Source organism: Colobus angolensis, unplaced genomic scaffold, assembly GCF_000951035.1.
Source record: "Colobus angolensis palliatus isolate OR3802 unplaced genomic scaffold, Cang.pa_1.0 Scaffold46, whole genome shotgun sequence".
Taxonomy (NCBI): Eukaryota; Metazoa; Chordata; class Mammalia; order Primates; family Cercopithecidae; genus Colobus; species Colobus angolensis.
In genome coordinates, this window is record NW_012118043.1 from 194841 (window position 1) to 266929 (window position 72089).

The 72089-nt window shown below is 37.7% G+C and overlaps 1 protein-coding gene across 2 annotated transcripts; it reads left to right on the top strand.

The window, feature by feature from the left end:
* Positions 1 to 11221: 11221 nt before the first annotated feature.
* Positions 11222 to 59060, top strand: PLSCR2 (phospholipid scramblase 2). 2 transcript variants are annotated; one of them, XM_011958063.1, is made up of 9 exons: positions 11222 to 11318; positions 34360 to 34472; positions 34545 to 34780; positions 36185 to 36227; positions 39484 to 39704; positions 40800 to 40961; positions 44925 to 45086; positions 52589 to 52652; positions 58830 to 59060. In XM_011958063.1, exons 3-8 carry the CDS (start codon positions 34724 to 34726, stop codon positions 52616 to 52618), a joined length of 675 nt encoding a protein of 224 aa, XP_011813453.1. In that variant the 5' UTR covers positions 11222 to 11318; positions 34360 to 34472; positions 34545 to 34723; the 3' UTR covers positions 52619 to 52652; positions 58830 to 59060. The 2 variants fall into 2 exon arrangements, with proteins under 2 accessions (XP_011813453.1, XP_011813452.1); XM_011958062.1 differs by lacking the exon at positions 34360 to 34472 and having other exon boundaries at positions 11228 to 11318.
* Positions 59061 to 72089: the final 13029 nt, after the last annotated feature.

Sequence of the window (72089 nt, forward strand, 5' to 3'; positions counted from 1 at the left end):
ATCGGTCTCTTCATGTTGATGTAAATCTTCTCTAAGATGATCAACATTTTCTTAGAGAAAATACATACCATGCTCCTCACTTCCTTTTGTGTACTCACCAGTCATTGACACCCATATCTCTTCAGTCTTGTCTTAGTCAGCACAGGCTGCTACAACAAAATATCATAAGCTGTCTTAAACAGGAGATGTTTGATTCTCATAGTTCTGGAGCCTGGGAAGTTCAAAATCAAAGTACCAGCAGATCTAGTTTCTGGTGAGGGACCTCTTTCTGTCTTGGAGACAGCCAGCTTCTTACTGTGTTCTCACATGGCAGAGAGTCCAAGCTCTGGTTTCTCTTCTTCCTGTTATAAGGACGCTCATCCCATCATGAGACCCCCAACTTTATAAACCTAGTTAACTTCCAGAGGCCTTGACTCCAAATACCATCACATTAGGGGTGAGAGTTTCAACATATGAATTTGGCAGGAGAGGTACACAAACATTTAGTTCATAACATTCCACCCCTGGCCCCCATCATTCATGTCTTTCTTGCACGTAAAATGTATTAATTCTATCCCAATAGTATCAAAATCCATAACTCATTCTATCATCAACTCTGAACTTCAAAGTCTCACTTAAGAAACATCTAAATCAGATATGAATGAGACTCAAGGTACAATTCATCCTGAGACAAAATTTCTTTCCAGCTGTGAGCCTGTAAAACCAGATAAGTTATGTACTTCCAAATTATAATAGTGGGACAGGCATAGAATAGACTTTCCCATTACAAAATGGAGAAGTTGGGAGGAAGAGAGGAGTAACATGTCCAAATCAAGTTCAAAACCTAGCAAACAAATGCCATTAGATCTTGAGGCTCAAGAATAATTCTTTCTAGTTTGATGCTCTATCTTTGAGACCCATGTCCTGCAAGGCTCTTTTGGGTGGGGGTTGTGCCCTCAAAGCTCTGCAATCTGAGAGTCACATCCACCCCCAAGGCTCAGCTGAGTGGAATTCTCATTCTCCAGGCTCTAGGCTGCCATTGACTAGCCTGCTGAAACCAAGGCAATGGCTCTCTCCCCCACTGAAAACCAGGGAGCCAGATCTGATGACCTCTGAATTGCCTTCAGGATTACTGCTTTTAATTATCTTGAAGAGTAGTACACATCTGCAGCCAAATAGCTTGATGTTCTGGTACTGTGGCCTGTAAGAAGTCCTGTAGCTTTCTTTCTATTGATACTGTTTCCATTGTCTTTAGCTCTGTCAATCTGAAATAATCAAAAGAATCAGAATTTAGTCTTAAATAATTTATTCTAGCAAAAAGTTTGTTATGATAATTATAGAAACATTGGCTCCTGAAAATGAAGTAAGTTCCAGTGCAGTCGCAGACTAGAAAGTGAGTCAATGAATATACTTGATGCAAATCTCATGCAGTTTTTTTTTCTTTTTTTTTTAATAATCAACTAATCTATGTTAACTGAGACTCCTTGTTCTCCAGCTACTCAATCCACATGTGACCTGTGGCTCCTGGTAAACAGAAAGGATAGCAATGTAATTGAAGGCTGATGTGACTCCTCTTATTGTAGGCCAACTTACAAATGTCACCAGGAAATAAACTCTCATCATTCTCATTGACTAGAAAATAAAAGGACAATGGACCTTGTAAAGTGGGAACAAGGAAATGGAACAATTAAAAAAAAATGATTGGTTAACATTAGATTGCTTCAGGTTACTTTTTTGTAAGGGTTAAAGCAGAGGGACTTCCTTATTACGCTGACTCAATCAGATTGAAATTTCCCGTTTTCAGGGGGAAAAACATGGTCTGCTTGGGATCTATCTGCTTCCTTAAAGTTGCAGTATGATTACGTGACATTTGGCATGAGTACTCTGCTGTGGTTTAATCTGGTTTGTTGGAGTCTAGTGCGTGAGCTCACTCCAAATCAATGACCTCCAACAATTTTTGTTTACACACACACACACACACACACACACATACACAATATACATTCACTTTTTTTTTTTCCTATTGGTTCTCTTTCTCTGGAGAACCTTGAATAATATGCCAACTTTCCCCTATAATCAACTTCAGTGAATATTTCTGTACATGTATCCTTATGCTCATGTCAAAACAAAAGCACTTATGATTATCCTTTTGAGTAAAATTGCTGCTTCTAAGGGTCTAAACATCATTATGAAATATTGTAATATTGCTCTCCAAATAAATAATACCAATTTATTATCTGAACACCAGTGTCTGACCATTACTACAGCTTTACATCCCCCATCAGATCTGGTATTGTTGGGTTATGTTTTGTTTTGGTGAATTTCCAATATTTTTAATTGGGAATCTCATTCTTGTTTTCATCTGCATGAAATGGTGAGGTTGAGTATGTTTTCATTTGTTAATCATATGTTCACGTTTCCTCTAATGTGAATCATCTTTTTGCATACTTTAATAATTTTTGTATTTGTTTGCTGTCAACTTTCTTATTAATTTGTAGAAGTTTCTTTTTACGCAACAAAATCTTTTATAAGTTTGTATGCATTGTAAATATCTTCTCTCAGGATATGGCTTTCAATTCACTTTATTTGTGAAATAATATTTTTGTTGTCTAGAGAAATTTTAAATCATCATATTTATCAATTTTTTCAAGGTTTGTATTTTTTTCTTTTGATTTGCAGGTTTATTTTTCATACACAGGTCATTACTGCACTTGGAACTTTTTAAATGTATGTTATGAGTAGATATCTAATTTTATTGTATATAAATAGCTAATCACTCCAATAACAGCAAAGAGTTCATCTTTTCTACTGATTTGTAATGTTACTTTTGCCAGCCATTAACTTTTCATAGATTTGTAGATCTGTTTCCAAGTTTCCTCTCCTATTCTATTGTTCAATATTTTTGTATAAACAATTCCCTTCAAACATTCCTGACAACGTATTTCCTCTTGAATATTATTCTGGTCTGGTCTCTTTAAACAGCTGCATTTTATTGATGGAACATAAAACAGGCAAAGGGAAGGAGCAAGATACAAAGTTCATTTAATATCCTGAAAAAATAGATCAGCCTTAAGTATTTTAACAGCTATATATTATTTATTTAGTGATTTTGGTTTTGTTTGTAAACAAGCTAGTTATATTGTAGTAAAGAAGAAATATGGGAGGAAAAACAAGATTTTAAAGATGTATCTAATTTTGTAATTAACATACACTTCCTACTCAACATTTTTAATTTTATGTAAAATATTTTAGGATATACTATGCATGTTTTTAAACCACTTGATTTTAAAGCTTTTTAATAGAAAAAAAGATACAAAGCTGAAGTTGTAAGGGTAAGGGTTAAGTATTGAAGTTTTGTGGGCCTAACAAACGACTGGTTTATATAATTTGTAGAATACTTTCTTATTTTGCATACTTAGCTAATATAAGTGATGCCTAAATAAGTAATGTTTTATAGAATGAATTGATGTAGGTGGGAGAGTCACTGTCATACGAAACTGTCAGAGGCATTTGAACCACAGCAACTCTATCTTGAATAGAGGCTGGATAAAGTAAGTCTGAGACCTATACGGCTGCATTCCCAGGAAGTTAGACATTCTTAGCCAAAGGAAGACACAGGAGGTATCTCAAGACACAGGTCACAAAGACCTTGATGATAAAACAGGTCACCGTAAAGAAGCCAGACAAAACCCACCAAAACCAAGATGTCAAGGAAAGTGATCTCTGGCCTTCCTTACTGCTCATTATATGCTAATTATAATGCATTAGCATACTAAAAGACATTCCCACCAGCACCATGACAGTTTACAAATGCCATGGCAATATCTAGAAGTTACCCTACATGATATAAAAAGGGAAAGAACTCTAAGTTCTGGGAATTACCCGCCTCTTTCCCAGGAAACTCATGAATAATCCACCCCTTGTGTAGATATAATTGATAAATAACTATAAGCATACTAAGTCAAGTAGCCCATGCCACTGCTCTGTCTATGGAGTAGCCATTGTTTTATTCCTTTACTTTCTTAATAAACTTGCTTTCACTTTAGTCTATGAGCTTGCCTCTAATTCTTTCTTGAGTGAGGTCCAGGAACTCTTCTCTTGCGGTCTAGATCAGGACCCCTTTCCAGTAACAAAACTAGGGATCAACTTAACCTACAAGTAAACTAAAATAGGCTTAATTAAACTGAGTAAATATTAAATATGCTATCAAAGAGAATATAGTCAGAGAGACAAAAAACAAGGAGGGAAAGGAAGCAGAATCAAGAATGTTTGCATTTGGCCGGGCTCGGTGGCTCACGCCTGTAATCCCAACAGTTTGGGAGGTCGAGGCAGTGCAGATCACGAGGTCAGGAGATGGAGACCATCCTGGCTAACACGGTGAAACCCCATCTCCACTAAAAATACAAAAAAATTCGCCGGGTGTGGTGGCAGGAGCCTGTAGTCTCAGCTACTAGGGAGGCTGAGGCAGAAGAATGGGGTGAACCCGGAAGGTGGAGCTTGCAATGAGCCAAGATGTCCCCACTGCACTCCAGCCTGGGAGACAGAGCGAGACTCAGTCTTGAGCCCACAACGGTGCAGTGAGGTAAAAATGTAGTGGGTGTCTGGCCAAGCTGGGCTTAAGTCTCAGTTACAGCTGAGTCTACACGAGCCCCTGCACTCCCGCAAACTCTGCAAATGAGTCACCAACCACACACTGCTGATGTTATAATAAGGAAAATCCATGTGCACTGAATTCAAGAGTATTTACAGTTGTAGCCACCGGTGGACTTACTGGTGCCCCACTAAAGAAAGGTCTTAGGAGAAATTTGTTTCACAAATGAAGGGAGAGAAAGTAAAAAAAGAATTTGAGATATGAAAGCACCTTGACTTGTATACTCACTAGAGTTTCTAAGTATCTCAGGCTTTTTGTTCCCTCTGCTGAGTCACATTAGTCAGAATCAGTGTAGTTCCATGTAGTCTAGCCTGTTCCACCAGATTGAAATCCATTCACTTGGGAATGGTGGGAATTCATTTTCTAGTGACATTTGTCAATTGCCCTGTAATAAAAGGAGTCCTTCAATTACATCTATCCTTTCTGTTTACCAGGTGCTGCAGGCCACCTATGGGTTGGGTAGTTGGAGAACAGAGAGTCTCAGTTAACAAAGATTAGTAGACTATTAAAAAAGAAAAAAGAAACAGACAAACAAACAAAAAACCTGCCTGAGATTTGCATCAACTATATTTATTGAATCATTATCTGATCTGTGACTCAAATGGAAAATGTATACCCTGGGGATTTGAATTATTATCAGGCAACTCCTACAGATTTCTGTTTGTTTCCTTGTTCACCATAACTCATAGCAGATTACACTCTGACTTCTAAGGAGAATGATCTGAAGTTCCCACAGAGAAACTCCTCATATGGGAAGGGGCAAGAAGGGAACAAAGTAATCCCATGCCAGTAAAAAAAAATAAAGGAGATATATCCCATCATGAACTTGTAGGTCTCTGTGAGCTTTGTTTTAGGACTCATATTGACTAGGACTAAACCTGATAACCAAGACTCATGACTCAACTGCCTGCTTGGGCCAGACAAGTAAGATAAATGCATAGTACTACAGGTATAAGACATCCAGGAGTGAGGGAAGGTAGGTGCTTTTGTCTGTTTTACATTGCTATAAAGAAATATCTGAGACTAGGTATTTATAAAGAAAAGAGATTTATTTGGCTCATAGTTCTTCAGGCTATACTAACATGGCACCAGTATCTGCTCAGCTTCTGGTGAGGCCTCTGGAAATTTCTACTCATGGTGGAAGGTAGAGAGGGAGTAGGTATGTCACATGGTAGGAGAGGGAGCAAGACAGAGAGAGGAGAAGGTGGCATAAAAAACAACCAGCTTTCATGTGAATTAATAGAGTGAGAACTCACTCATTACCACGAGGATAGCACAAAGCCATTCAAGAGGGGTCTGCCTTCATGATCCAAACACCCTGCACTGGGTCCACCTCTAATACTGAAGGTCACATTTTAATGTAAGATTGAGAGAAGACATACTTCCAAACCATATCAGTATAGAACCAAAACTGCAGCCCAGCTAATGTCTCTCAAATTAGAAACACACAAGCAGGCTACTTTGCTGGCCAAATTCTCAAATGTAGTCTGGCCTAATTAGTCCTAAATGTCTCCATTTGTACCCACCTACCAGTAGTTTTGTCATATCCATAAAATGCTCCTCAGAAGAGAATGGTTCATGAATAAAATTTAAGTATTTAAAATGATTTATTATAAACATCAGCATTTCCTCATGATTGAAAGTGGAGACTGTGGAAATGTCCCATTAGAGTTAGTATCTCAGCTCTGCCACATTTGAGCTCTGTCCCTCAGTTTCCTCTGAGCAGTTCTGTGCTTTGGGCAAGTCACATAACTTTTCTATGCCTTAATGTTCCCATCTGTAAAATAGGCCTGTTAACAGGGGGAACCAACTAGTCTGCAGAGGCCACACTTCTAAATCGTTTCAATACAGTTCAAAGGGTTGTTTTAAGAATTTTATGAGTTTTGATATGAAAACTCCTTTGAGCCATGTCTGGCATATTGATAGCAAGCAGCACAATGACATTATCTATTATTATGTTACTCACTTTTCCCCTTTAAAGTGAAAGTCTGTTTGATATCTGAGTATCATACTTGCATAATGTTATGGTCCGAATGTTTTTGTCCCCTGAAAACTCATATTGAAACTTAACCCCTAGTACAACAGTGTTAGAAGGTGGGGCCTACTAGAAAGTGTTTAGGTCATGAGGATGGAGCTCTCATGAATGAATTAATGCTGTTATACAAAGGATTGTGGGAACAGATTTTCTCTCTTCTGTTCTTTTGTCTCATAAGAATCAGCATTCCTCCTCTCCAGATTATGCAGGGTTCAAGGTACCATCTTGGAAGCTGAGACCAGGCCCTTACCAGACAGCAAACCTGCCAATGCATTGATCTTGGACTTCTCTGACTCCAGAACTATGAGAAATCATTTCTATTTGTTTATAAATTACCCAGTGTGTGGTATTCTGTTACAATAACACAAAACAAATTAAGATGCAGAGTTCAGTTATTCTGAAATCATTTAACCACTTGCCTTTAAAACTTATTTTAAAATATCATTTCTAGTTAAAATTTGGTGCAGGTATATCCACGACACATAACCTATAAGCTAGGGATCTTTTGGCACAGGGATTGTTGTCAAATTTTACAATGTATATAAATTTCCTGGAGAACCTGATAAAATAAAGATTGCTGGGCCCATCCACAGCGTTTCTGACTGAGTAGGTATCAGAGTTTCCCAGAGAATTTATTTGCATGCTAACAATTTCTAATGTGATATTGATTCTGCTGATCTGGAGACCAGACTTGAGAACCATTGTCTTAGCAAATGATATCCAATGTATGTTTGGTAAAGAATTTTGAAAAGGTAAACAGTAAATTTACTCCTCTGTGTATGTATATATACATCCATCCACATTCACATATATAATTTAACAGATATATAAAATTATCATTTACTATGTATTTAAAAAGATGTTAAATAATCATGTAGTACCAATATGTAGGATGTTTAATATTCATGTAACATTTCTAAATTGCTATCATTGGCATGTCTTAAAAAATATTTTATTTCATAAACATGGGATTTTTTAATTTCTTAAAATGACTAATTAACTCATTCACCCTTGTCTGACAGATATGTATGTAATCACCATTCATCTGGGGCAGGAAGCCTTCCTGGATGACCTCCTTCATGCCCATTCCTGGCCCCTGCTCACCTTGGTGAAGGTCTGGGAAAAAAATAAAACAATGAATAAACAGAAAACTTTTCTGGCTTCCAGGCACGTGATTGTGTATGTATATGAGATTTTGAGATTTTATTTTAATGAAGAGTATTTTTTTAACAGTGTAATTAGAAAGAATATAAAGCCATGTAATATGAAAACTTTAATAACTATTGGTGGCATAGTAATAGTAAATAATGTAAGGAAGAGGAGGGCCAATCAAAACACTAATGAGTGAGCTTGTATTTTGTAACTGAGTTTTTCTTACGTATAGATGTGCATAAGTTAAAACGTAAGATCCCATGTGAAAGATTTATTTGAACTTCCCTTTATGGTAAAACTGGCAGTGAAGTACTCATATCCAGGGACATAATGCTCTAATTTTGGAGTTTCACTCTTGTTGCCCAGACTGGAGTGCAATGGCGCGATCTCGGCCCACCCCAACCTCTGCCTTCCTGGTTCAAGCAATTCTCCCGCCTCAGTTGCCCGAGTAGCTGGGATTTCAGGCATGTGCGACCACGTCTGGCTAATTTTGTGTTTTCAGTAGAAACGAGGTTTCTCCATGTTGGTCAGGCTAGTCTCTAACTCCCCACCTCAGGTGATCCGCCTGCCTTGGCCTCCCAAAGTGCTGGGATGACAGGCATGAGCCACTTCACCCAGCTATTATTTCTTTTATAAATGTGAGAGGGAACTAGTATTTGAACTTTGAAAAACTGGGTGATTCGAGCTATTGTCTGATTTAAACCCACGAAATCACCAAATGTAATAAAATGTAATAAAATCATATTACATTTTCTTATCTTGCTGAAAATATAGGTATGTTTTATTGAAGCAACTACATTCTTAAGAGAAGGAATTAATTCTTTTCACTGTTACTGTATATAATGTCTCAGAACATAAAATAATCTAGGTGTTTCCATGTGGCCAAATTGTAAAACAATATGTTCTAGGATTCTGCCAAGTCATCAGACAGTGTTCCCAGATTATCTCCCATTCAAGATCACAGGATATCAGCTTTAAACAAACAGAACTGTGAAGCCCAATTAATCTAAAAGCTGGTCCATTTTTGTTAGTTTCTTGGTTTAGGGCACCATTCTGTTTTATTGTACAGGTCATAAAACTCATGTGAAATCTGTAACTGATCCAGCTTTTCCAATTGAAGAAATAAGTATCCAGTTCACCTCCTTGCCTCTGAACAGCATTTTGAAAATTATTAATCAAACTACTCTTCTAATAATACATTGATTTCATCCATCTGTAGCAAAAGTAAGTGCTGGATAATTAAATTTGATTATATTATCGACCATAAGAAATAAGTAAAAGTAAATCATTGTTGCTTCTGAAATCCAAATATGACAAGGATTTGATTTCAGGCACCTGAACTTTGTAGCTCAATTTGAATAGAAACATTAATGAAGGTTATCTAAGCTTTGGTTTTCTTACCTCTAAAATTAGGATAATAACTTCTTCATTTTAAAGTTTTTATTAGGATAAAGTAAGCATATTTTACCATTATTATTCTTATTTTTATTGTTAATGCACCATTAATTTTCAGTTCTACTTAGATGACATTATGCTGCAAACCATTTTTTATTAATTTCGTATGATGTAGGTAGTACTCTAACTGGTGAATAGTCTTTTAAAAGAATGTTTATTCATTCCTAGTATTGGATATATCTAATCTAGCATTTTCCTTCTGAGGAAGTAAGAGCTCTCTTCAACTACTGGTGCATGTTTGTGACATAATTTCAGGTCTTGATATGTAATGAAAAGTATTTGTGTGTATATCTACTTACTTAACAACAGACGCATGCTTCAGCTTTGTTTTCCAGTTTTAGATTTCCAAATTTTAGTTTTTTTGTTTTGTCTAAAATCATAAGCTTACAATTTTAATTCAGTTTAATATCTATATATCAAAATATGATCACTTCCTTTAGAATTCAAAAAAAGAGTGTTTGAGATTATATGCACTACCAGGGAATTTTATTACCAGAAGAAACCCTGCAGTATAATTTATAAATACAAAAACTGAAGTTTTAATGTTACTAAGTTAATGTTAAAACTCATTATATTAATATTACTCGTTAAATATTCTGGACTTTGAGGTGTCTATATTACCTCATGATTCTGGTAAAAACAGAGAATACAGAATATTCTTTTCAGTGACTGAAAAAAGAGAAAATTAAAAGGGCAGTTTTGGGTGAAGAAGCTTTTGAGGCACTATTTCTCTTTAAAAAATCTGAATATACTAGTTGTGGGAGTGAGACACTGTTGTTTCCATATTTCATTTCATCACTTTTATGTCAGTGTTCTGTAACCTATATCCTAAGTTAGTGGGTACAAGAGGGCCCAGTTCTGGGAGGCTAATTTGCTCCTTACTGATCCAGATAAAGGGGAGGTTTCCAACATGCTAATCTGGCTGAGGGCTTGTGAGACTGCTATTTGCCTGTGATCTATTGAACCTCTCTTGTCTTCTCCATGGGGAAGTTACACAATTTATTTTGGACAGGCCAAGCTCATCTTTCATGAAGTGGCAGCCTTTATCCTTTATTGTTTCCATTGATTAATGCCAGTAGGTTCTTACCTGTCTAGACCAGCTGCTGCTGTGAGGTGCGAAACCTGTGCCCTTATTCACAGGAAATGCAACTCCTCCACCACCACCCTGGGTTTCACTGACATCATGGTCAGTAGAATAAGTAACTTCATACCCATGTACCTTCACAGGAGTCCGGATCCCTTCACTTTGTTCAGAGGGGATTACAAACACCCAAGGCTGTTGTGTTGTCCATAGCTAAGCTTGGCAAATTGGCTCACACAAGAGAGTGACTTACCATAGTATCCTTACCAGTCTGCTTCTAGATCCTGTAATCGAAATGTATCCAAGTTGTTTCATCTTTCATACATTGTGAATACTTTTCCCTCCTATTCTGAGATACCAAAGAGGTACTTTCCTCTTACTCAAACCCTACTACAAAACATAATGTTCTAATTTACTTTCCACTTAGGCTTTCTCTCTTTCTATATGACTGAGAAGATCTCTCAGTAAGTGTCCTCTTGTACAAAGTGCAAAGTAATGAAACTAGTACAACAGAGGACAACGTACAATGCTCTGAAACCATTTTATGCACCATCATATAATTATTTTGTTGTTCCATTTTTTGTTTAACATGTAGTGGTAAAGCCTTAGGTATCAGAAACTTCATGTGGAACTGGCTCCAATTGATCAATTATTGGAATATAGGAGGTGTGACATATTGCTTTGAGGTGTGAACATTGCTTTGAGGTGGCGCACTGCTTGCAGGAAGCAGGGCCACTGCTTTGAGCCTTTGCTGCCATTTCAACACCATGGGAGAATTAAAAGCTTTACATCCTGGTATGCATACAATTATCCATAGAACTAGTTAGCTTCAAAGTTCTAAATGGAATGTATATTGTTATGGTTGCTTGTATCTGCCCATCTTAGATTCTTCCTAGCAATAATTTTGAGAGACCATGGATTGTGGGCTGAATGGAGAATGAAGCCTTTTCAAATTCACCTCCCAGGTGAGCCAATGACATGTGGTTTCCAGAGACTAACGTGCTTCAAATGTTGGTCTCTATAACTACTACTTACTCCCTTTTGTTTATGTATATGTTCCCATTCATGAACTACCTAATAGGGGCCTTCAACTCATACTCGGTATGTTAAACAGTCTGAGCTGCTGTAACAAATACCATAGACTGGGTGACTTATAGTAACATAAACTGGGGGTTTCTGTTTCTGTTTCTCTTGGTTTCTGTACTTCTGGAGGTTGGGAAGCCCAAAATTAAACAGACTTGGTGTCTAATGAGGGTTCACTTCCTCACAGATGACCAACTTCTTACTGTAACTTCACAGGGCAGAAACGGGGAGGGATCTTTCTGGGGTCTATTTCTATAAGGGCATTACTCCCAATTCTGAGAACTCCTCCCTTGTGACCTAATCATCTGCCAAAAGCCCTACTTCCTAAAACCACTGGGAGTTAGGACTTTAACACATTAATTTCAGAGAGATATATTCAGTCCTTTGGACTGGGAAACTGTAGTATTCAGAATTTATTACTCTGTCGATGCTTCATTGCTGCACATATAATACAAAAGAATATTTTTATGTATTTTTAGAGACATTGCCTAGGACTCCAGGTTTGGGACAAATCTCTAAGCTACCACTCAGTACAAAGTATCCAAAAATAGGAAGAAGACATTCATGTTCCTCTCTAGAGAGAAGAAAAACGAATGCCATAGTTGGAGTGTAACAAAGCCTCCAACTTCATCTCACATCTAACTTGCAAATCGCCATGTACATGAAATATATCTGACCCTGAATGACCCTCTTTTCTCCTACTCTAATTGATACCCCCCTTTCCTAATCCATTGTCTATGTCAAATGTTCCTGCTATTCCTCTTCTTTAGGATACCTGGATTCACTTTATAGCTCTTCCATGTATAAATCTAATAGATAACACAACATCTCTGAGGCTCATGTTTTGATCTGTAAAACTGGGATGAAGGTTAACCTACAAATGATCTGCAGATTTCTACAGTGAACCCGCTAGGAAACCCTTCTAGAGAGCGTTTCATAAGTATGAGACCTCACGATGGAAAGTCTGAATTTTCTTCCCAAAATTAAGGCACCTATATATTTGGGTGAAGCATAATGCAAAATGCATTTTCCTTCTGAGACTTCAGGAGAACTCTCCAGCTAATATAATTATGTGATTATTATTATTCTTTGAAGATCTGTGATTTAGAAAGTATTTTAACCATGAGTGTTTATAAACAGTGTTTGTATTTTAGGTTCACTGACAGCAATATACTACTTTATCAAATGAAATGGACTTATGAATAATACAACATTGTATCATTGAGATTATTTGGCAAAACAACTAGAAGACCACCTGTTTGTCTGGCATAATTATATATTTTGTCTGGTGACATGTACGTTTAAAAATCAATATAGTTATACTTATTAGCAAGTATTAAAACATGTATATATATATGCACTATATATGCACACATGTAGACAATATGGAAAACAGTAATATACTTAAACATAAAAATTAATAAATATATATTTGGGATTTTTAAATTAAGTACATTGTCATTCATGTATATGAACTATTTATGTACTTACCAATGTACATAGATTTGACATAGTTCTTATTTGTTTTCATTTCAAATAACAGTCTCTGTCTATATACAATTTCACATGCACAAAAAAATTCAGAGTAAGGGCTCCAAAAATCTGTGCCTCAAAGAAAGCAGTCGGAACCCAGGAAAAAATGGGCAAAACCAAAATTTTAGAACTCTGAACATTAACCAGTGATCTCAAACTATCTAAAGGTCATTTTAAAAACTGTGAAACTATCATAAGAACAGTGAGCTGTGGAATTTCAACTTGTTCTAATTCCATACCCCAACCCCCAGATTCACAGAAGACTTGCAAACCAACAGCTTTGTAGTCACAGTAGCCATAATGTAATCAACAGAAAAATTCCACCTAAAGATGTGTATGTCATATTTCCCAAAACCATAAACATATTATCTTACACATTATCATATATGTCAACATAATGTCTAATTGAATGAATCCAGTGACATATACTTTAGAGACACAATGTTCTCCAAGTTTTTACAATTGCCAAAAAAAAAAAAAAAAAAATGCCACCTTGGACTGAAAGACAAAAACAGAAAGAAGAAATGAAAGAAATTCGCTGGACTACCAAAATTCTATAAACAGAATATTTCCTAATAAAATTACTTAGCTGAAAACACAGGCTTACTTTTTTTTTTAAACTTTCATTTTAGGTTCAGGGGGTACACGTGCATGTTTATTACATGGGAAAATTTTATGTTTTTGGAGTTTGGTATGATTTTGTCACTCAGGTAGTGAGTATATTGCCCGATAGGTAGTTTTTCCACTCTCATCCTCCCGCAAGCCTCCCTCTTCAAGTAGGCTCTGGTGTTTGTTGTTCCTGCCTTTGTGTCCATGTACACTCAGTGTTTAGCTCCCACTTACATGTGAGAACACACTGTATGTAATTGTCTGTTTCTGTATTAATTCACTTATGATAATGGCCTCCAGCTCCATCCATGTTACTGCAAAGGACATGATTTTATTCTTTTCTTATGTCTGTAAAGTACTCCATGGTGTGTATGCACCACATCCTCTTTCTCCAGTCCACCATCGATGGACACCCAGGTTGAATCCATGTCTTTGTTCTTGTGACTAGTGCTGTGATGAACATAGGCATGCATGAGTCTTTATGGTAGAATAATTTGCATTCCTTTGGGTATATAACCAGTAATAGGATTGTTGGGTCGAATGGTTTTAAGTTCTGTTTTAACTTCTTTGAGAAATATCCAACTGCTTTCCACAGTGGCTAAACTAATTTACATTCCCATTACCAGTGAGTACAGGAACCTCACCAGCATCCATTATTTTTTGACTTTTTAGTAATAGCCATAATGACTGATGTGAGATGGTATCCCATTGCAGTTTTAATTTGCATTTCTCTGTGGTTAGTGATGTTGAATATTTTTTCATATGCTTGTTGGCTGCATGTGAGTCTTCTTTTGAGAAGTGTCTGTTCATGTCCTTTGCCCATTTTTAATGGGGTCGTTTGTTAATTCCTTGTTGATTTCAATTTCTTATAGATTCTGAATACTAGACCTTTGTCAGATGCAAGGTAGTTTGTGAATATTTTTCTCCTATGCTATAGGTTGTCTGTTTACTTTGCTGACAGTTTATTTTGCTGTGCTGTGCAGGAGCTGTTTAATTATGTCCCACTTGTCTATTTTTGTTTTTGTTGCAATTGCTTTTGAAGTATTTGCCATAAAATTTTTGCCAAGGCCTATGTCCAGAATGGTATTTCCTAGGTTTTCCTCCAGGGCATGTAGTTTTGGTGTTGCATTTGGTCTTTAATCCATTTTGAGTTTACTTTTTTATATGGTGAAAGGAAGGGATCCAGTTTCAATCTCCTGCATATGGCTAGCCAGTGGTCCCAGCACCCTATATTGAGTAGAAAGTCCTTCCTCATTGCATTTTATTGTTGACTTTGTTGAAGATCAGATGGTTATAAGTGTGCAGCTTTCTTTCTGAGTTTGTTAACCTGGCCCACTGGTCTATGTGCCTGTTTTTGTACCAGTACCATGCTGTTTTGGTTATTATAGCCTTATCATATGGTTTGAAGTAAGATAGCATGATGTCTCCAGGTTCGTTCTTTTCCCTTAGGATTGCTTTGACTATTCAGGCTCTTTTTGGGTTCCATATAAAATTTAGAATAGGTTTTTCTAATTCTGTGAAAAATGACATTGGTCATTTGATAGGAATAGCATTGAATCTATAATTGCTTTGGGCAGTATGGCCATCTTAACAATATTGATTATTCCCAGCTATGAGCATGGAGTGTTTTACCATTTGTTTGTGTCATCTCTGATTTCTTTCAGCAGAGTTTTTTTATTCTCATTGTAGAGATTTTTTCACTTCTGTGGTCAGCTGTATTCTTAGGTATTTTATTCTTTATTAGGATATTTATAAATGATATTGTGCTCTTGATTTGACTCTCAGCTTGGTCATTATTGATGTATAGATATACTGCTGATTTTTGTATATCCATTTTGTATCTGGAAACTTTACTGAACTCTTTTTTTTTTTTTTTAGTTTTAGTAGTCTTTGGGCCGATACTATGGGGTTTTATAGGCATAGAATTATATCATCTGCAAAGAGAGATAGTTTGGCTTCCCCTCTTCTTACTTAAATGCCTTTTATTTCTTTCTCTTGACTAATTGATTTGGCTAGGATTTCCAGTAAAATTTTTATTGTTTTGAGATCAGATTGTACTCTATTGTCTAGGCTGGAGTTCAGTGGTACAATCATGGCTCAATGTAGCCTCAACTTCCCAGGTTCAGATGATTCTCCCACCTCAGCCTCCCAAGTAGCTGAGACTATAGGTGTATGCCACAATACTAGCTAATTTTTGCATTTTCTGTAGAGATGGGGTTTTGCCATGTGGCCCAGGCTGGCCTCAAACTCTTAGGCTCAAGCAATCCCTCAGCTTCCCAAACTGTTGGAATTACACCAATACTATTTTGAACAGGAGTGGTGAGAATGGTCATCCTTGTCTTGTTCTGGTTCTCAAGGGGAATGATTGCAGCATTCGCTCTTTTATTAATAGTGGGATGTTGACTGTGAGTTTGTCATAGATGGCTCTTATTATTTTGAGGTATATTCTTTCACTGCCTAGCTGTTGAGGGTTTTTAACACGAAGGAATATTGAATTTTTATCAAAAGCCTTTTCTATGTCTAGTGAAATGATCATGTGGTTTTTGTTCTTAGTTCTGTTTATGTGATGAATCACATTTAGTGAATTGCATATGTTGAACCAATCTTGCATTCCAGGATTAAAGTCTATTCAATCATGGTGGATTAGTTTTTTGATGTGCTGCTGGATTTGGTTTGCTTATTTTGTTGAGGGGCTTTACAACAGGGTTATTGGCCTGAAGATTTTCATTTGTAGTGTTTCTGCCAGGTTTTGGTATGAGAATAATGCTGACCTCCTAAAATGAGTTAGAAGATAGTCCTTCTTCCTCAATTTTTTGCAATAGTTCCAATAGGACTGTTACTATTTTTTATTCATGTATCTTGTAGAAATAGGCTAGTCCAAGGCTTTTTCTTGTTGGTAGGTTTTTTATTACTGACTCAGTTTTGGATCTTGTTTTTGGTCTGTTTAGGATTTCAATTTCTTCCTGGTTTAATATTGGGAGGTCATATATTTCCAGGAATTTATTTATTTCTTCTATATTTTCTAGTATGTGTACATAGAAGTGTTTGTAACAGTCTTTGAGTTTTTTTGTATTTCCGTGGGGTCCATAGTAACGTCCCCTTTGTCATTTATGATTAAGTTTATTTGGATTTTCTCTTTTTATCTTTATTCATCTAGCTGGTGGTCTATCAAAGCAAGCTTGATTTTTCTTTTAAAAAATCAAGTTTTGGTCTAAGTTAATCTTTTGTATGGTTTCTCACATCTCATATTCATTCAGTTAGCTCTGGTTTTGGTTATTTCTTTTCTTCTGCCAGTTTTGGGATTGGTTTCCTCTTTTTTTTTTTTTTTTTAATTCCTTCAGGTGTGTTAGGTTGTTAATTTGAGTACTTTCTAACTTCTTGATGTACATGTTTGGCACTATAAACTTTCCCCTTAACACTTCTTTAACTGTGTCCCAGAGATTCTGGTGTGTTTCAACTTTGTTTTCATTAGTTTCAAATTTTTTTTTAATCTGGCTTAATTTTATCCTTTACCCAAAAGTCATTCAGGAGCAAGTTGTTTAATTTCCATGTAATTGTAGGGTTTGTATGTATCTCCTTAGTATTGATTTATATTTTTATTGCACTGTAGTCCAAGACTGTGGTGAGTATGATTTTTTTTTTTTTAATTTGTTGTGAATTGCTTTATGCACAAGTATGTGGTCGATCTTAGAGTATGTGTTGTGTGGAGATGAGAAGAATGTATATTCTGTATTCTGTTGTTATTGGGTGGAGTGTTCTGTAGATGTCTGTCACATCTGTTTGGTCAAGTGTTGAGTTTAAGTCCTGAATAGCTTCATTAGTTTTCTGCAGAGTATTGTTGCCAGTGGACTGGGAACACCTCAGCCTCTCCAATGCAGTGAGTACTTGATCTCAAGGGGCCAGCACATAAAACTAAAGGCCTGTTTCCAGATCAGTAATGTCAGAACATACAGCTGAGAAGTGCTGATCAAAGCCTTGGCGCCATGTAAGCATTCAGAAATGAAGCCAATTAACTAAACCCAACTTATAACACAGTCAAATCCTTCAGGGCATCAAATCTCATCTAACCTTTTTTCAAGGTTTTTATTAGCTTCCTTGTGATGGGTTAGAACATGCTCCTTTAAGTTGGAGAAGTTTGTTATTACGGACCTTCTGAAGCCTACCTCTGTCAACTCGTCGAAGTCCTTCTCCATCCAGCTTTGTTCCGTTGCTGGTGAGGAGCTACAATCCTTTGGAGTAGAAGAGGTACTCTGGTTTTTAGAATTTTCAGCTTTTCTTCTCTGGTTTCTCCCCATCTTTGTGTTGGTCTTTGATGTTGGTGACCTATAGATGTGGTTTCAGTGTAGATGTCCTTTTTGTTGATGTTGATGCCATTCCTTTCTGTTTGTTAGTTTTCCTTCTAACAGTCAGGTCCCTCAGCTGCAGGTCTGTTGGGGTTTCCTCAAGGTCTGCTCCAGACCCTGTTTGGCTGGATATCACCAGTGGAGACTGCAGAACAGGAAATATTGCTGCCTGATCCTTCCTCTGGAAGCTTCATCCCAGAGGGGCACCTGCCTGTATGAGGTGTGTGTCGGCCCCTATTGGGAGGTATCTCCCAGTTAGGCTCCATGGGGTTCAGGGACCCACTTGAGAAGGCAGTCTGTCTATTCTCAGAGCTCAAATGCCATGCTGGGAGATCCACTGCTCTCTTCAGAGCTGTCAGACAGGGCATTTAAGTCTGCAAAAGTTTCTGCTATCTTTTATTCACCTTTGCCTTGCCCACAGAGGTGGAGTCTATAGAGGCAGTAGGCCTTGCTGAGCTGGGGTGGGCTCCATCCAGTTCAAGCTTCCCAGCCACTTTGTTTACCTAGTCACGCCTCAGCAGTGGTGGACACCCCTCCCCTAGCCAGGCTGTGGCCTCACAGGTCGATTTCAGACTGTTGTGCTAGCAGTGAGCAAGGCGCCACAGGTGTGCAACCTGCCAAGCCAGACACAGGAGAGAATCTCCTAGTCAGCTGGTTGCTAAGACCATGAGAAAAGTGCAGTATTTGGGAGGAAGTGTCCCTTTTCCCAGGTACAGTCTGTCACGGCTTCCCTTGGCAGGAAAGGAAAATCCCCTGACCCTTTGCACTTCCCAGGTGAGGCGATGCCCTGACCTGCTTTGGATCACCCTCCGTGGGCCACACCCACAGTCCAAACAGTCCCAGTGAGATGAACCAGGTACTTTAGTTGGAAATGCAGAAATCCCCCTCCTTCTGCGTCAATCACGCTGAGAGCTGCAGACTGGAGCTGTTCCTATGTGGCCATCTGGGAACGGAACTCCATGAACACTCTTGTATAAGGTGCCTGGTGACCTCTGTGGGTGGTGGTTCTCACCCAGTTGGGAGGCACGGGATCTGAGACCCACTTAACAGAGCACTCTGGCTGTCCCTTTGTCAAACAGGTGTGCTCTTCTGGGGGGAATCCCAATCATCTGGGCTGCCTGGATTCCTCAGAGCTAGCAGGGGGAAAGACTAAGTCAGCTTGTCCATGGAGACCATGGCTACCCTTCCCCCTAGTGGCTCAGGCCCAGGGACACCAGAATTTTGGCCCTAAGTCCCTTGCTGGAGTTGCTGAAGTTTCTGCAGGGAGGCCCCACCCACTAAGGAAGGATGCATCAGGGTGTGGCCTAAAGAGGCAGTCTGGCAGTGATCTACCACAGCTGGTGTGCTGCACTGTGGGGAATGCCTTTTGAGTCTCCCAGGCACCAGCAGGGGAAATACGGTGGCTGGAGCTGTAGTGATGGCTGCCACCCTTTCCTCCCAGTAGTTCAGTATCTTAGACAGAGGGCAGCTGCAGTGAGGGCTGCTGTCCTTTTCCTGAGGAGCTCAACTGTCTGAGGCAGCAGGCAACTGCAGGGATGAAGGCTTCCCCTCCCCCTGGGAACTCAGCAGTCCTAGGCAGATGCCAACTAAGTAGCTGTTGAGAATCTGTGCAACTCTGTGATTGAGACCCAAGGCCCTCGTAGCATGGGCTCATGAGTAGGATCTTATGATCCATGGGTTGCACAGATCCATGGAAAAAGCACAGATCTCCAGGCTGAGTAGCATGATCACTCACCACCTGCCTTGGCTGGGACATGGGAGCTCCCCTTGCCCCGTGTGGCTCTCAGGTGAGGCGATGCACCACCCTGCATTTCCTTGCTTTCTGTGAGTCACACCAACTGCCTAGTCAGTCCTGATAGAACCCGGGGGTATCTTGGTTCCCAGTGCAGGATTCACACACTGTCTTGGTTCTTCTTGGCGAGAGCCTTTGATTGCAGCTGCTTCTTGTCAGCCATCTTGACCCTGCCCTCCCCTACCCCTGCTATGTAACAGTTTTGGGAAATAATTAGTGATAATTGTTTAACATGACAATTGAATGAGGCCTTAATAATAATAGTTGGGGCATAGATGAAGCTGACCAAAATCTCTTAAAAAGACAATCTGGAGAATGAGATATTAATTGGGGCTTTTAAAAGTTCTGACATATTCATGACAATTTAGAAGGAAATGTACCTTTACAGAACTGTGCACATACCCAGAAAAGACCTGAAAAAGAAATAATCTCTCTCTTTTGGTTGACCTTAAGTTTCTGTGCAAGCAATGAGAGATAGCTAAGCCAGTATTGCAAATCATCTATTGGATCTTTGAAATAGTGCCCCCAAACACACAAAGGACCTTTTGGAAAAGGCTGGAAGATACACTTATGCAGCATATTTAAGGAAAACGATATCCATTTATTGAATGACCACTAAGCTAACTGAAGAGATGTCAGTGGTCACACCTAATGAAGAATATAGATTAATATAATTAGTTGAGGAAAATAACCAAACAAATGCACAATAGGAAAGACCCCACCAACAACAAAGCCTGGGGAAGAGGCAAATACAGTTTCCAGAGTTGTCATATTATATTATTCTAAATATATGGTTTTCAACAAGTTATGAAGCATGTAAAGAAGTAGGAATGGAAGATGAATAGGGCCTAAAGTGAACCCCCAGCAAACTGCAGCAGCCCTACAGAAGAGGGACCTGACACAACAACAAAAATGGCCCCCACAAAAATGGCCCCCACAAATTGGCCCCCACAAAAACCCCATCCAAGGGTCAGCAGCCCCAAAGACTGAAACTAGGCAAACTCATGAAGATGAGAAAGAATCAATGAAAAGATGCTGAAAACCCAAAAGACCAGAGTGCCTCTTCTCCCCAAAATGATTGCAACATCTCTCCATCAAGGGCACAAAACTGGATGGAGGATCAGATGGATGAATTGACAGGAGTAGGCTTCAGAAGATGAGTAATAAAAAAACTACACTGACCTAAAGGAGCATGTTCTAACCCAATGCAAAGAAGCTAAGAACCTTGATAAAAGGTTAGAGGAATTGCTAACTAGAATAACCAGTTTAGAGGGGAACAAAAACAACCTGATGGAGCTGAAAAACACAGCATGAGAACTTCACGAAGCATACACAAGTATCAATAGTCAAATCGATCAAGCAGAAGAAAGGATATCAGAGTTTGAAATCCACCTTACTGAAATAAGACATGCAGACAAGAATAGAGAAAAAAATGAGTGAAAAGAAATGAACAAAGCCTCCAAGAGATATGGGACTTTCCAAAAGGCTGAATCTAAAATTGATTTGAGTACCAGGAGAAGACAGGAAGAATGAAAACAAGCTGGAAAACACACTTCACAATATCATCATCCAGGAGAATTTCCCCAACCTAGCAAAACAAGCCAACATGAAGATTCAGGAAATACAGAGAACACCATTAAGATACTCTATGAGAAGATCAACCCCAAGACATATAATCTTCAGATTCTCCCAGGTTGAAATGAAGGAAAAACTACTAAGGGCAGCCAGAGAGAACACCGTGGTCTCCTACAACGGGAAGCCCATCAGATAAAAAACAGACCTCTAAGCAGAAACTCTACAAGCCAGAAGAGAGTAGAAGCCAATATTCAACATTCTTAAAGAAAAGAATTTCCAACCCAGAATTTTAACTCACATGTTAGAACCATGATGCAAAGTGAAATCGTCCTCTGCTACTGTTTCCCATAAAGCTGTGTTATACCAGTTACCCCTCGGTGCTGTGGAAGTCTTGGAGCTATTGAAAAGAAATAAAACCCTCCATGCAGAAGAGGACAACAATAAAAACAAAGGCATGTTTTGAGTATGAAATTGTGGAAAGAACAAAAATAAATATCCTCATAGATTCTATAGCCACAAGTCAGTCTTCACATAAGTGTACACATGGGCTGTATGTGTACATGTACTTCTGCACATCACAGATACATATTAATACATTCACATACATATACAAAAGTAAGCAGGAAACTCTTTCCTAGAAATTCCCAATATGATTCTTCTTTAGCCAAATCTAAGTAATATAACCAAATGCATACCAATAACAGAGAAAGGAGCTTGGATTTATTATAATTGACAACTAACCAATATTTGTTCTTTGGGTTAGGACATTCCCTTTATGAACACATTGTTCTTCAAGAACTGAACAAAATAGAACCCTTAGCAATGGTTCTTAAAGTGAAGTCCCTGGAAAACCATCATCAGGGTCACATGGGAATTTATTAGAAAAGCAAATTCTTAAGTCCCATCCCAAATATATTGAATTAGAAACTCTGGATGTGGGGAACACATATAGAGTTTTAACAAGATTTCCAGGTGAATCTGAGGGATACTAAAATTTGAAAACCACTATTTTACCACATAAGAGCAGTTACTGAGTTTTGGTTAGTCAACCAACAGTGTGTTTATGTTATGCCTAGATGTTTTCTAGTTTAAGATAATACTTTTCAGCCAGGCGTGGTAGCTCACACCTGTATTATCAGCATTTTGAGAGGTCAAGGTGGGTGGATCACCTGATGTCAGAAGTTCAAAACCAGCCTGACTAACATGGCAAAACCCCATCTCTACTAAAAACACAAAAATTAGTTAGTCATGGTGGCAGGCGCCTGTTATCGCAACTATGGGAGGCTGAGATAGGAGAATTGCGTGAACCTGGAAGGCAGAGGTTGCAGTAAGCCAAGATCGTGCCATTGCACTCCAGTCTGGATGACAGAGCAAGACTTTGTCTAAAAAAAAATAAAAGATAGTACTTAGTACTTTTCTTCAGGACTATAATACAATGAAAGTGAAGATAGTCAAAACAAACAAAACCCAAAGCTGTAATAAGCCAAGGATGACAGAAAGATGAGATTGTATAGCAGGACATAAGATTTCAACAAATTTGAGAATATGAAAAAGGTAGATGTGACAAATCATTTTGCAAGACATAAGAAGTCACAAAGATGTCTAGACAGATAAAATAAGAAGATCCAATTTATTTCTACAGTACCCCAGAGAGAAGGAGAGATTAGTGATGCCAAATTAAGGAAAGGTTAAAATTCTATGATGGGATCAGTGTCCTTATAAGGAGAGGAAGAAGAATGAGAGCTCTTCCTCTCTCTGTCATGTGAGGACACAGCAAGAAAGGGACTGTCTGCAAGCCAATCAGAGAACCTTCAACAGATGATGATTTTACTGGCTCCCTGTCCTTGGACTTCTCAAACTCTAGAACTGTGAGAAATAAATGTCTGTCATTTAAGTCGCCCAGACTATACTATTTTGCTGTTGCAACAGGAACTGAGACAGATGTTGCTGTTTTCTGAATGTTTGTGTCCCCTCAAAATTTATACGTTGAAGCCTAATCACCAATGTGATATATTAGGAGGTGGGGCCTTTGTGAGATTAGGTCATGAGAATGGAACTCTCATAAATGGGATTAATATTCTTACAAAAAAAAAAGAAAAAAAAACAACCTTAGAGAGACCCCTCGAACCTTCCACTTTGTGAGGACATGGTGAGAAGATGCCATGTATGTGTCAGAATGTAGGCCCTCTGCAGACAGTGAATCTCCTGGCACCTTGGTGTTGGATTTGTCAGCCTCCAGGACTATGAGAACTAACTTTCTGTTGTTTATAAGCTACCCAGACTAGGGTATTTTCTTTTAGTTGTCCTAACGAATTACATGAAAATAAGTCTAAATGTAAATAGATACTTTCTCAATTTTAATACCTCTTTAAATAATTGATAGATCAATCAAACCAAATATTAGCTAAAGTAACAGCAAAATTAACAAACTGACCCAGCCAATTAGAACGAAAATACATCACATCCACACAACTGCAGGATACACCTATTTCTCACATAAAATATTTATAAAAATTGACTGTGTACCAGAAGGTCATAATGTAACCATTAAAAATTTCAAATGACTAGAGCCATACACAGTGTGTGCTTGCACTACAATAAAATTACAAATAATAAAAAGACAACTAGACATTCCCAACTGCTTGGAAATAAGGAAATGAACAGACGTCAAGGAAGAAATTCATAAAAATGTCCTGGGTACAGCAGGCATTTTAAAATAATATTCAAAGACCAGAAGTCAAAATGAAAAAATCAAAGTAAAAATCACAGCAAATAAAAATTTCTGTATGGTGAAAGCAACCTCAAGTAAGTTTCAAGCCAGATACTCAGTGGGCAAAGGAATTGTATCTTGGCCACGCATGGTGGCTCACACCTGTAATCCCAGCACTTTGGGAGGCCAAGGTGGGCGGATCACCTGAGGTGAGGAGTTTGAGACCAGCCTGGCCAACATTGGGAAACACCATCTCTACTAAAAATACAAAAATTAGCAGGTCATGGTGGCATATGCCTGTAATCCCAACTACTTGGGAGACTAAGGCAAGAGAATTTCTTGAACCCGAAGGGTAGAGGGTGCAGTGAGCTGAGATCGTGTCACTGCACTCCAGTCAGAGCAACAGAGTGAAACTCTGTCTCAAAAACAAACAAACAAAAAATTGTATCTTATTTAACATACCCACAATATATAAAGGACACTAACAAATCAGCAAGAGGCAAAAAATCCCAATACAACAACAACAAAATGAACATTATATTCAGACAAATCACAGAATAAGACTGTAAAATAATTAGTAATCATATGAAAAACTCCTGAATCTCATTATCAATCAGCATCAACAAACAAAACTAAGATAATACTTACACATTCACAGTATTCACAATACTTGCATAATTCACCGTGGGAAACATTTAGAATTGGTATTCTAGAATTAAAGAGGTGTGGAAAAATTAGCCATCCCATGACTTATTGGTAAAAGAATAAAATGATATGGTTTTTTTGTATTGTATACAGAAAGATATGTGCAAAGATGATGACTACAGCATAATTGATCATTGATAAAACTTGGAAGCAGTAGCTAGATTATTAGATCAATGATACAGTTCTGTATTAGAGGGATAGAGATTTCCAAGATGCATTGTTAGGTGGAAAACACATCAGAGAAGAGTTGTGTAAAACAATCCTCTTTATGTAAAAAAACAAAAAACAAAAAAAACTGTGTAACTGTGTATATATATACATATTTGTATGTATATAACGTTTACTAAGCACTTACTCTATGGCAGGCATCATCCTAAATTCTTTATATATTTTAACTTCCTTAATCATCATAAAAATCCTATGTGGTAGATACCATTACTACCCTCATTTTACCTATTAGAAAACAGGCACGGAGATTGTCAATTAATTTTCACAAGTCACAGGCACAGGAAGTAAAAAAGAAAGAATTCAAACTCAGGTAACTTGATTTTCCTTCTTCCTTTTTCTATCTTATTTTCTCAGTTTCTTTCTCCACCTTCTTCCCTTCCATTCCCTTTTTTCTTCCCTCCCCCTCCCTCTCTTAGTATGTCTTCAAATGTCTATGTCAACCTTGGTTAGCAGGGTAATCGGGAGAAAATGGAGAGGGTGAGGTTTCATTTTTCTCTATATATGGTGTTATTGTTTGGAAGACCATGTGTTACTTTTTTTTTTTTTTTTTTTTTGAGACGGGTCTTGCTCTGTCTGCCAGGCAGGAGTGTAATGGCACGATCTTGGCTTACTGCAACCTCTGCCTTCCGGGTTCAAGTGATTTTTCTCCTGCTTCAGCCTCCTGAGTAGCTGGGATTACGGGGGCGCACCACCACACCCGGCTCATTTTTGTATTTTTACTAGAGACGGGGTTTCACCATGTTGTCCAGGCTGGTCTTGAACTCCTGGCCTCAGGTGATCCACCTGTCTTGGTCTCCCAAAGTGCTAGGGCTACAGAAGTGTAAATAAATTTTTAAAAAATCAGTAAAAACGTCAGTGCAATATGTATTTATTGATTGCATGAGGGTGTGCCAGTTTCAGGCACACCCTGAAAAATCAAAGGCACGTCCTGAAAAATTAAACATTCTACACACCTATTCATTTTCACTCTTAAAACAAGTTAAAAATGCCTTTTGATGGAAAGAAAAGGGAAGAGGGTAAGGGCTACAAACAAAATAATCTCGACCACTCCTCATTTGCAGTCTAAGCTCCCTCACCTTGAAAAGCCGCAGGCTTCTGAGGGATGCAGGTCAAGACCAGAGTTAAGGAAGTTCCCGGGGGAGGCCACTCCCTGCTTGATAATTTTCCAGTTTCAGCTGGTGTCGAGGTCCCAGCTCATCTCAGCCCTTCTGCCCTTAACCACCGGACAAACGTTTCCGGAGCCTCTCCAAAGAGCAAGAAAGGGGACGGGGAGTGGGAGGGGAGACGGGACGGGCTGGAGGGCAGCTCCGCGTCGCACACAGGGTGGTGGGTTCAGTCGTACCCCCAGCCTGGCCGCCCTCCAGCAGCAAAGCCGGATCCCGTGTGCCCGCGCAGGGGCCAGGAGAGGGAAGCCTTGTTGTACCCTTGGGATCCAGAAAGCTAAACGAGGGGCTGCTGCAGGTGTAGATTCTGAGGCTGGTCCAGGCCGCTTTCCCGCCGACTTCAGGGAGGATTGTGCAACAGGTGTGCCTGGCAATCAAGGGGCGGAGGGGAGGAAGCCATGCTAGGACCTCGGCTCGCTCAGGGCTGTGCGGCAACAGCTGCAGCCACGGGTGGTGGTGTGGTAGAGGGGAGGCTTTCTTAGTCACTTCCTTATGGGACTGGGGTGTGCGCGGCTTGTGGGGACGATGCTCCGCCCCATAACTGTGTTTGCGTCAGAGGGCGAGGCAAGGGCCGATGGGCCTCGGGAACCGACACCTGAAGTGGAGCGGGAACTCGGCAAGGGGCCTCAGGCGGCCCAGCGGCACCCGGGCTCACCCCAGAACCATTCGAATGAAAAGGGGTGTCCTGCCTGAAAACCCCTCGCGGGGCTCAGCTTCCCCTTAGCTACACTGCTTTACAGGCAGAGAGCAGCCCTGAATCCTGGGCAGAGGCTGGACTCAGGACCATGTGCCAGCATAGTGGGGCTATTAGAAGGGACAGTTAATACAGCCTGCAAGCTGTCATTTATCAGTAAGTATTCACTGAAGTCCGCCTGGAGCCCACATCTATGCCAGGCCCTCTACAATACCAGCTTGGAAAAGATAGCGGTGTCTAGCACGGTTGCTAAGACAATTCGGCCTCTACTGGTTCCCATCTGTGGACTGTCAGCCACTTTCTTCATATATGTTCTTTCCATTGCCTCATCTCTGAAACTGAGTAACTATTAAAAGAGCTACAGAGTATTACATGTGTTAATGTAAAGTTCTTAGAGCAGTGCCTGGCACTACAGAAAGTACTCAGTGAAAGTTAGCTTTTATTATTTTAAATATTTGACAAAGTCTCTGCTTCTCCAAACTGACTCTCTGGTTCCCATGTGGTTTCATTCATTCCCTGTTATTTCTGGACGTCTTGCCCTGGCCACTTCCCAGTTCCAGGAACAGGCAGTCGTTGTTTCTTCCAGGTTATCATATTGAGATACATGGTTAGTACCAGTGACACTTAGAAGTGTCAGGTGGTTTGGGGGCTCCTTTCTTTCTTGAACTTCTCCTAAGAGCAAACTTGTCTCTTATTGCCACCCTGATGTTTACAATAGAAGGGTTTTGAGCAATGGACAAGCACAAGGAAATGAAAAACACATACAAAGGAAAATGAGTGGATTGCTGCAGTTGGATAGACAAGTGTAAAATACCTGGGTCTCACTGTACATCAAGCAGCCTTCAGATCTCTAAGGGAACTATTCTTACTGACTGAAAAGAACAAAGTAATACTGTCCACTCATTGTTGAATTAACAAACACAGATTAAGTGGCCTGTCTTGGACAAGACAAACCAAGCTCTGGCCTTTGAGGGCTTAAAGTGCAGGGAGAGCGACTTTAAACATTTATGAACTGGCCCTTGTGCACCTTTCCATCCTCACCTCTGAGGGTCTCTCCATCTTTTGCTCTGTAATTTCATAAATTTTCATTTCCCGAATGAGCCCTGTTTCCTGCAACTTAGGTCTTCTACCAGTGAATTTCCCTCTCTCTATAAGGCCCTCTCGAGGCCCTACCCTGCACCTCACACATCTTCATGGTCTGGCTGATTCTAGACTTTTTTCAGCTCTCTGCTCTGACTTTCCTGACAATGGCACCACTACTCCATCTAAATCAATGACTCCATATCCTTTTTATTACACCATTATTTATATTCATAGTACTTAATATATTTGCATATATACAAATATATTTGTATTGTTATATATGTGTTATCCATAATATATTTATAATAAATTTAATTAATATGATGTGCTGGAATATATTTAATTGCATTAGTTGCCTGTCTCCTCCATTTTTAGCCTGTATAGTGCCTTTCATGCTCTATGCCTTTGATTAATATTCATTGAAAAACAAAATAAGCTTTATGTTAAGTATTTATGTACTTATATATTTATGCATGTGTACATATATGTGGATATATGTATGTACACATATGTGTACCTATACACACGCTCTATAGCACTGCCTTGAACAATGCTAAATTTAAAAGCCAAAGCACTTGTTAATCAGTAGTAACAACCGTGCTTTTCATTTCTCAAATTTTGTTGCTAAAAACTGCTTTTAAAAAAATTTTGCCTATTCTAGTTAAAAACTAATTGGTCGTGAGACTGAATTGAAATTCAAGATAGTTCTATCTTACATAAGAAAGATACCTTAAAGATAACCTCTAACAACTTTCACTGAAATTTGGCACATTGGGAGAACGTGGGGTGTTTTGTTTTCTTTTTATTCAACGAAATGGGAACATGAGTGCAACAGATATGAATCATGAATAATTTCAATTCAGCTAGTTAGTGAGCTGTACAGCATTAAGTAAATACTTTATCTTTATGGGCTTAGTTTTCTCGTTTATAAAGAAGAAAGGAAAACTCAGATTTGTGAGGGAGGTCTGCGTTGTAGGGAAAGGTTTTTGAGCAGTAATAAAGCAATCAAATGAGAATAACTGACTTTAAGACTCATTTTTGTTTCTTTTGTGTCCTTGGTTTACTTGTTAGTTTTTGTAGAACACTTTACTACTACAGTTTCAGTTGGGTCTAGTTGATATGGTATCTACATTTTGATTCAAGGTTTAATATAAAATTCTATAGACCAGGTGTAGTGGTTCACACCTGTAATCCCAGCATTTTGGGAGGCTGAGGCAGGCAGATAACTTGAGACGAGCCCAGACAACATGGGAAAATCCCTTTTCTACTAAGAATACAAAAATTACCCAGGTGTGGGGGTATATGCCTGTAATCTCAGCTATGCCGGTGGTTGAGTCACGAGAATTGCTTGAACCTGGGAGGCAGAGGTTGCAGTGAGTCGAGATCGTGCCACTGGCCTCCAGCCTAGGCAACAGAGTGAGAGTCTGTCTCAATAAAACCAAAAGACAAACAAACAAAACTGTAAAAGGCTATCTTACATTGGTTCTAAGCATATGTGTTTTGTTTTCTTGACCCTAAATGCTGAAGTGGATTTTTATGGTAAAACTCCCGGTTACAAGGTACTTTGCATTAATAACTGGCCTCAGTCACCCTACTTCAATCTCATACCTCACAGATATGGTGGGCTTTGTACTCAAAGGCTCACCATCTTCTTGCCCCACATATTTGTATAAATGCATCTCTGCTTGCTCTGCTTTACTTTGACTGAAACCACAATTCAACGGATGAAACGTTTGTCTTCTTAGATGCATTTTAAATGCATAAAATTTACATATCATGTAACTGAATGACATGAAAGCTATTTAATTTGTGACTTACCTCAATAAATGTTGCCTTCTCCCTGGGCTAGCCACAGTTCCCCTCTGGCATAGCATAATGTCTCATTCTTACTTACTGGCAGGAAGTTAGGCACCTAGAATTCTTGTGATTGTTTTCAGAATGGGAGAGTTTTACTAAAATCATTCAGAACCTATGTCTCTGCTTGGGGCTTGAGAAGAATGTGAACTGTTTTATATTGTGATTTTTTTTTTTTTTTTTTTTTTTGAGGGTGAGTGTGGCTGGAGAGAGTTGTTCTTAGGCATAACTAGATTTAGGTTATTAATCTGAATTTATTTGTTAATTGTCTATGTTACAGGCATAGTAATTTTAAGATCTTCCAGAATTAAGTATGATTTCCCTGTGGGTCCCAGGTTTTACTTTAGTCATGTTTGAAAGCAGTAAGACACAAATTTCAGACCTTAAGAAATGGGGGTTGGCCGGGCGCGGTGGCTCAAGCCTGTAATCCTGGCACTTTGGGAGGCCGAGACGGGCGGATCACGAGGTTGGGAGATCGACACCATCCTGGCTAACACGGTGAAACCCCGTCTCTACTAAAAAATACAAAAAAACTAGCCGGGCGCGGTGGCGGGCGCCTGTAGTCCCAGCTACTCAGGAGGCTGAGGCAGGAGAACGGCATAAACCCGGGAGGCGGAGCTTGCAGTGAGCTGAGATCCGGCCACTGCACTCCAGCCTGGGCGACAGAGCGAGACTCCGAAAAAAAAAAAAAAGAAAAAAGAAAAAAGAAAAAAAAAAAGAAATGGGTCAAAAGGCTTTAGCTGTGTCAAAAGATAAATTACAACAAATTTAAAGATGTAATTAACTTATGTTAGGAATTCGTGAATATGATAGCATCTTATCTAAAAATAGAGAGATGCTGCATGGGGCATTGCAGAGTAGTCAGTTTTTCTAAGGTACCTTGAGCAGCAATGAGGAAATAGCATAATACAAAAAGTGGATTAGTTAACATTAGATTAGTTCAGGTTACTCTCTTTATAAGGGCTAAAGTGTGGGAACTTCTTTGTTATGTAGGTTGAAACTGCCCTGTTTGGAGGCTGGGCTTTCATTTCTCTCCTGATTTCTTGGAAGGTCAAATAAACAACTTAGTTTCAGTTTGCTAATGCGGAACTTTAGCATTAGTTACTCCATTTTGATTTGATCTGTTGAAGCCTAGTGCAGGAGCTCAAACCAAATCGATGTCGTCCTATACAGTTGTTAATATTTAACAACTGTAATACAAATTGTGAAGTCAGAACTGGAAATCCTCTGTGCTGCTTCTCCCTCTCTCTGAGTGCAGAGGTTTATAATTATCGAATAGTCTAGAGCAGCAATGAAGACATGATTTCTGATAGAATTAGTTTGAAAGAGATGTACTGTACTAATGTGTATATAGTATATGTTACCTCAATTTATTCCAAATTTATCACTTAACAGAGAGTTAGAAAGAAGTGTTTAGTAATCAGATTGTAACTTGAAGTTCTGTGTTTGTTTTGGAGTAACTATAATTCAAATGGTACAATATATAATATGACTTTATCACGAACATTTGTTTTCTTTTAGTACAGCATAAAAATTAGATTTTCTCTTTCTCTGAAGTTATTTCTGAAATTTACCTTTTAGTAAAAGTGGTGGAAACAATGATTTAAAGTTATCATGTTAGATTAATTAGCTAATTGATTCAGGACACAGCCCAATCATTTCCTAAACTGAGTTATGTTATTTCTTGGAATAGACTCATCATATTAGTCAGAATTCTCTAAAGAAACAGAACTAGGATGGAGACATATGTATATATGAAGAGATGTATTGTAAAAAATTGGCTCATGCAATTTTGTATGCCGAAAAGTCCCACCACATTAGAAGTCTGTAAACTGGAGACCCAGGAAAGCTAGTGGTCTACCCTAGTTAGTCTACCCTAGTTACACATGTTTACTAGCTTATTGTTCACCTTATAGATTAATTGCAGAAAAATATAAGATTTAATATTTCTACTCTTCTGACTTGATGAGGTCCATAGCATTGATTTCTGACCAGTTAATGCAAACTGGATTCCTGTTGTTCTAAGAAAATCCAGGAAGTTAAATCAGTAACACAAATACATCTTTTGATTTATCTCAGGGCCAAATAAACCCACTTGGAATTACTCAACCTTTGCTGAACTTCTTAGATGTAACTAAGAGGTGACTGTAATTGGAGCATTCTTAAGAGTTTCACTATATTATGAAAATGTGTGCTTAAAGTTGGTAATCATAAAAAATAATTTTGAAATGGCAAGGAAGGAGGTGGTTTCTTCTTGAGAACTCTGTATTTTAGTTGAGGATGTGGAGGGATCAGTTGACTTATTTGCCACTTAGGATTGCACAGTAGGAGTAGTTGGTGAAAGGGCAGCCAACACTGGAGTGGGCCTGAGAAGTGGGAGGGCAGTTTGCATTAGTGCATATGGGTCAAAGATAAAAATGTTGGGTAACGGAGATTTGCCTGATGTGTTCATTGTAATTAATAGTCATGAAAAGCACCGGGATCTACAGTAAATGGAGAAAATAGTGACTGGATAGTAGTGGGAAAGACTAGGATGGGGTCAAGGCATCAGAAGGCAGAATTACTGAGTAGAATATTTGCTGTCATTTACGTTTCTGTAGAAATACCAAGTACAGGCAGGGAGCGGTGGCTCATGCCTGTAATCCCAGCACTTTGGGAGGCCGACGCAGGCAGATCACGAGGTCAGGAGATCAAGACCATCCTGGCTAGCAGGGACAAAAACATTAGCCGGGCATGATGGCGGGGGCCTGTAGTCCCAGCTACTCTGGAGGCTGAGGCAGGAGAATGGAGTGAATCCGGGAGGAGGAGCTTGCAGTGAGCTGAGATCTAGCCACTGCACTCCAGCCTGGGCGACAGAGCGAGAGCGAGACTCCATCTCAAAACAAACGAACAAAAGAAAGAGAGAGAGAGAGAGACAGAGACAGAGACAGAGAGAGATGGTGGTCAAAGTGCTATGGCTGTGACAACTCCTGAGACTGGGTTCTCTGCTTAAAAAAAAAAAATACATTTCTCTTTTTTTTTTTTTTTTTTGAGACGGAGTCTCGCTCTGTCACCTAGGCTGGAGTGCAGTGGCGCTATCTCGGCTCACTGCAAGCTCCGCCTCCCGGGTTTACACCATTCTCCTGCCTCAGCCTCCCCGAGTAGCTGGGACTACAGGTGCCCACTACCACACCTGGCTAGTTTTTTGTATTTTTTAGTAGAGATGGGGTTTCACCGTGTTAGCCAGGATGGTCTCGATCTCCTGACCTCGTGCTCCGCCTGTTTCGGCCTCCCAAAGTGCTGGGATTACAGGCTTGAGCCACCATGCCCGGCCAAAAATACATCTCTTAATGAACAGAGTAGTGTCGCAACTTCTCAAATTTGCTGGTCAGGATTGGCATGACAGGTCCACAGGACCTGAAATTTTACGAGATAATTGCAGTGGTGTGATCTGATAATTAACCTTTCTTGCTCTTTACCTGGACCATTCCTGGAGCCCAAACCCAGAGGCTTGGAAATGAACCACACACTTCATTTAGGTTGTGCAGGCTGTGAAGACTGAAATTTTAGCTCAATTATCCTTTGGGGTCTTAGCTCGCAGCATTACTTCATGGCTTTCTTCCTGATTAGACTCTCTTCCTAAAGGCTTTTAGAAAGTGTTCGCCATCAGCCAAGTGCAGTGACTCACGACTATAATCCTAGCACTTTGGGAGGCTGCAGTGGGCAGATAACGAGGTCAGAAGTTCGAGACCAGCCTGGCCAACATGGTGAAACCCCGTCTCTACTAAAAAATACAAAAATTAGCTGGGTATGGTGCCTGTAATCCCAGCTACTCGTGAGGCTGAGGCACGAGAATCGCTTGAACCCAGGAGGCAGAGGTTGCTGTGAGCCAAGATCATGCCACTATACTCCAAGCTGGTGACAGAGCAAGCCTCCATCTCAAAAAAAAAAAAAAAAAAGAAAAGAAAGAAAGCGTTCATCATCATGGGCTGACCAACAATTTCTACATTCCTAATGAGGCCACATGCAGCGGTTTATGCCTGTAATCCCAAGACTTTGGGAGGGAGAGACAGGAGGATCACTTGAGTCCAGGCCACCTGGGCTCCCAGGTCTGTTGGCCCAGACAAGCATCTGAAAACTGCTAGGAGGAATGACATGATTTTACCTCTGTATTAGGGTTTCTCAGCACTGTAGTATTTTGGGGTGGATAATTATTTGTTTCCACGGGGATGTTCTGGGCATTTGAGGATGTTTAGCAGCATCCCTGGCTTCCACCAACCAGATGATAATATCAGTCTCTCCTCCAGTTGCGACAACTAAAAATGGATCCAGACCTTGACAAATATCCCTTCAGGGGTCAACCCCCTCTCCCCATTGACTTCTATACTATAGGATATGTCATTTGTTATAATTCTACAATTATAATTTTTCACAGGGTGCTTTTGGGCTCTGGGAATGCTGACACATAGCCATTATTTTTGGCTTTTTTTTTTTTTTCCCAATTTCATCTCTCTTTTCCATGAAGGCATGCCACAATCTTCATATAGGTCACATTAGATCAGTGGATTTACTTTCACTTTCACAGGTATAAAAGCATATTTTCTATCTGAGTTTTAAATAGCAAGAATAAAGCTCTAGGCCGACACTATTCACAGCGAACCACCCTCAAAATAGAAGTGAATGTGAAACCACAGATATTTCATTGAAACATATCTGAAGATAAAAACATACCTCAAGCTTCACAGATATAGGACTTCTGAGCTGAGAGGTCAGTTTGTAGATAACTAGGGTTATTCTAAAAAGGATTGATGACAAATTATTTTACTTGCTCCTATTTCAGGATCTTCCAGACATATTGTCTACCCTAAGCACCAGGCTGGACACATTGGGAAACAGGCTGGCTACCTGGGCTCCCAGGCCTTCTACCCAGGACGTCAGCATAGCTACCTAGTCCCACCTGCTGGTGCAGCTGGAATTCCTGTTCAAAATCAGCCAGGTAGACCTGCAGGGGTGCCATGGATGCCAGCACCACCACCACCATTAAACTGTCCACCAGGATTGGAATACTTAAGTCAGGTAATTTCAAATATGTAAAATACTCAGAAAAAATAAAACTGTGCTTCTGGTTTATGACCCATAGTAATTTTGGTTAAGTGATATTTATTTATTTACTGCTTATTAATTAATTAATGTCAGAAATGGTAAGCAACACATTCTGTTGACAAATCACTAGTTCTTTTGGGTTCGAGTCATTGTTAAATCAAAATATGAATGTCACAGGTGATTGTTTTCTAAGATTTTTTATATAATGTGATAATAGTCCAAAGTCAAAATTTATTAAGCACTATTTTCTAGGTTTTGTTTTTAAGCATTATACATGTATTACCTCACTTAATCTTTCCAGAATCTCTATGATGTGTAAGCATTGTAATCGTCATCACCCTACACAAGAGGAAACTGAGGTCCAGAGCAGTTATATAACTTACCCAGGATTAAAAACCTAATGAACTGGGGGTGCCCTGTTCATCACCAATCAGGGGTTGGTACCCTGATTCTGGATTCTGTGCTTTTTAATTCCAATACTGAATACTTTTCTTGACATTTAAAAGACATCTAAAGTTTACAGTAGAGTTTTAGTAAGTAGTACCAAAAATGACTTAATATTTTTGTGTGGGATTTGAGTCATCTTTTTCTCCCAATTAGTAAAATCACATTTTTATGATGCTTTTTTTCTTTGGAAGACCCAATTTTACAAATGTCACCAATAAGGAAAAGAAAGTCCTGGATTTTGCTGTACTACATGATAGCTTACCTCAGCAAACTGAGGTTTAATATTTGTTTTGTCTTAGAGATCAGATTGGTAAAATAGGAATATAAAGTTTTATATCTCCAATCTCTAAACAAGTATTTCTGTGATAGTCAATGAGTTTTCAGTAAATGAATTATCTCTCTTTTACTCTTTATAATAACTTCATTTCCCACAATGTACTTGCACAGTGAATATTATAAGAATGTTTAGTGGTTTATATTTCTCTAAGAAATACCCTAGTTTTTTTAATGAGAGTCTCAAAAATATATAGAAGAAATTACCACTTACTATAAAATGATTATATGAAGTAGACATAAAATGAGTAACTGAGACTTGCAGTAAAAACTTATTTAAATCGATAAAATGTCTTTATATTTTAAATCCTCATTTAGGAAGAACATTGTTTTCTAACTTTTACAGGGATTCCACTATATTAGTTTATTTTACCTAAATTTACAATATTAGTAGTGAATGCTTTCAATAAACATACAGCATTTTTAATTAAGAATATGTTAACTTTAGTTTTACAACAAAAGGTAACAAACTTATTAAAAGTTGATAATGATAAATGTCAATAACTGATTATATGCAGTATTAAACAATAAAAACATGAATAGTAATTGATTATAAAATATTTAACATACAACTTAATTTTCTTTTTACTATAATAGATAGATATGATACTAATTCATCAGCAAATTGAACTTCTGGAAGGTATGTATTAATTGTATTCCTTATATTTCTAAAAAGAGAAGTTTATGCAAATAAAGATACATCGAAAACTATAAATATAGCATTCCGAGGGATGTGGGATGGTAAACCTGATTATTTACAAATGTCTGTCTTAACAATAATGAAATCAGTAGTCTATTTCTGAACATTAGAAGTTAAATGGTAAAATACAGTTGGCGCTTCCTATCCGTGGGTTCCACCTGTGTGAATTCAATCAACCATGGATCAAAAATATATTTTTAGAAATTGTACCTGTACTGAGCGTGTGCAGACTTCTTTTTCCTTGTCACTATTTCCTAAGCAGTACGATATAACAACTCTTTACATAGCGTTTACCTTGTATTTGCATATTATAAGAAATCTAGAGATGATTTAAATAATACAGGAGGAGGTTCATAAGTTATATAGAAACGCCACACCATTTTATATCAGAGACTTGAGCAGCCTAGGATTTTATTGTTCACAGGAGGTCCTAGAACCAATCTCCCATGGATACTGTGGGATGACTGCACTATTACGATAAGCATCTGTCCTAATGTTATAAACTCTAATGTAGAAGGAATACAGCCAAGACTTATTTTTGCTCTCTTGTCTCTCTCCAAATAACTTTAAGGAATTCAATCACTTTACCTGACTTCTACCACTTCAGCTCTTTTCTCTCCAATCTGTGATCACCTTGAGAATGGCACAGAGCCACATCCAATATTTTAGTTACCTTAGTACATTTCCAAGTGAGTAAACTTTTTGAATTTGGATGGGAGTGTTTTGGAAAATTGTTGTTCCTGCCCACAGTTTCTCTTGGGAGTTCAGATGAATCCAGTAGAATCTTTGTTCCATGCGCTGTAGATTACTAGCCAGGGTGCAGGGGCACTGCAATGTTGTAGGATGCTGACCAGCAGGCCTCCAGCTTGTCTTCTTAGAAGAGCACTCTTGCTCCTGCTGAATATTCCTGATGCCACCAGATACTTTCTTGGGTCCAGTGCTTCCTAGATGCACAAATAAATTTAGTAAGCCTCTACATGCTTCAGAAAGGTCGCTAGGGGAATGAGAGCCTACGTAGAGTTATGAAACACAGTGTCTTCCGTCTGATATAATAAAGTTACTTCTTCTATGTATTATAAAAACTGCTGGTTTTTAGAAAATATCTGTTAAATAAATTCATTTTTGCATAGCTGCAGTTTCTTTAACTGGTTGAAATTATAACTTGAATTGTACAAGCAGAGTAATGAATTTCATTAACATATACAATTGTTACCTATTACATTTAAACTGCTTTTAAAGTATGTGATTAGATATTTATAATGTTCTTGGTTTTTTGTAGTTTTGCTAAATTAAGTTTGCTCTGGAAAGGAGCACTATGTTCTGTAATAGTTTGTATTCTGAATTATTTAAAATGTTTTATTTTATGGAATGTATAATAGAGATTATAAAACCAAAAGGCCAGACAGTATACATTATACAGCATTACATTTATATTTTTTAGATTTATAAGCTTTATATATATTTGCACAATATATGTGCTTCATTGAAAAATACAAAGTTCCACATTTACCAGTTTTTAATTTTTTTAAAAAAGACATTTTTAATTTTCTTTTTTTTCTCAAATTGAAAGTCTATATTGTTTGCTAACATCAAGGCATATAAAAAGATGATTACTCAGTTTATTTTTAGTACCTGAGACTATGACAAATACTTATACCTTACTATGACTGAAAAGTTAATAGATTCTAAAAATATAATTGCTGCAATCTTTTATTTTGTCTCCATTTTTCAAGTCACTTGAAGGAAACTTCAAGATTGTATAACCCCATTGATCTCATTTTATAGATAAATGAGCTTAAGATTTTTGCAAGTAAGTTACATAATTAAACAATTAGTTGGATAATAGATGCCTACACAGGAATTCATTTTTTTAGATTCGATTTTAAATTTTTTCACAAACGTTTGTCTATGGCAGATGTTAAGGTCAAGTGCAGTTCCTATACAGGCACAGTCTAGGACCTGTTTCAGCCCCACCATAGACTCTTACGGAACTTGATGGTAATAGGACTTTTGAGGAACATTTCTGTATGATGTCCTTCTGTGGATAGTGGGACAATTCACTGCTCCTTCATGGCTTTAAACAAGGAGAGGTTTCCAGTGTGTGGTTCAACATGGAAGTCCTTGGTAAGACACCATGTGAGAGTCAGCATTTTGTGTTCCTCTGTTTCCCCAAGAGGTTAGCCGATCTAAGGTACAGAGTTCACTTAGGATGCTCACGGTCTAGATATTCTGAGTTGAAGCCCTGATTGCCAAGCACCTTCCCCATTTGTTTAATATTCATCTCTTACTTTCAAATTACTGCAGAGCTAAATAAGGGTGCCCTGAGCCCAATGTGATGTTCTAATTTGCCTTCCATTTTTGCCTCTCACTTTTTTTTTTTTTTTTTTGAGACGGAGTCTGGCTCTGTTGCCCGGGCTAGAGTGCAGTGGCCGGATCTCAGCTCACTGCAAGCTCCGCCTCCCGGGTTTACGCCATTCTCCTGCCTCAGCCTCCCGAGCAGCTGGGACTACAGGCGCCAGCCACCTCGCCCGGCTAGTTTTTTGTATTTTTTAGTAGAGACGGGGTTTCACCGTGTTAGCCAGGATGGTCTCGATCTCCTGACCTCGTGATCCGCCCGTCTCGGCCTCCCAAAGTGCTGGGATTACAGGCTTGAGCCACCGCGCCCGGCGCCTCTCACTTTTTATGCATGTGCCTTGAGAATTAACCCTCTTACTGCCTTTCATCAAACAGTGCAAACAAACAGGACATAAGTGTGGCTTATAAAACAAAATCTTAACCCAATTGATTTAATATATTTTTTGCAATCATCCTATATTCCTCTCCATAATATACGATAAATATACCAAATAAATGGACGTTTTATCCGTACACCTAGCACCACTATGCTTACCTGCAGCATTGCCCCAACCCTCAGCAGCAAAGTCTCTCTTCTCACAGGAGTCTATGGGATTAGAAAAATATGACTTGCTTTCTTTTCCGTGTCTCACAGAAGGACTCGATTTCTCCATGCATTAATAGCCTAGCTTCCTCCTTTCCCTTTGCCTTTTTCCTCTGCCTGATCAACTCTAAATATCATTCCTTTTTATTCTTTCTATGATACTTGGAGCATCATCTAAAACTAGCTAGATAATATAATATCTTAAGATAGGTTCAATAATTTTAACATAAAGGCAACTGATTCTATTTTCATTTTTAGTCCTATTCAGTTTTGAAGGTAGTAATGTGTATGAAATCAAGAACAGCTTTGGGCAGAGGATTTATTTTGCAGCAGAAGATACTAATTTCTGTAACCGAAATTGCTGTGGGCGGTCTAGACCTTTTACCTTGAGGATTACTGATAATGTGGGTCGAGAAGTCATAACTCTGGAAAGACCACTAAGATGTAACTGTTGTTGTTGCCCCTGCTGCCTTCAGGAGGTATGTGAGCAATTACTAGAGCTTTCTGTAAAGTAGTTCAGCAAGAATTTCCACCCTTTCATTGAATCTGTGTAATCAAATGAGATTTAAAGGAATATGGCTTCATGAGCTATATGTTTGGGCTTCTGAATCAATTGTATAAGAAGGGAAGGAAGGCAAGTAAACAACAGGGAATAGTTAGCCTTGTATCCTGTAGCAGTCTGCCTCATGGGGTTGAGCAACTGCTCAGATATGAGAGTTCCTGATATTCAAGGAAAGGTCAGGTAGGGCACCTTTTTCAAATCATTTTTTAGAGATGACTACAAGAGGCATGGTCGAAACCAGCAGAGTTGCACCATTGAAAATATCCTAAAATAGCATTCTAGGATTATGGGGACAAAAGAATGAAGGAAAGAACAGATGTGTTCATCTCATAATTTTGGCCAACCTACTAAGGGACAAACCTAGGACAGAGTCTTGTCTCCTATGTTTTTCATTTCTCCTTTTCAAAATAAAAACCTATGTATCTGTGTCATCTGCAAAAGGGATATCCTAAATGGGAGTATCTTCAGCTCTGTAAAGACCAGATATCTCTGTTTCATATTGCATGGCAGCCTACTCCTAGAGAATATGATTTCAGGGAAGACACTAGGGTTCAGAGATGTTTTAGGAAAATTGGCCTTTTCCAGGATCCCACTGGCCCAACACCATATCTGCCTGGGTAGCTTAGTCTTGCATACAGATTGCTGTGAGAACATCACACAGATAGAGATAAAGGCATAGACTTATCTCAAGTCTAATACTGTATTTATTTTGAGAGGATAATTGAAGTTATTTGTAATGAATTGCTTTGTTTTCCATGCCATTTAGGTTAGGTATAATTATATATTTGTAAGAATATCTATCTGAGGAAAAACTGAGAATTTGATGGGAAAGGCTCTATAATTTGAATAGCACATTAAAATACGTTACATTGTTTGATCTTTTTTTAAAAAAGTCCTAGGAAGTCCTCACTTACAATGTCTGGCACTTAGGAAATGCTCAGTAAATTAGAGCTATTATTAGATATTTTTATTATGATGATTTATTACATTCACACATATTTTACTTTTGTAGATAGAAATCCAAGCTCCTCCTGGTGTACCAGTAGGTTATGTTACTCAGACCTGGCACCCATGTCTAACAAAGTTTACAATTAAAAATCAGAACAGAGAGGATGTACTAAAAATTAGTGGTCCATGTATTGTGTGCAGCTGTTTTGCAGGTGTTGATTTTGAGGTAAGAGATGTCATAATGTTTATAGAATTTGCTTTTTTAATATAAGAAGAATATAATTTTGCAGAATGCTATGAATGCCTTAAATTAGTATTGTGTACTGATGTCTCAATAGCAAAATAATGTTCCCATATATTAAACTTTGATCAGAGTGGAGGTTATTACTGACTAAAGGTCAGTATTGATAACAATAAATGGATGAAAAAAGAAACAGAGCTCTGTAGTCAAATAAAAATAAGCAAATCATCTAACACTTAAACATGTTGGTTTCTGTGTGGTGACACTATATATTATCCACTATAAATAAAACTTTAACCTTGTCATCTAATTCTGATTGCCAAAGCCTATGGATCCTTCCTTAATCTGAAATATAGGCTGCTAGTGCTCCAGGCCATGTCCAGAAGTTCTGACATCTTTGAGATCCTACAGAAAGCCCAATCATGCAAAGATAGTTTTGAGAAAGTCAGTGTAATATGTATTACCCAATTATACTTCTCTGTGGTCTCTTCTCTAACCCTGTATTAAATTAGGTCATTGGAAACCACAAGATGTCTCTATATTAAATTCCTGCAGAAATTTCATTACAGCAGTTCTCCAACAGACAGCCTAGCCTTACTAGCAAATCATTTAGCTGCAAATGTTTAACCATCAGAAGATTTTATAACTTAATCTTGATTTCCTGATTCTCTTGGAAAATCAGAAAATTTGGTAAACTGGGCCCACAATTCCACAGAATAAGGAATAAAAATCCTAAAGTTGAGTAGGGCTACCTCACTTATGATAAAATGTGGGAACTCTGACAGTATCCCCACATCTTTCTAAGGTTTTGCACTCTCCAGTTTCATTCTGTTGCATCCTTCCTTCTCTACTAATATGATTTTTAATTTCTCTATTAGAATTTGGTTATATAAAAATGAATGCTTCCCCTTTTCAACTTCATAATCTGATGACAGAGATGGGAAATTCTAAGAAAACACATGTGTTGTAGAAACTTTTAAAATGCTCTTATAAAGGGATACATATATATGTATATAAAATATATGATAATATGTGTATATAAAATGTATGATAATATGCATTGGATATATGCATATGTGTGTGGGTGTATATGGGTGTGTGGGTATGTGAGTGTGTAATATGTATGTATGAGAAATTTGTGTAGGGATATGTATAATAATAGTTCTCTTTTCATGCCCATAAAAATCCAGACAAGTGAAAGATTATTTCTCCTTCTAGGAATGATATTAATAAAAGTCTAATAGGAATATCATTTATTCCTAAGAAATGAGTAAATCACTAACAAATTGTGAAACATTCTTAATACTAAAAATTTAGATTTCATTCAGTAGCTCTTCAATTCTCTATGTCTGCAGACACCAGATTCTAAGAGTAACTAATAGTAATACGATTCAAGAATGCAGGAAAATAATGCATATAGTAAATTTTATAGCAATTTTGAGTTTGTAATTTAAAAACACCTTTTCGGTAATCTTTCATAAATTATATGTTTTGAGTTATATAGCTCCTCTAGTATCTTACACATTATTTTAATATATTATTTTGGTGTTTACCTAGGTTCTATGTGCTAGTGGCCTATTTGCAATTTTTGCATCTATAATTTACATTGCCAGTAAATATTTAGCTTTTTTAGACTATCTTTACCAATTATTAGTATTAAATTTACAGATTTATAAATTTCATGCTAATATAATACACTACAATTCTTGTTTTTACTCATACTTCTGATACCAAATGTGTGGATATTTTTTCCCCGTGTCAAACAATTCTCTTTCTCTACAGATATCTACTGGGTTCCCTACAACTCAGGTCAATTCTGACACTCACTCACCTGGAGTTAATGCAGACACCACAAGTTAAGGTCTCAGTCCCACAGAACTGTTCCGTATTTCAAAATCCAACCACAAATGCAAGACCTCCTGTACATCTAACCAACTGGCTATAATCAGGGTTCTCACAACCTCCTCCATGGGTTTGACAATTTGTTAAAACTATTTACAAAATGTAGGAACACATTTTATTTATGTTTGCTGATTTATTATAAAGGATACAGATGGATAGCCAGATGAAGAGGTTAATAGAATGAGTTCTGGAAGAGTCCTGAGCAAAGGGGGATCTGTCCCTGTGGAACTGGGGTAAGCCACTTTCATGGCACATGAGTTCACCAATCCAGAAAGCCTCTGAACCTGTTGTTTAGAGTTCTTAGGAAGTTACATTATGTAGGCATGACTGATTTAAACCGTTGACTGTTGGTAAATAACGAACTCCAGCCTTACTCTCATTTCTGGAGGATGGGGACAGGACTGAATGGTTCAATCCTCTAAGCATTGCTTGGTTTTTCTGGTGTCCAGCCTGATACTGAAGCTATCAGGAACCCCAACCAAAAACCACTAGTCATCTTAGTATACAAAAGACTTATTGTTTAGAATATTCTAAGGATTTTGAAGCTGTGTGCCAGCAATCTGGGACAAAGACCAAATATTAAAGCAAGCCTCTCCTATTACCCCTATTAACTTAGAAAGTTAGGAGAGTTTTAGAAATTCTGTGTCAGGAAGCAGGGATAAAACTTAATGTAGGCCGGGTGCGGTGGCTTATGTAATCCCAGCACTTTGGGAGGCTGAGGCGGGCGGATCACCTGAAGTCAGGAGTTCGAGACCAGCCTGGCCAATATGGTGAAACCCCGTCTCTAGTAAAAATACAAAAATTAGCTGGGCATGGTGGCAGGCACCTGTAATACCAGCTACTTGGGAGGCTGAGGCAAGAGAATCGCTTAAACCTGGGAGGCGGAGGGTGCAGTGAGTGGAGATAGTGCCATTGCACTCCAGCATGGGGGACAAGAGTGAGACTTTGTCTAAAAAAAAAAAAAAACAAAACCAAAGGGAAAAAAAAACTTAATGTACAGTTCTTATGATATTGTAAATACCAATGTATTATTTCCAGAGGTTGAAGTAATTTTACCTTATTTTCTGTTTTGTTTTTAAAATGTTATACAGAATTTAGCTAAAATTATCTAGACTTTATAACTGTTTTTCATAAAAATTATCTAGACTTTATAATGATCTGCATATGTAGGTCATTATTTATATTTCTGATCCTGTGTTCAAATTTGAAAATGACATTCCTGACTTGGGTTGACATAACTCTTACATGTAGTTTGGTGAATGTTAGCTATATTCAGCCACTACCTGCCCATCTGGTGAGGTGTTTTTGTCTGAGCACACTCTTTTCAACTCTACATGATGACCCTCAGCTTTCCTCAGCAGAATTTTTACAACCTTTTTTTTTTCACAAAAGTAGAAATATTTTACATTGGAGATCTTTTCTACCTGTTATTTTTTCATTCTTCACACCCCACTAGTTATCTGGTCTTGCCCACACCCTTGACTTGAGGCATCCTATCAAGTTACTTATTGGTTGCTTTTCTTCACTCAAACTGTCATTCTTTTTTTCTAGGCTCTTAGCATTTTATGTTTTCCTATTGACAGTGGGTGGTAGTGAGGCCTCTCTTCATATTTAAATGTTCAGCTATGTAAACACTCTGTGCGTCTCTAAAAAGCAGAAGTCTAATAGGAGTTTCATTTATTTCCTTCCTGATGGCTTCTAGAAATTATATCAAAGAAATACTTCAAATTTATATCCTTTTCTGCTTAAATTTTGTTTGGGGTCAAATCAAATAAATAAAACATATGTTAATGTCTATCTTAATATAAAATAGAAAACATTAAAAATTTCAGTAAAACTACTTCTATGTAAGTTTTCTATAAAATAGAACAGTTTTTTTATGTATCTATAAATATACAGGAGTCTATATGCATCTAATGTAACATATTAACTGTATGCTCATAATTATACATGCTTCCTGTTATTCCAACTTTAAAAGTACTTTTGCTATAAGTTTTCTATAAATTTTTAAATTTTTTTTTTTTTTTTTTTTTTTTTACAATTTAGATTACATCTCTTGATGAACAAATGGTGGTTGGCAGGATTTCTAAGCACTGGTCTGGGCTTTTAAGAGAGGCATTTACAGATGCTGACAACTTTGGAATCCAATTTCCTAGAGACCTTGATGTTAAAATGAAAGCCATGATGATTGGTGCCTGTTTCCTCATTGTAAGTCTATTCCTGCTAATCTTGGTTACAGATGTCTTCTCTAGAATCATTCTGAAATAATTTAATAAATTATACATTTTAAGATAACCATTTAGAGTATAAAGTTTTTATAAAATGTTCTCATTTAATCCCAGCACTGAAATTTTATTTAATTTTGATTCTCCGGACTTACAGGCAGTTAGTTTATGTCTGAAGAGTCTACACACTTTCAAATGGCAAGAGAATAACTTTATATGCTAAGAAGCTCTGGTTTAGGGGAGGGTTATTAAAAATTCAAATATGTTATTAGGAGAAAAATCTGAAGCTAGTCTTATGTGGAATCGAACTCAGTGAAACACAGAAATTTCATCCTGACTCATTAAATTAAAACATCTAACATGGGATTATAAAGTGCAATAAGAGTATACATTCAATCAAGCCTCTAAACCTAACTGCCAGTTTACAGGAAATACATGGGGTAAAGCGGTGATTCTGAATGTATATTTATATTAGAATTATCTAGACACTTTTTGAAAGCCCTCAAGTACCAGGCCATTCCCCACTTCAACTAAACAAGAAGCTCAGAGTCAGAAGTTTGTGTAGTGCCCCAGATGATACGAACATGCAGCCAAAGTTGAGGTTTATGGAAACAGAGCAATGGTCCTCAACTTTAGCTGCACAGTAGAAACACACACCTGGATAACTTTCAAACTCCTCAAGTCCATCCAAATTTACTAAATTAAAATCTCTGGAGTTAGGATGAAGACTGCAAGCTGTTTAAAGCTCCCAGGTGATTCCAATATTCAATCAAGGTTTGACACGCCAGATAGATATCTTAAACATTAATTTTGTGATATAATCAGAAAACCTTAACAGAGAATATACAGCAAAAAGGACCTAGCTCCTTCAACAAGTAAATGGCAATGAAAATAATGGGGTAAAGTTAAACAGGGGAAGCTGATGAAGATGGCTGAATAGAAGGCTCTGAGAATTATCCCCATTGCAGGAACTCCAAATTGAACAACTGTCGACACAACAGAAAGCAATTTCATAAGAACTAAAAATCAGTCCAATGATCATTGTACCTGGTTTAAAGATCACATTTTAAAAAGGCACTGAGGAGGGTAGGAAAGACAGTCTTGAATTGCCTAAACCACTGCTCCCACATACCTGGCAGTGGCTATCTGGTGGAGAGACAGAATCCGTGTGTTTGGGGGAGGGAGAACACAGTGACTGTGGGACTTTGCATTGGAACTCTGTGCTTCCCTGTCATAGCAGAAAGTAACATGTGGCATAGCACTCATGGAGACGGCATATAAACCAGCCTTAGCCAGAGGGGCATTGCTCATCCCACCATTCAGAACCTGAGTTCTGACAAACCTTGCTACCATGAGCTAAAGTGCTCTGGGCTTCTAAATAAACTTGAAAGACACTCTAAGCCACAAGGACCACAATACCAGGGCAAGTCCCAGTGCTGTGCTGTGCTGGGCATGGAGCCACTGGACTTATGGTGCCTATAACCTAGTGAGACACCAGCCAGGGCAGCACAAGGAGTGCTTGCATCACCCCTTCCCCTACTCCAGGCAGCACAGCTTGCAGTTCCAGTAGAGACTCCTTCCCTCCTCATGAGGAGAGAGGAGGAGAGAATAAAGAGGACTTTTTCTTGCAACTTGGATACCACCCCTAGCACGCAGACAATGTTTCTAAACACACTGCAGGCTAGAAGAGAACCCGCTGCCTTGAAGGGAAGGACCCACTCCTGCTAGGATTTATTGCCTGCTGACTAAAGAGCCCTTGGGTCCTAATGTCTGTCCTGTTGGTAGCCAGGCAGTACTTGCTGTGGGCATTAGGGGAGACTCTAAGACATGCTTACTTCAGGTGTGGCCCAGCACATTCCCAGCTGTGGCAGATATGGGGAGATATGGGAAAGTACATATGGCTGCAGTAACCGAAAACAGATCAAAACACCCAAGTTCTTTTGAATACCTGGAAAGCCTTCCCAAGAAGGACAGGTACAAACAAGCCCAGACTGCAAACACTGCAATAAACACCTAACTCTTCAATGCCCGAACCCTCCTACCTGAGGAAAGAAGAGGAAAGAGGACAGAAGATTTTGTCTTGCAGCTTGTATACCAGCTTGGCCACAGTGGGAGAGAACACCAAGTGGGCTCTAGAGTCCATGATTCCAGGCCGTGGCTCCTGGATGGTATTTATGAACTTGTGCTGGGCCAGAGGGGAGCCTGCTGCCATGAAGGGAGATATTCAGGACTGGCACAATTCACCACAAGGTGACTGAAGAGTCCTTGGGCCTTGAGTGAACATCAGGAACATCAGTGGTAGCTAGGTAATACTTAACATCAATGGCAGCTAAACAGTATGTATTATGGGCCTGGGGTGGTGGTGGCCAAGGGGAAAGACACTTTTTCTTAAGGAAATGGAAGAAAAGCATGTGAAGATTTTTTCCTTGCAACTTGGGTTGTAGCTCAGCCACAGAATATGGCACCAAGTAGATTCCTAAGGTTCCTGACTCCAGACTCAGGCTCCTGGACAGTATCTCTGGACCTACCCAGGATCAGGAGGGAACCGATGCCCTGAAAGAAAGGATACAAGCCTGACTGGATTTGACACTTGCCAATAGTAGAGCTTTTGGGACTTGAGTGAACATAGGTGGTAGCCAGGTAGTGGTCATTGCAGGACTTAGGCAAGATCCGGTGCTGTGCTGGCTTTGAGTCTGACCCAGTGCAGTTCCAGTGGTGGTGGTCACAGCGGTTTTTGTATTACCCTTCCCTCAGATCTAGGCAGCTCAGCACAGAGATGCTCCTTGTTGGGGGAAAGTCAGGGAAGAGAACAAGAGTCTGCTGGTATCGCAGGGAATGTTTCTGGATTTTTCCTAAGACTGCCAAGGGATTACCTCTATGAGTCTCCAAGAGCCACAGAATTACTAGGTTTCGGGTATCCACAAAAGTACATATGGCTGCAGTAACCAAAAACTTAGATCAAAACACCCAAGTTCTTTTGAATACCTGGAAAGCCTTCCAAAGAAGGACAGGTACAAACAAGCCCAGACTGCAAACACTGCAATAAACACCTAACTCTTCAATGCCCAAACATGAATTAACATCCACAAACATCAAGACCATCTGGGAAAACATGGCCTCACCAAATGAACTAAATAAGGCACCAGGGACCAATCATGGAGAGACAAAGATATGTGAACTTATGGACAGAGAATTCAAAACAGTTGTTTTGAGAACACTCAACAAAATATAAGTTAACACAGAGGAGGAATTCAGAATCCTATCAGATAACTTTAACAAATAGATTGAAATAGCTAAAAGGAAACAAGCAGAAATTCTGGAGTTGAATAATGCAATTGATGTGTTGAAGAATGCACTAGAGTCTCTAAACAGTAGAGCTGATGGAGCAGAATAAAGAATGAGTGGGCTTAAAGACAGGATATTTGAAAATACGTAGTCAGAGGAGACAAAAATTAAAAATAAAAAAACAATGAAGCTTGCCTGCAAGATCCAGAAAATAGCCTCAAAAGGGCAAATCTAAGAGTTATTTGTCATAAAGAGAAGGTAGAGAAAGAGACAAGAGTAGAAAGTTTATTTAAGGGGATAACAGAGAACTTTTCAAACCTAGAGAAAGATATAAATATTCAAATACAAGAAGGTTATAGAACTCCAACCATGTTTAACCCAAAGAAAACTACCTCAAGGCATTTTATATTCAAACTCCCAAATGTTAATGATAAAGAAAGGATCCTAAAAGCAGCAAGAGAAAAAAAATAAATAAATAACATAAAAGCAAGATCTGATACATGTAGCAGCAAACTTCTCAGGTCAGAAGAGAGTGGCTTGGCATATTTAAAGTGCTGAAGGAAAGAAATGTTTATCATAGAATAGTATATCCAACAAAATTATCTTTCAAACATGAAGGAGAAATACAGACTTTTCCAGGCAAACAAAAGTTGAGTAGTTTCATTAACACAAGACCTCTCCTACAATAAATGCTAAAGGGAGTTCTTCAATCTGAAAGCAGATGTTAACGAGTAACAAAAAATCATCTGAAGGTACAAAACTCACTGGTAATAAATAGTAAGTACACAGATAAACACAGGATATTATAACACTGTGATTGTAGTGTGCAAACTACTCATATGGTAAGCAGAAAGACTAGAATATAAACCTATTAAGAATAAAAATTGCAACAACTCTTTAAGACATAACAGTATAATAACATATAAATAGAAACAACAAGAATGGGATGATGAAATTAAAGTGTAGATTTTTTTATTACTTTTTTCTTTGTTTGTTCATGCAATCAGTGTTAAGTTTCCATGAGTTTATAATAATGGGTTGTAAGATATTATCTGCCAGCCTCAGAGTAATCTTAAATCAAAAACATAGAAAAGATACATACAGAATCAAAAGCAAGAAATTAAAATAGGCCACCAGAGAAAATCCCTTTCTCTAAAAGGATGACAAGAAGGAAGGAAAGAAGGAAGAGAATATCACAAAAATAACCAGAAAGCAAAATAACAAAATGACAGGAATAAGTCCTTACTTATCAATGATGGCATTGAATATAAATGGACTAAACTCTCCAATCAAAAGACATGGAATGATTGAATGGGAAAAAAAATAAAAAATAAAAAAACCCAACCACTTGTTGCCCTCAAGAAACACACTTCACCTCTAAAGACACACATAGACCGAAAATAAAAAGGTGGAAAAAAATTCCATGAAAATGAAGAGCAGGACTAGTTATACTTAGACAATATAGATTTCAAGACAAAAACTGTTAAAAGAGGCAACAAAGGCATTATGTAATGATACAGGGGTCAATTTTGCAAGAAGATGTAACAATTGTAAATATATATGCACCCAATACTGGAGCACTCAGATGTAGAAAGCAAATATTATTAGAGGTAAAGGGAGAAATAGACCCCAATACAATAATAGCTGGAGACTTCAACATCCTACTTTCGGCACCGGACAGATCTTCCAGACAGAGAAACAACAAAAAAACATCAAATCGAACCTGCACTATAAACCCAATGGACCCAAAAGATATTTTCAGAAGAGTTAATCCAATGGCTATAGAATACACATTCATCTCCTCAGCATATGGCTCATTCTTGAGGATAAACTATATGTTAGGCCACAAAAAAAGTCTTAAAGATTCTTTAAAAAATGAAATTAAATTAAATATCTCCTCTGACCACAATGGAATAAAACTAGAAATCAATAACAAGAAGAACTTGTGGAAATTAAACAAAAAAAATATGTAAATTAAACAATATGCTCCTAAATTACCAGTGGGTAAATGAAGAAACCAAGAAGGAAATTAACAAGTTAATTGAAACAAATGATAATGGAAACAGAACATACTAAACGCTGTGGGATGCAGCAAAAGCAGTACCAAGAAGAATGTTTATAGCAATAAGCCCCCATATCAAAAAAGTAGAAAAAAGTTCAAATAAGTAACCTAACAATGAATCTCAAAGGGTTAGAAAAGCAAGAGCAAATCAAACTCAAAATTAGTTGAAGAAAATAAATAATAAAGTTCAGAGCAAAAATAAATAAATAAAATTGAAATTTAAAAAAATACAAAAAGATCAACAAAGTAAAAATTGTTTTTTTGGAAAGATAAATAAAATCAACAAAGCTTTAGCCTGAGGAACTAAGAAAACAGAGAGAAGACCCAAATAAATAACATCAGAGATGAAAAAGGAGACACTTTAATTGTTACTGCAGAAATTCAAAGGATCGTTAAAGACTACTATCAACAACTGTATGCCAATAAGTTGGAAAATCTAAAAGAAATGAATAAATTTCTAGACACATATTATCTACCAAGATTTAACCATGAAAAAATCTAAAACCTGAACAGACAATAAGTAATAAGATCAAAGCCATCATAAAAAGTCTCCCAGCAAAGAAAAACCCAAGACCCAATGGCTTCGGTGCTGAATTTTACCAAACATTTAAAGAATGAATACCAATGCTACTCAAGCTACTGAGAAATAGAGGGGGAAGGAATACATGCAAACTTATTCTATGAGGCCAGTATTATGCTGATACCAAAACCAAACAAAGACATATTTAAAAAAGAAAACTACAGGTTAATATCCCTGATGAACATTGATCCAAAAATCCTTAACAACATACTAGCAAGTCAAAATCAACAATACATCAAAAAGATCATTTGCCATGATTGAGTGGGATTTATCCCAGAGAAACAAAAATGGTTCAACATACGTTTTGGATATAGCCACTTATCAGATATATGGTTTGCAAATATTTTCCCCCAATCCATTGGCTGTCTCCTTACTGTGTTTATTGCTTCGTTTGCTGCACAGAAGCTTGTTAATTTGAGGAAATTCCTTTTGTCTCTTTTTGTTTTTGCTGTCTGTGCTTTTTGGGTCATATCCAAGAAATCATTTCTCAAACCAATTTCATGGAGATTTCCCCCTATATTTTCTTCTAGTTGTTTTACAGTACAGGTTTTACATTTAAGTCTTTAATTCATTTTAATTTTATTTTCATATATGGTGTGAAATTAGGGTCAAAATCCATTCTTTTGTATGTATATTTAGTCTTCAAAACACCATTATTTAAGGGTACTGTCCTTTCCTCATTGTGTCATTGTGTGCTGGTGGTACCTTTGTCAAAAATCAGTTGGTTATAAATGTTTGGGTTTATTTCTGTGCTTTCTTTCCTGTTTCATTGGTCAGTGTGTCTGTTTCTAAGCCAGTATCAAGCTGTTTAGATTCCTATATCTTAGTAATGTATTTTGAAATCAGGTAGTGTGATGCCTCCGGTTTTGTTTCTCTTGCTAAAGACTGCTTGGCTATTTGAGGTCTTTGGTGATTCCATACAAATTTTATGATTTTTTTTCTACATCTGTGAAAAATTCTTTGGTATTTTGAGAGAGATGACATTGAATCTGTAGTTCCATTTCAGCAGTAGTAGGGACATCTTGGCAATATTAATTATTCCAATCCAGAAACACAGAATATCTTTCTATTTATTTGTGCCTTCTTCAGATTGTCTTATAGTTTTCAGTATACAGAATGTTTGCCTTTTTGGTTAAATGTATTCCTTAGTATTTAATACTTTCTGATGCTGTTGTAAGTGGAATTATTTTCTTAGTTTGTTGTACATGGAATGAATTCTAATTACAAGAAGAGTTATATTACTAGAGAAGGACTGCAAAACATTAAATAAGAAAGATTTCAGGAGGATAAAAGTGACACTTACAGAAACTGGCATAGGATTAATTAAATTAATGCAGGTATCAATAAATACATAGGATTATAGGATTTAATTTCTATTAAAATAGATAGCTGAAGGTAGAGATCTTATACCTGTAGACTTTTCTCCCATTACTTATTATAGTTAATTTTTCTTATTTAACAGACACTTAACTGTGTTTCATCAGATCCCTTAGCATTTCTGCATCTGATCTCTGTTTGGTTTCTGAGAACTCATTTCTGTATTTTTGTTTTTATCTAGGACTACATGTTTTTTGAAAGAACTAGGTAATGACTGGAATGTCAGAGTGTGGGAGTGGATTAATGTAAGTCTCCTCAGAAAATTTGAAGTCTGTATGTTGATTAGGGTTATCTAAAAGAAAAATTCAGTGATTTTTCTTTTCTTTATTTGAATGACTTACACCTGTGTGAGTTAAGCTGCGATGCTTGTAGTTCTGAGTACATAATTTCACTTTTCAAATTCTAACATTTATTTTATCACTGGGTTATAAATGTTTTATATATTTTATTAGATTATTCATTGTATATTTGGGGAAAAGAATATAGGAATTTTTAAATTTAGACACAAACCTTCTTTGAAAGACTACTTGAATTATAGTCTGAGTTTCCATTTTATAAGCAAAAATTAAAGGCTTATTAAAGAAGTTTTATATTTTACTTTTTAAAGCTAGTTATAATTTATTTTATAGTAAAAATTAATATGCAGATACTGTATACTCAGAAAACAACTTAAAATTGACACAATTTCCGTCTCTTTTACCATGCTAAATATTTAATATGCATATTCTCAAGCAAAAGTAAATGAGAATTTTTTTTTTCTTTTTTTTTTTTTGAGACAGAGTCTAGCTCTGTCACCCAGGCTGAAGTATTTTTTAATCTTCAGGAAAGCACACAATATTTAACTTCTCCTATCAGCTAACCTAGTACTATAAATAAGATTTTCATAATGACTACATGATAAATTAACAATTTTTTATGGTGTTCAGTAAATAAAGACATGACTATGTGAGTCTATCCAAAAGATAGACTCATTCTAAAATTTGGTATTGTTATCACTTTTGAAGTTATTTATTATCACATGGCTCCTGTATTCTATCATTCCCAGAATATGTTAGTTACAAGATTAATCAGATGTAAATGAAATAAAAAATATGTGTATCTTTACAAAGCATACTTCATCAGTGGTCTTAGGTTATTTGATGCCAAAAATCTAATTCCTAAAGTAAAATTTATTGATATAATTTTTGCATATTTTATTTTTGTTATTAAAAAAAACTGGATAAACCATCCAGGTGGCATTTTAGACCATGCACACTTACTTCCTTTAAAATCACCTTTAAGGAGGAGGTTCCAAGATGGCCAAACAGGAACAGCTCCAGTCTGCAGCTCCCAGCATAAGCGACCCAGAAGATGGGTGATTTCTGCATTTCCAACTGAGCAAACAGCACACCAGGAGATCATATCCCACGCCTGCCTCAGAGGGTCCCACGCCCATGGAGCCTCACTCACTGCTAGCACAGCAGTCTGAGATCAAACTGCAAGGTGGCAGCAAGGCTAGGGGAACAGCATCTGCCATTGCTGAGGCTTGAGTAGGTAAACAAAGCTGTCAAGAAGCTCAAACTGGGTGGAGCCCACTGCAGCTCAAGGAGTCCTGCCTGCCTCTGAGGACTCCACCTCTGGAGACAGGGCATAGCTGAACAAAAGGCAGCAGAAACTTTTGCAGGCTTAAATGCCCCTGTCTGACAGCTTTGAAGAGAGTAGTCATTCTCTCAGCACAGAATTTGAGATCTGAGAATGGACAGACTGCCTCCTCATGTGGGTCTCTGAACCCTGAGTAGCCTAACTGGGAGGCACCTCCCAGTACAGGCCAATTGACACCTCATATGGCTGGGGGCCCCTCCGAGATGAAGCTTCCAGAGGAAGGATCAGGCAGCAACATTTATGTTCTGCAATATTTGCTGTTCTGCAGCCTCCGCTGGTGATACCCAGGCAAACAGGGTCTGGAGTGGACCTCAAGCAAACTCCCAACAGACCTGCAGCTGAGGGTCCTGGCTGTTAGAAGGAAAACTAACAAACAGAAAAGACATCCACACCAAAACCCATCTGTACGTCACCATCATCAAAGACCAAAGGTAGATAAAACAACAAAGATGGGGAGAAACCAGAGCAGAAAAGCTGAAAATTCTAGAAATCAGAGTGCCTCTTCTCCTCCAAAGGAATGCAGCTCCTCACCAGCAATGGAACAAAGCTGGATGGAGAATGACTTTGATGAGTTGAGAGAAGAAGGTCTCAGACGATCAGTAATAACAAACCTCTCCGAGATAAAGGAGGATGTTCAAACCCGTTGCAAGAAAGCTAAAAACCTTGAAAAGGATTAGATGAATGGATAACTAGAATAAACAGCACAGAGAAGACCTTAAACTACCTGATGGAGCTGAAAATCGTGGCATGAGAACTACTTGATGCATGCACAAGCTTCAGTAGCCGATTTGATCAAGTGGAAGAAAGGGTATCAGTGATTGAAGATCAAATTAATGAAATGGAATGAGAGGAGAAGTTTAGAGAAAAAAGAGTAAAAAAAAACAAAAAACAAAACAAAACAAAAAAAAAGCGAACAAAGCCTCCAAGAAATATGGGACTATGTGAACAGACCAAATCTACATCTGATTGGTGTACCTGAAAGTGATGGAGAGAATGGAACCAAGTTGGAAAACACTCTGCAGGATATTATCCAGAAGAACTTCCCCAACCTAGCAAGTCAGGTCAACATTCAAATTAAGGAAATAAAGAGAATGCCACAAAGATACTCCTTGAGAGGAGCAACTCCAGGGCACATAATTGTCAGATTCACCAAAGTCGAAATTAAGGAAAAAATGTTAAGGGCAGCCAGAGAGAAAGGATGGGTTACCCACGAAGGGAAGACCATCAGACTAACAGTGCATCTCTTGGCAGAAACTCTACAAGCCAGAAGAGAGTGGGGGCCAATATTCAACATTCTTAAATAAAAGAATTTTAAACCCAGAATTTCATATCCAGCCAAACTAAACTTCATAATTGAAGGAGAAATGAAATCCTTTACAGACAAGCAAATATTGAGACATTCTGTCACCACCAGGCCTACCCTATAAGAGCTCCTGAAGGAAACACTAAACATGGAAAGGAACAACCGGTACCAGCCACTGCAAAGACATGCCAAATTGTAAAGACCATTGATACTAAGAAGAAATTGGATTGACTAATGAGCAAAATAACCAACTAACATCATAATGACAGGATCATTCACACATAACAATATTAATCTCCTCAAGCTGATAAGCAGCTTCAGCAAAGTCTCAGGATACAAAGTTAATGTGCAAAAATCACAAGCATTCCTATACAACAATAACAGACAAACAGAGAGCCTAATCATGAGTGAACTCCCATTCACAATTGCTTCAAAGAGAATAACATACCTGGGAATCCCACTTAAAGAGATGTGAAGGACCTGTTCCAGGAGAACTGCGAACCACTGCTCAGTGAAATAAAAGAGGACACAAACAAATGGAAGAACATTCCATGCTCTTGGATAGGAAGAATCAATATTGTGAAAATGGCCATACTGTCCAAGGTAATTTATAGATTCAATGCCATCCCCATCAAGCTACCGATGACTTTCTTCACAGAATTGGTAAAAACTACTTTAAAGTTCATATGGAACCAAAAAAGAGCCTGCATTGCCAAGACAATCCTAAGCAAAAAGAACAAAATTGGAAGCATCATACTACCTGACTTCAAACTATACTACAGTATACCAAAACAGCATGGTACTGGTATCAAAACAGAGATACAGACCAATGGAACAGAACAGAGCCCTCAGAAATAATACCTCACATCTACAACCATCTGATCTTTGACAAACCTGACAAAAACAAGAAATGGGAAAAGGATTCCCTATTTAATAAATGATGCTGGAAAAACTGGCTAGTCATATGTAGAAAGCTGAAACTGGATCCCTCCCTTACACCTTATACAGAAATTAATTCAAGTTGGATTAAAGATTTAAATGTTAGACCTAAAACCATAAAAACCCTAGAAGAAAACCTAGGAAATATCATTCAGGACATAGGCATGGGCAAGTAGTTCATGACTGAAACACCAAAAGCAACAGCAACAAAAGTCAAAATTGACAAATGGGATCTAATTAAACTAAAGAGCTTCTGCACAGCAAAAGAAACTACCATCACAGTGAACAAGCAACCTACAGAATGGGAGAAAATTTTTACACTCTACCTATCTGACAAAAGGCTAATATCCAGAATCTACAAAGAACTTAAACAAATTCACAAGAAAAAATCAATCAACCCCATCAAAAAGTGGGCAAAGGATATGAACAGACACTTCTCAAAAGAAGACATTTATGCAGCCAACAGACACATGAAAAACTGCTCATTATCACTGGCCATCAGAGAAATGCAAATCAATACCACAATGAGATACCATCTCACACCAGTTAGAATGGTGATCATTAAAAAGTCAGGAAGCAACAGATGCTAGAGAGGATGTAGAGAAATAGGAACACTTTTACACTGTTGGTGGGACTGTAAACTAGTTCAACCATTGTGGAAGACAGTGTGGCAATTCCTCAAGGATCTAGAACTAGAAATACCATTTGACCCAGCCATCCCATTACTGGGGATATACCCAAAGGATTATAAATCATGCTGCTATAAAGACACATGCACACTTATGTTTATTGTGGCACTATTCACAATAGCAAAGACTTGGAACCAACCCAAATGTCCATCAATGATAGACTGGATTAAGAGAATGTGACACATATACACCATGGAATACCATGCAGCCATAAAAAAGGATAAGTTCATGTCCTTTGTAGGAACATGGATGAAGCTGGAAATCATCATTCTGAGCAAACTATAGCAAAGACAGAAAACCAAACACCACATGTTCTCACTCATAGGTGGAAATTGAACATTCAGAACAAATGAGAACACTTGGACACAGGATGGGGAACATCACACACCGGGGCCTGTCGTGGGGTGGAGGGAGAGGGAAGGGATAGCATTAGGAGATATACCTAATGTAAATGACGAGTTAATGGGTGCAGCACACCAACATGGCAATGTATACATATGTAACAAACCTGCATGTTGTGCACATGTACCCTAGAACTTAAAATATAATAATAATAAATAAATAAATAAAATCACCTTTAAAAAGAGCACAGCAAAAGAAAAATTGAATCACTAAATCACTATTGGAAATAAAACAAAATGAAATGACTTTCTTGTAAAAATAAATAAAATCATTTGTTTCCATTTGTTCTTAATTTTTAGGGATTGAATTTTCTCTTCTAATTTTATTTTTGTATATATTAAGGACCTCTAAATTTTCAGTGCAAAGTTATATTGTAAGATACATATAAAATTCTACATAAGTACATAGAGATGTTTTCATTCCTTTTACTAGTTGCATAGTATCTCATTAAGTGGCTACGTCAGTTTCTTCAAACAATTCCCTACAATTGGACTTTCACTTTCCTTGAAATTTTTTACTATTCCAAGTAAGCTTTCATGAATAAACAGGCATACATATTTTATATTTTTCCTAGTGCATATTTGGAAGTGATTTGAAAAGTAGAATATCTGTTCAAATTATCCTCCATAGAATTTATTTCTCTATGAATTCTCATCAGCAATTTAGAACAGTGTTCAGTTGCCTTGAGCCATTGGGTATATATTATTATATTTTTGTGTGGTTTCCAATACAGTGAGATATGTTATCCTGACATAGTTTAAATTTTTTATTATCTCACTTTCAATAAAGTTCAGTAGTAAAAAAGAAAGGGAAGACTTACAATATTTTGTAGTAAAATCTCTACCAGTGTTGGAAACTAGGATTTCCAGCTGTCAGAAACTTAAAGGCATTTGTAATTTGTTTTGTGGAAAGATTGAATTGAGAGAGGGGACGGCTAACCCACAATTTACTTCATGCAAAGGAAAAGCGTGCTTAGGAAATAAGGATATCCCCTTCATCTTCAGCAAACACTTCCAACAGCCACTCTCCTCATAAGTGTTACCACCAGCAGTACTCTACCAAGGCCAATAACCCCAAATGGCAAATGATGGATGAGAACATCGGTATGGCAGTGGAGCTACAGAAAAAGCAATGTCTAGATGACCTCCCAGCAGCCTAAATAATCCATCAGATGCCAGATTCCAATGATGAAGGGTACCCAGGACACTCATCTCTAGCATATGCTTAGTATAGACAGTATGCCAAGTCAAGTTGAGGTATTTGTATGTGGCTTTAGTTGTGCCAGTTAGAGAAGGGGAGGGCTTGCAAATATGGCAGTCAAATGCAAAACCAACCCAAAATGAGGATTAGAAGTACTGACATTATCTCTTTTTTTTTTTTTTTTTTTTTTTTTTAGAAGGTTTCACTTACAGCCATATCTTACTTTCCTTTCTTCTCTCTCTGCATAGGATTCCGGATCTTTGGCTAGGCAAAATGAAGCTATAACTGATCTAAACGGTTTCTTCCTTCTTCTACTGCGCAAGGAAGATGTGAGGAAAAACTCGCACACTATCTGTGAAACTCATTTAAATTCAAATACTAGATAAACATTTTTGCATTGAATATTTACATGGAGAAAAATCATCAAACATCAACAATTATCAAGTTAATTAATAAAAATACTAGGAATTGCAAAAAAGGCTTAATTTGAATCTTAGTGAGATTTGAGAGAATGGTGTGTATTTGTTTCTGAAACAAGCGTAGAGAAAAAAGAACATTCTGATGTGCCAAATTTTAATAAAATTGAAAAATATGATGACCATATTTTAAAGTATGATGGAGGCACTAAAACAACAGTTTGCATAAAGTAGATAGCTAACACAATAAATAAAAAATAGCTTTTGGAAATTCTCCCAGAAGTAAGATTAAACACTAAATATAAAGAAAAAAAGTTAAGACCTAGCAAACAAATATGTCAATTTCAATTCATGCACAATAAGAACTCCAGAAGCAGAAATCAGATGGAGGCAAGAGAATATGTTTTTAATGTAAAAACATTTATTTGCAGTCAAAACATACCGTAGTCTTTAAATTAATGGATTTACCATAAAGCAGACAAAAATGAATGAAAATGACATGATTATTTTTCAAAAAACAATTATTACATGGCTGGTATATGGAAGACATTGTTAGGTAGTAATAGAATGGTTTCTGTGGCTTAACTTCCATGATATACCCACATTCTAGTTTATTATTTTTTCTACCTCACCAGCAGTGTTTAATCAAATTTAGCACACTTTAATAGCAGGCATTTAAAAGAATCAAAGGATTTAGAACACAAAGGTAGATTCTATAGAAGTATTTTTGTCCTTGCCCCCCTTTTTCACATACCTGCCTTTGACACCTTACCACTGCAGGAACTTTTTCCTTCAGCATGCTGTGACTTATACAGATATGGTGTCTTAGGCTCATTCCCAGCAGTGGCTCACTTTGCCCATCTTTCTTACCTTGAAAAAGCAAAGGAAATGTATCACATCTCAGGTCACCATTTTGTCCACCAAGTCCTAAATCTTGGCTTCTAGATACTATTTTCCACTCAAATCAACTGGGCTTGTTTTGAGAATGGTTGATCCCAGGATTTTGGTAGGGAAAGGTACAAGATAAACTTTGTACAACTTGTGGAAAATCAAGAAGATGCTCAAGTAACGATGCTGACATGTCAAAAGGATAAAGGAAGAAACTTGAAAGGGCTCTCCCGGACAAAATTAAGAATATTCTTACTTCCTGAATAAAATTAGACACAGTAAGTTCATACAGATATTCTTATAAGTTAATTAAAGGTTTGATGAAGACCATGATATACAAGGTTTCAATTTATTTTCCCTCAAATTCTTTCAATTTCACAGGGAAAATGAGTAACATTTTAGTGAATGTCTAGCAGGCAACTTCATTAAAGTAAATGTAAAGCAAAATGATTAAAGTAAACATCAGTAACAGGATCCATTAAAATCAAGTACCACCTAATAGAATGCACTAAGACACAGCATCACATGGATCTTGATGTGTACATGAAAGAAGATAATAAAGCCTTTTCTTTTTTTTTTTAATGCTTGATGAGCTTGCCTGTCCTTGTGGTAAACCTTTTGGCCAGCAAATTGTGTTTATGCAGTCCATAGCTTGGCTTAGTTTCAAGTATGTTGTATAGTTAACCTTTGTTGCACCCCAGCCTTCATATTCTTTTAGTGATAACTTTTGTTCAAGATGTAGGCTACTTTGCCAGAGGGTTTTACCGCGTGTTTGCTCCTCGGAGATAATCTGTGTCTTGTGTTATTCTTCGCTGTAATTCACTGTTCTTCCCACTTAATTATTGTTAGTTAGTTAGCTGGTGGTGGGAGATGGGGGATGGAATATTCCCTGATGTTTTGGTTTAAGCCTTCCTCTTAAGCAGGCACACCCCAATTCAATGTAATCCTGAAGTCAGAGACTGTAGCGTCTTGGCCAACTTGCTGCTTTAATCGTGTCATCATGCAGCAAGCATTCACTAAGAGGCCAGTGTTGGCTAAAAATTTGAGTTGTGTCTGGGTATGTTTATGTGAAGGGAGTTGTGGGATGAAGAAGAGAAAGTTGATAAAACTTTCAGGCAAAAGATAATGAACAAGCAGGCAGATGTAGTGATTTGGGGTAGAAACAACTAGAGTAAAAAAGTTCTGAGAAAGTTCCTTTTCATGGCCCCCTCCCTTAAGTGCTTTAGTGGGGAGAAACTGCTTCGAGTATTGTCTCTACTATTATCCTAAGACAGAAAGTGCCTCCTTTACACAACCCTTCCTTCTCTCACCCCTCTTTGCTCCCACCCCTTCCCCAGAAGTCAAGCATCCTTGGCCTGAGGGGTGAGGGCAATGAGTGAGACGTTTCTTTTCTTGTTCCATGAAGGTCTAACACCCAGGAGAGAGGTTTGGGTGCTTGCCTCATGCTAGGACCCGTGTCACTGTGGGGTGGTTGTAACAGTGAATGGAAGGTCAGTGGGTATCCCTGACTAGGAGTAACATTGAGGAGGAGGAGTTGTGATGGCTGGGGGATGGAGCTGTGTTTTGTCTTGGGAAGAAATTTCTGGGGACATGGATCAGTGGGGAAGGGGGAGAATAAAGAGGGCGGGAAAGAACAAGGCTAAGAGATGTGACTGCCTGACCTGAGTACCTCTTGGAGGAGACTTGGGGGTCAAGGAAAGTGAAAGTGTAGACTGGAGACAAGGCTGAGAACAGGAACAAAAAAGAACATATAGGCAGTTAAATTGCAGAAAATCACTGTGTGGACTCCTGGTATCAAGTTAATTAGCATCTCTCTACAGCTTAGGTGTTAAAGTTTTAGCTGAGTTTGGGCCCAAAAGGAGCTACTGTAACATTAGTGTAATTAGAAAAAACTCAATAGAGAATTGCTGCTATCATTTAAGTACAGAATGATTTAAAATGGCTCTGGGCACAATTAAGTGCTACTGATGCTATGAAGTGCCAGAAGAGTGCACAGGAGTTCTCTCCAAGTCCTGCCCTACTCCTGTCCTTGTTATTACCCACCATGCAATAGCAGCCTGACTTTCCTAGAACCTTCCTGCACCTGGCCCTATCTCTTTCAAGCTCTGTGTTTCTCCCTGTGCCTTAATTTTCCTCAATTTTCAATAGTATAGTTGTCATTGATAATAGTGTGTACTTGTATTAGTCTGTGTTGCTACAAAAAATACCTGAGGCTGGGTAATTTATAAAGAAAAAAAGGTTTATTTGGCTTCCATTTAGTCATGCTAATCTATCTAGCAAATGGTGGCTCTACAGCCCTCTTTTATTCCTCTTCTGAAAATGCTTTTTCCTTCTTTCCACATGGCTATGCTTCAAATTTTTATACTTTGCCTCCCTTTTAAATATAAATTCTGGCTGGGCACAGTGGCTCCGCCTGTAATCCCAGGACTTTGGGAGGACGAGGCAGGCAGATCATGAGGTCAGGAGATCGAGACCATCCTGGCTAACATGGTGAAACCCCGTCTCTACTAAAAATACAAAAACTTAGTCGGGCATGGTGATGGGCACCTGTAGTCTCAGCTACTCGGGAGGCTGAGGCAGGAGAATGGCATGAAACAGGCAGGCAGAGCTTGCAGTGAGCCAAGATCACGCCATTGCACTCCATCCTGGGCGACAGAGGGAGACTTCATCAAAATAAATAAATAAATAAATAAATTCCAATTTTAAGTCATTTCTTTGCTCCCACAAATGTGTAGGCTATTAGAAGCAGCCAGGGTAAATCTTGAATGCTTTGCTGTTTAGAAATTTCTTCCACTAGATACCCTCAGTCATCACTCCTAAGTTCAACCTTCCACAAATTCCAGGGACATGGACACCATGCAGCTAAGTTCTTTTTTCTAAGGCATAACAAGGGTAACCTTTGCTCCAGTTCCCAGTAAATTCCTCATTTCCTTCTGAGACCTTGTCAGCCTGACCTTCGCTGTTTGTATTTCCATCAGCATTTTGGTCACAGCCACTTAGCAAGTCCCTAAGGAGTTCCAAATTTTCCCTTTTCTTCTTGTCTTCTTCTGAGCCCTCCAAACTCTTGCCCCCTCCATTTCCATGTGACATGCTGGTTCCCTTCACCTTTCATCTTGATTGTAAGCTTCCTGAGGCCTCACCAGAAGCAGATGCTGGCACTATGCTTCATGTGCAGCCTGCGGAACTATGAGCCAAACAAATCTCTTTTCTTTATAAATTACTCAGCCTAAGGTATTCTTTTAAAGCAATGCAAAATGGATTAATACACTACCTCATAAGGTCAGTGTGAAGATTTAGTGATCTAATATGGGCTCAGGGATGTGAGAAGGTTCCTGCAGCAGAACAAACATAGAAAATAAAAAGGACTGTGTGTTGGTGAAGATCAACAGTTTTTAAAACACAGGGAGGTGACTCAAAGTCAATGTGGAATATCTGGGCTACATTAAATTTCTGTTTTGCAACTTTTAATGGCATACAAAACCATTCTGAACCCTACAATGAATATTGATTATCCTCTCAGAAGAGAAAATAAGTCTTTATGCAAGATGCCAAACTAAGGAATGATTCTCATCTCACAAAAGTGTAGACTAGCATCTGGGCTAGAGACTGTTTTTTGTTAGTCTCATAGCATCAAAATGCAGAAGCCATTGTCTGAGGGTAGTAACAACCTCATACCCTAAAGCCAGATGAAACATACCCGAACAATATAGGGTTTGAACTCAGGATTTACAAGGTGGGAGGGCTATAGAATGATAAACAATACACAGAGCTCTGAATTTACTATTCCCACAAACCAAGCACTGAAGTCAAATTTTAATCTAACATTATCACTTCTGTGGCTGAAAATATCCTATTAATGACAGGTTATAAATTTATCTAATTTGGAAATGAACTAGATTTGGAAAACTGATATTTGAAATCTACTTGCTTAGTAATGGCAATTTGTTTCTGCCTGTGGATTCTGGTCTCTTGTCATTAATATATTGAGGTTATTTCTGTCTGGCAGAGATAGGAAACAAACATTGGTTTATTTCTTCCTAAAACTGCATTTTCTTTTGAGAATCAGTTGCTAAGAAACATTTCAACTTTAATCAGATATTGCCAAGAGACAGTAGTAATTCAGACATAATCCAGAGAAATTATGTTTCAGATACCCTTTACAGAGTAAGTTGAATCTGCCATGTACTTTCTAAGTACATTTCTTTTAAATTGTACTGCCAGAATTTTCTCACCATTGTTGCTAATTACCAGCAGAAGCGGATTTATTTGCAAAATCCTTTGTTTTGCAGATCCAATTTTTGTGTGTGTGTGAAAAGATAGTCACTCATATAAATGCATTTGTGGCATTTATCCCATGAGAACTGAGGGGGAAACCAATATAAAAATATAAAATTGATTGATTTAAAGGAGATAAAGCTGATTATCAGTCAATGAATAAATATTTACAAAGATAATTGCTCTGGGTTACTGGTTTTGTTAGGTATATTGACCTCAATAATGAACCAAATTATTATCCTCAAGGTACTTAAGTACAGGCATTCATGTGAAAAATGTTATGATCGAGTTAAAACTATATAGAAACTATTAGGAATGCTGAACTCAATTTTAATGAAATTCTTCCTGTGGGTTGTGACTTTTAAATTAAGACAGAATGGTGACTTTTAAACTAAGACAGAAAGTTTGCTCAGCACAAGGGAATTGGGGAGAATATAGTTTTAGACAGAGGAAAGAACCTGGACAGAATTCACATCGGTCCTCTGCAACGTGGCTGGACCAACAGCTTTGTATTCTTGTGTGCATTGCAGGTGCTAGACAGGGAGGGAGGTGAGGCATGTGAAGGAAGGCTAGATTATGCAGTGCCTTGTTAGCCATGTTAAGAAGTTCATCCATCTTATTCATGCTCTTTCTCTTGACTGCTGACTTTCCTAGATCTTCCAACCATTCCTGAAAGATCAAATCAAGTGTTTCCTCCTCCATGTAGCTCTCTTTCAGTCTCCAGGAATCTTGATGGTGGGCTTGTCTGAAATTGTACCTTTTTCTTTAGCACCATGGCTTGATTAATTGTTCTCTAGGAACTAGTATAGATTCTAGAGTTAGAGAAGTTCTTTTTGAACATGCTAAAACTGGATACACAGTATATGGCCTAAAATTGTTGAATTACCCATCTCTCAAATTTACAGGGTGAATTGATATGTATTGCAAATCTTGAAATTTCTCAAAGTTGTCAAAGTCCATTTATGTGAAAATATTGAGATTAGCACTTGTTCAAATAAAATATCAATAAAAAGTGAAGAATAATATTTTTTAAATGCATGCATTCTTTTAAACAAATTGAGGGTGAAGTTTACTACTACTACTATTGTTACTATTTTTATATCATTTATTTATTTTCTAGTCTTTGGATGTAGGACCAAAGGCCAAGTGTGGACCTGCTGTTCTACCTTGTCTTTCTTCCATAAAGATACACAATTTATTTTTGTATAAGTGGAACCAGAGTTTAAAGACACATAATACTAGATTTTTACTACCATTTTCTAGTGTTTCTTATCAACTTTAGCAACTAGCTTTAATAAGTTTTTTCAAAGACTTCAGATTAGTTCTTGTAGAAAATATTTTTAAATTAATCTTTAATTAAAGTACTAAATATTTATCTGCTTTCTGTAATATTAATGAATATGTTTTGCATAAACTGGTTTAAGAAAAAATACAAATCACTCTTTGTAGGTGTAGAGCTCAACTTGTTAGGGCAGATGTACCCTCACAATTAGAGAATGAAAGGGACAAATTTCAGGTACTAGTCACACACATTCAGTGTAATTTGGGCATCATGGGTAGGTTTTATAGAGAGTTTAAAAAGTCAACCCCGTAATTTGGGTAAGTAAAGATCAGTTAAGGGAACGCCTGTCTTGACTTCCTCTGAAGATCTTTGTTTGACAATGAAAGCAATATTCACCACCAATCCAATAGGTAGAATAATCAGACACTTAAGTATATGATTTTGATGGAAGGAAGGAAGGAAGGAAGGAAGGAAGGAAGGAAGGAAGGAAGGAAGGAAGGAAGGAAGAATAAAGGAGGGAAGGAAGGAAGGAGGGAGGGAGGGAGGGAAGAAAGGAAGGAAGGAAAATAAAGGAGGGAGACAGAGAGGGAGGAATGGGGGAAAAAATAGAATGTTCCTTTGTTTGCAGAAAAGCTAATTAGACGTAGAAGAAATGATTGAATTCAAAAAAAATCTCAGTTGGCAATCATTATGACAACAATTTCATTCTAGCAAGAAATCATAAATGATTTCTATAATCAGTGGTGGAAAGTTCGAGGAGTAAAAGTGTATTTACATTGTCTCAAAACAGCACTCAATAAGATACTTGTTAATTTACAAAGAATAAAATAATAACTTCAATGCAGCACAAAATTTAGCTCATCTTTCTGCCATTATATAACAAAAAGCCACTTTTCTCCAGTTTCAAATAATAGGTTCTTCCTCTTTATCTGAGCCTGCACCCCTTCCATGCCTTTAACTCCATATTTCTATCATCAGTCTGCTCATGATGACATATTATTTAAAATAGTACTTATTTTATTTTCACGAACCTCACTTCTGAGTACTGACCGGCAGAGTCATTAACATCGTATTTATATGAAACATCTGTTTAAGCCATCTATACTTTTTCTATCATACTCCCCAGAATCCTTTCAGCCTGACCCATTGCCAAATTCCAAAGCTACTTCCGTATTTTTAGATATTTGTTAACTTCAGCACCCCACTTCCAGATACAGTTGCCACCCTCTTGTCTGCAGGAAACCCAAGTCACACCCATGGTGGAAACCCCAAATAGTAGATAGTACCAAACTCTACATATGGTTTGCCACATAGGACCAGAGTTAATATGTCCTTTCATGGTTTATGTCATGGTATCTTTTTTGCACTTTTATGAATGTAGTTTTTCTTTCGGGCATCTTCTTCCAGAAGAGCCACATTTGGATGGTATACTTTCCCCTTAACTTCTTTAACTCTTCCAGAAATGTGGTAGCAGCTTCTTAATGGGCAGATGAAGCCTCTTACTTGTGATAAATGACTTGATGTCATTCATTTCAGGGATCCCTTGCTGGAGTCTTCACATAGTTTCAATGCTTCCTGGTGCAACACATTTAATGTCTTTTCTATCTTAACTAAGCACTTATCATGCTCTATGGCTGTAACTTCTACAGTTTGTGGTGCAGCAGTGAAACAAACACAAGTTTATTTTTCCTTCCTTATAATTTCATTGATAGAAGATTTGTTCTTAGTATATATATACTGAAGTTCCATATATATACACACACACACATACACATACACACACACATATATGTATATAAATATACACATATATATTATTTCTTAAGTTGAGAACTTTCACCTGTTCACTTAAAGGAAGCACTTTATGTCTTCCCTTTATCATATCTGTATTGCCAGCATCACTACCCTTGCACTTTAGGGCCCTTATTAATTAAAACAGGGGTTATTTGAACACAACCACTGTGCTACATGGCAGTCAAACTGATAATGAAAATGTCTTATGGGAGAATGGTGGAGATAGTGTGGATCTGCTGGACAGAGAGATAATTTACATCCCACAGGGACAGCTCAAGATTTTCACACAACACTGAGACTGGCACACAATTTAAAACTTATGAATTGTTTATGTCTGGAATTTTTCATTTAATATATTTGGACCTCAGTTGACCGTGCTGGTAACTGAAACTATAGAAAGCAAAACAGCATAAAAGCTGGGATTCCTGTACCAAGATTTATATTAGGATTTTATTGCTGGCATAACCATCTACCACAAACTTGGTGGCTTTAAATAAAACAAATGTATTGTCTTATGATTTCTGAGGTCAAAAGTCTAAAATGAGTCTTACATGGTGTAATGGATGAAATGTCTGTGCCCCCTCAAAATTCAGATGTTGAAGCCCAAACCCCCAAAGTGACTGTATTTGGAGATGGAGCCTAAAAGGAAGTAAGTAAGATTAAATGAGGTCATAAGGATGGGACCCTGATCCCAAAGGGTTAGTGTCCTTATACGAAGAGTCACCAGAGAGCTCTGTCACTTTCTGGGCACAAGCACCAAGGAAAGACCAAGAGAGGACATAGTGAGAAGGTGGCCACGTATAAATCAAGAAGTGAGATCTCACCAGAAACTTACCATGCTGATACTTTGATCTTTTTTTATATATATATACTTTAAGTTCTGGTTTACATGTACCGAACGTACAGTTTCATTACATAGGTATACACGTGCCATGGTGGTTTGCTGTACCCATCAACCTGTCACCTACATTAGGATACCTTGATCTTGAACTTCCAACATCTAGATCTATGAGAAAATAAATTTCTGCGTTTAAGCTCTCTGGTCTGTGGTAATTTATTTGGGTAGCCTGAGAAGATTAACATATTGGGTTAACGTCAACTTATTGGAAGAATTTCGTTATTTCTGGAAGCACTAGGGAAGAATCTGTTTCCTTCTCTTTTCAACTTTTAGAGGCCACCTCTATTTCTTGATCCTCCTTCCATCTTCAAAACCAGCAAATGCTTCCATTGTAACATTTTCTTTCCCTGACTTCAATTCTTCTACTTTCCTCTCCCACATTCAGAGGAAGCTTGGAGCTACATTGGTCCACCTGAATGATGCAGGATAATCTACCTATTTTAAGGGTACCTGATTAGCATTATCTAAAATATTTTAAGGTACACAAATCATATTGTAAGTCATTGAATATTAAAGCTCTTTACTAGAAAAAAATGATGGAAAGCAGATGTTTTAAGGGTGAAGCTTGAATAGTTTTTGTGTGTGGACCAAATGAATGACTACTTTATGTGACTTTTAGGATAATCTTTATTTTACAGTCATACCTAACATTAGTGGAGCCTAAATAAGTAATGTGTTATAGATAGTATTGAGGCAAATGAAATAACTGATATTGAATAGAAGTAGAAAAAGTTATCAATTTTACTTCCAAGTTAAAATACTGTTAACTAAGTAAAGTTAGTATTAAGTTTCTCGTGAGAATCTAACCAGAGAGAGAGAGGCACAAGAAGGAGAGGAAAGAGACAGAACCAAAGAATCAAGAATGTTTGTGTTCTTGAGCCCACAATAGTGTAAGAACATAAGAATGCAGTGGGAGTCTAGCCAATCTGGGCTTAGGTCTCAGTCACAGCTGAATATATGCAAACTTAATTCCCACAGACCCTCCAAATGGGATGCCCACACACACTGCTGACATCCTAATAAGCAAAATATTACAATATCATAGTATTATAAATACTATAAGAAATATAGACCTCTGATTTATCTAAAGGGTGGTCCATTTTTATTTTCGGCTTCATTTGTGGCAGTGTCCTGCTTTATTTCACAGATCACAAACCTGTTATTATACCAGGTCTACCCCTATGCTTCTAGGTTTTGGGATTTAATATTTGGAGACTTATATGCACTGAAGTGAAGAGCAATTTAGAGTTACAGCCACATGTGGACTTACTTGTGTTCCATTGGAGGAAGGTCTTAGGAGAAATTTGTTCTACAAATGAAGAAAGAGAATAAATAATTTGAAACATGTCAAGTGCATTGACCAGCTTGCTCACTAAGAATCTCAGTCTTCTTTTTTCTCTTGCTGGCTCAAGTCAGAACCAGTGTAGCTAATAAATTATGCAGTGCATAGCTGTTCCAACTTGGTCTGCTAAGCGGAACCATGTATAACCAGTTCTATCAATGGGAAACCCAGAAACTGGAATGATGAAAGTTTATTTTCTGATGACTGTGATAACACCAGTCATAGCAGTCTTCACTTAGGTTGCTGTCCCTGTCCTCTCTATTTACCAGGAATTTCAGCCTCCTGCAGGCTGGGTGGGTGGAGAAAAAGGAGTCACAATTTATATAAATAAGAAATAAAGAAAAAAACACAAAAACACTTTGTGTGGGATTTGGATCAGCTACGTTCATTGGCCAGTTTTCTAATCTGTGACTCAAAATCTAAAATATCACCCTGGACACTTGAATTCTCAAGCAATTCCTACAGATTCCTATTGGTTTTCTTGTTTAATATTACTCATGCCAGATCACACTCTGACTTCTAGGCATGAATGATGTGAATGAGATTCTCTCAGAGAAACTCCTTATAGAGGTGCCAGCCAGAATGGGTAGAATAAGGTAACCCTGATACCAATAGAAGATTAAAGACAGTATCTTATATCTGTGCACTTGTATGTCTCTGAGAGCTTTGTTTTATGACTCATATTGACCAGAACTGAATCTGTTAGCCAGGGCTCACGACTCAACTGCCTGCTGGGGCCAGGCAAATAAGATAAATACACAATACTGTAGAAGTCTTAAAAGACAGACAAGAATGAACAAAGGTAGGACACTGAAAGTGCAGCTCAGCTAATGTCCCTCAAATTAAAAACAAAGACACAAAACTATTTTTCTGGCTAAGCCCTCACCTGTTCTGGCCTGATTTGGCCCAAAGGTCCGCATTTGCACTGACCTACCAATTGTGTTGTCCCACCCATTCACTACTTTCAGAAGCAAATGACTTAAAAACACATGCAAGTATTCATAGAACTAATTACCTTCAAAATTCTGAATGGAATGTTTATTGTGGTTGCTTGGATCGGCCCATCTTAGACTCTTCCTAACAGCAACTTTGAGAGACAGTGGGTTGTGGGCCAGGCAGAGGACCAAAGCGTCTCAACTTACCTGTCAGGTACCCAATTCCACATGTAGTTTCCAGAAACTATTCTGTTTCAAATGTTGATGTCCATAACTGACAACTAACCCGTGTTTATGTCTATAGTCTTTTTCATTGCTGATCTAATTGAGATTTTATATAACCCGCACCAAGAAATAGTAGTCTTCAGGCTAAAGAATCTATAACCTTTCTGATGCTTCATTGCTGCTGATCTAATATGAGATAAAATGCTGCTCTCTTTTTGTAGAATATGCCTAGGTTTCTGGGTTTAGTATACTATAAATATGAGACACCCACATAGATCTTCGGTATACAAAGTAGGAAGTAGACATTTATGTTTGTATCTAGGGAACACAGAAATAAACAACATAGATGCATAGTAAAAAAGCCTTCAACCCCATCTTTCTTCTGATTTATGATTAAACATTTGTGTAAAATATATATGTACAGGCCTCTTTTTTCCTGCCTTGATACATTTTCTCCATCTATACTCCCCACTCTTCTTCCATGACCCATCACAGCTGCTTCTGCTGTTTCTCTTCAGGATATCTGAGTTCCCTTTTTAGCTCTTCCATTAATAAATCTAAGTGACCACACAATATATCTAAGGGTTATGTTTTTGATCTATTAAACTGAGATGAGAGTTGAACTAGGAATAATCTATAAGGTCCCACACTGAACCAACTACAAATCTTGTTTGTATGTATGAGATTTCATGAATTAAGCCAGAATTTTCTTCTAGAATTAACAAACCTATAATTTGGCTGAAGCATAATACAATATACCTATTCTCTCTAAGGATTCACATAAATTATCTATTTTATATAATTATGTGATCATCACTGTTGCTTGAAGATCCATGACATAGAAAGTATTTAAATCATGACAATGTTTAAAAATTGTTTGTATTTAATGTTCACCAGCAGCAATATATTGCTTTATTAAACTACAGATAATCAATACTAGAGCAACTATTTAAAGTTGAGATTCTTTGAGAAACCATTTGAAAGATAACCAATTTATTCAGCATGATTGCTTTATATCTTTTTGCTTGGTTATGAGTGTTAAAAAAAATCAATACAGCGTTACTTAGCAAACATTAAAAACACATATATTTATATGTACATATACAATGGTGTGTGTATATATATATATACAATATTATACTGTATAAAACCAATACATTTATTGAAAATATAGAAAAATTAATAAGTGGGTAATTGAAATTTTTTAGAAGTGTATGTGTCGTTTATATATTTGTATATTAACCAGTGCACACAGATGCTATATTTTGATTTGTTTCCTAGTAATAGTCTCCCTACATATGTTGATTATTTTACACAAATTTAGAGTGAGGGTGTCTAAAAATCTGCTCCTCAATAAAAGCAATCAGAACACTGGTAAAACTTGTCAACATCAATTTTCAGAACTTGGAAAATTAACCAAAGGCTTGCAACAATCTGAAGAAGATTTATTCAA

Bases quoted from the DNA above. Each gene is read 5' to 3' on its own strand.
- PLSCR2 (XM_011958062.1), top strand. From the start codon at position 11,291: ATGAAGCCTTTTCAAATTCACCTCCCAG. The intron at 36,228-39,483 runs GTATGTATTAAT...TTTCATTTTTAG, and splicing joins GCAAATTGAACTTCTGGAAG to TCCTATTCAGTTTTGAAGGT. The intron at 40,962-44,924 runs GTAAGAGATGTC...TTTACAATTTAG, and splicing joins TTGCAGGTGTTGATTTTGAG to ATTACATCTCTTGATGAACA.